This window comes from Nuphar pumila, chromosome 9 (genome assembly GCF_984573655.1).
Source record: "Nuphar pumila chromosome 9, dmNupPumi1.hap1.1, whole genome shotgun sequence".
NCBI classification, from domain to species: Eukaryota; Viridiplantae; Streptophyta; class Magnoliopsida; order Nymphaeales; family Nymphaeaceae; genus Nuphar; species Nuphar pumila.
This window is the reverse complement of record NC_143257.1, coordinates 126096085-126168173: the sequence shown is the minus strand read 5'-3', so window position 1 is coordinate 126168173 and position 72089 is coordinate 126096085. Positions and strand designations below refer to the sequence as shown.

The following is a 72089-nucleotide window of genomic DNA, read 5'->3' as shown; positions in this document are numbered from 1 at the left end:
CCATTTCATGGGCACCCCATGAATTAGGTCTCTGTTTGGCTTGTGGTTCTTCTGATGGCAACATCTCCGTCTTCACTGCTAGTGCGGATGGCAGTTGGGACACTTCCAGGATTGATCAAGCCCATGCTGTTGGTGTCACTTCTGTTTCATGGGCACCTGCCACAGCTCCCGGCTCTTTGGTCAGCCCCAATCCTCTCGATCCAGTGCAAAAGTTAGCATCTGGGGGTTGCGATAACACCGTTAAGGTCTGGAAATTGTACAATGGGAATTGGAAAATGGATTGCTTTCCTGCACTCCAGATGCACTCAGATTGGATAAGAGATGTAGCTTGGGCACCAAACCTTGGGCTTCCGAGGTCTACTATTGCGAGTGCTTCTCAGGATGGCACAGTGGTGATATGGACTGTGGGAAAGGAAGGTGATCAGTGGGAAGGTAAGGTCTTGAATGATTTCAAAACGCCAGTTTGGAGGGTGTCATGGTCGCTTACTGGGAATATACTAGTGGTTGCTGATGGGAATAATGAAGTGACCCTGTGGAAGGAAGCAGTTGATGGCCAGTGGCAGCAGGTGACAACAGTGGAGCCATAGTGTTGGCTATTTTTTGCTTCATTTGTTTACTCTTCCTCTTTCTTTTCTCTTCCTGGTGCTGCTGTTTTCTTTTCTTTTTTTGTTTCCCCTGTCAGGCCTGCATGGTTATTACTTCATTGCAGATGGCTAGTCTGTCTCTTTTGAACAATTGCTTTTGGTGGGACTGTTTTTTTGGCAGTTTGGTTTAATCAGCATTTAATGTTAAGCTAATTAGAAATTATGACATCATTATTGGCATGCCTTTTTTGCTTTTTATTTTGTACTATGACTATCTGGAAAATTGCATTATTTTTGGTGTTTCTACATGTTCTTGTCTTCCTTTTGGGGCTTCTGTAACTCTCTCTCCCATTGGTTTATTTGAAGTTGTGTAAAAAAAAGTCATGCAAAATAAGAGGTTTTCCCCCTCAACTGCGTCAAAAGACCCCCCTAATTATACACCACACATGGGCTGAACTAGATTGATGAAATTATATTTAGATTCTACCGGCAGCCCCTTCATCACTTATATTTTTATTAGGAATTTCACCAAGCAAATAAAAAGACCTTTTTCCATTGCAACTGCTTACTAAATTTAATTTCACATTAAACCTGAAAACCAGTATATCCTCTAATAATGAAACGATCTTCAACGGGGATGATGCAGACACGGTGGTTTTTCATACTTAGGCTGTGCAGATTCTGTTGGTGGTTTCTGAAGTTTTGGGGTCTATCAAATTTCAAGTTGTTCTCAAAAGGGCTCCATCTTCCTGGTTAGGGGGACCGTGGTTTGTCCACCTGCCATGGGATGACCATGGTTCGATGCCGGCAGGAGGTGTCACTTGCCACAAGGTAAAAGCTGGGTGGACAAGGGGGATTTCAGGAGGTGTTTGATTGTGCGGACAACATCAGGTCACCGCTATCCGTGCCCCATGGGATGCCTGGAACAGTGTCCCATGCGTCCAACAAAAGTGTCTTGACAGGACCATTTTGCACAGTCCTGTCTACGCAATCAAACACCCTGTCAAGGATTTTACTGACTGGAGGCTTGTGCCTTCAGTGGTTTTTTTTTGTTGTTAGGGAGTTGGTTTCCCTTGGCCTAGCTAATAAGAAAACAAAAACTGTTGTTGGTGCATCATCTTCATAATAGCTATAAAAGACTCATTCTATGTCACTTGGGCATGGGCATGGATGTGGATTCGATACTAATAGATACTAATATGCGGCACACAAATTTTTTGAAGACTAGAGCATGGGGATGCAGATTTTTTTCATTATTTAATTAATAAAAATATTTTTTTAATATTTGAATATATGACATTATTGTTTTTTAATTATATAAGATAATGTTTTAATGTGTCGTGGTGTGTCACATGGTGTCGGGTTATGTCTCCTAGATACGGGATCCTTATATAGCGTGTCCCTGTGACAGCTAAAAACCCTTTTGCACCTATTAAATTGTATTGTATATGCGTGCAGGATCATGAACTTGATGATTTTTCACATGACAACCAAGTGGGTACTAGCTACTCAGTTGTCAAAAGGGTTAGTCGGTGCTCAGGAGAAAGACCCTAAAAGATTAGTCGGGGCTTAGGTGTGACAAAAAAATAAGAAAAATAAAATATTATAATAAATAATTAAATTTAATAACGAACATTTGTAACTATATTTGAAGTATGTATTTCGTAACATGACACAAAATTCATAAAATTGTATAATAATGTACATATACCATAACTTGGTGCACACCATCCTATATATATATATATATATATATATATATATATATATATATATATATATATATATAGAGAGAGAGAGAGAGAGAGAGAGAGAGTTATTCTACCCCTGTTTGTTAGGTCAAAATCATAGTTTTTGGATATTTTATGTTGGATCTGAACCATTAAATGTATTTTATGATTGTTGTTAAATAGGGAACATGTAATTGATTAACATCTTTATGCTCAAGTGTGTAGTTTAAAGAGGTAAATACATGCATACATATAAACAACAAAATAAAAAAAAAGGAAAAAAAAAAGAGAGAAAAAAGAAGAGTGAGGGGCGAGAGAAAGAGAAAGAAGAAGAGAAGGCTAGGGGTTAAAGGAAGAAAAAGATGGAAAAAAAAATAAGGTAAAAAAAAAGACAAAAGAACAAGAACAAAATGAGAGAAAATATAGCTTTTGAGACAAGAGAAAGAAAAAAAAAACTGAGAAAAGAAAAATAACCATATCCATGCAGCCTAAGCAACTTAGGTGAAAAGATAGAGTCCTACAAGCTAGACCCATAAGCAATGGCCCTACGCCTAACACGCCTAGGCATCACTTTTGACAACTAAGACTAGATACCAGATCTAGAGTGGCAAAAGGCTTGAAGACAGTCCAAACTGGATCAGTTAAGTCAAATTTTATACATTTTGACCCAAAGGAATCAATCACCATCAGATTCAGACTTGACTTAAATAGAGCTCGGGTTGGGAGACCTGCAACCAAGCCGACCTGTTCTTCCCTTAGTTCTTGTAGTTCTTTTAATAGAAGAGCTGGGGGATTGGCAGATCCAGGCCACAAGAGCCCAAATCCTACCCAGATCTGTGTATGGTCAAGATATGGACCCACTCTTCAAAATAGATATACAGTCAGGTCAGGCCTGACCCTGCCTATATTCAAATTGTGATGTGATCTATAACCATCAGGTCTATTTGGGTCAAGATCCAAACCAAGTGGCAGATTCAGGACCACAGAAGCCCAAATCCTACCCACAACGATGTATGGTCAAGATCGGGACTGACTCTTCAAAATAGATATAGAGTCAGCTCATGGTTGACCCGACCTATATTCAAATTGTGATGTGATCCAGAACCATACGCTCTCAGGTCTATTTGGGTCCAGATCCAAACAAAGTGGCAACATAACAATGGATCTTATAGGAATAAGATCGGACGCAACCAGTTTTACATTTTTCATATAAAAAAAAATAGTGAAGATTTTCCTTTTGAGCAGATCTGGTTTCATACATGTCCATACCATACACAGATACATAATCCAATTTGTGACCCACTTTGGATTTAGATCTAGAACCAAAACCGACCTGATAAAGAAAAGGAAGATTGTTAAGCCGTGGAAAGTGATCCGTTAAAATCCAATGCCCTACATGTTTTCCCACATCAAGGAGCTTGAGTTTTAGATGAAACTGATGGTCACCATCCTGCTAAAAAAGTTTTATAGCCCACAGGGTAGCCCTAGGGTTAGAGTCCTGAGCCTTTTGATTGGTGATGATAATGAGAGCGTGGTGCATGATAATGATAGAACAACAGTCATGATGATAATGACTTGAAAATCATGGTTTAATTTGGTTTTTTATAATAAAAAAATGAAGCCTAGAAAATGACATATTTGTTTCTTGAAAGTCAATTTAGGATATAAAACATATGAACTTTTTTTTTATTGATATTTACACTGAGAAACCGTCCCAGGATCAGAAACCTAACCGCGCTGGCTCTGCCTGCCATACTTACGGTCGCTATCCTGATAATGTAAAACTCTGTGAGCCTACTCCTTGCCTTCATAAAATCGCCACGCTTCAGCTTGCACAAGAAGTGATGCCTATGGGATTTGAGCCTAGACCGCCTAGCGACCTAGTCCCCATCAGACTGTGTCAAACCCCTTTGAGTCAGAGACACTAGGGACTTTGAATCCAAGACCCCATGATTGAAGTCTTTTGATCAGAAAAATTGGAAACACATCAAAGTTTTCTAAAAACTCATTTTTAATAAAAAAAAATGTATGTATTGTGTTGCTCTCAAAAGAATTTGATTAGGAGTCATATGAATCAAAATCACAAGAGGCCCCTTGTGATTCTGATTTTCACATAAATGTGAGAAATCATTATTATGTTTGGTTGCATCTCATGTGATTCATGAAATGGAATCAAATGTGATTTGAAGTCATGATTTCAAATCACATATTTCACCATGTGATTTGGAATCATATGATATTCATTTCAAATGTGATTTCAAATCACATCTTAATATTTATTGGGCATGTGATTCTAAATCACAAGTTTGGTTAGCTTTACAAATGCGATTCATTCTCTCATTTGCATGAGATTCCAAATCTCATTTAAATGCAACCAAACATATTGTTTGCAATGGCAAATGAGAGTTGGTTTCTCGTCACAAATTTTCTGATGTTTGTTTAGCTAATGTCATTGTGATTCATTCTCCCAAACAAGTGAATTCTAAAAAAAAAATTCTTTTATTTATTAGTTTTCAAAGTTTTGTTAAAAAAAGTCATGTTTTAAATGGAAGTTTGTTATTCACTTGCCAAATGCAAGGATGACATTGAACTGCCTATGAAAGCTCGTATTAATTCCCATCAGCACGAGTCTTTTTCCGTTAGGCCAAAGTTGAATGTACTCCCTGTGAAAAAGATCAGGTGCGATATGATTGCACAAATTTTGTACCATGTGATTCCACCCGATCCAGACTCGTATTCCCTTGTGAGTAGGGTGTCAACAGGCGGGTACGGTGATAAATAAGAAGACCTGATTATGACCTGGGTCCAGACCCATAGATCCGATTAATACATAGACCCAGGTGTAGTTTGTGAAATTTTATACCAGAACCAGACCTAACCCGAGTTCCGATTAAGACCTGCAATTTTTAGATATAAAAATGATAAAAAAATATGGTTTTACCGAGTATGGTCCAAGTTTGGTTCATGTAGTTCTTAGCGGGTTTGGGTATGGTTTTTCTTATATTGAAGCCGATTAGACCTGATACCATACCCAAAAATCGGGTCCAAGTTTGGTTCATGTAGTTCTTAGCGGGTTCCGGTATGGTTTTTCTTATTCACTTGGGTCCGAACCAAACTCCACCCGTTGACACTCTTGTGAGCATAGGAGACTTGGAGTTCAAATCCCAACGGAGGCTCCCCTTGTTTGGTAGGAGCAGCTAGTGCCCGTCATCTTGTGTTGGGACGTTGCAAGTTCAAATCCCAACAGTATTGTTGTATAACTGGTAGGGGTCTGCCTAAACCCAGCTTGCCTTTAAAAAAAAAAAGGAGACTTGGAGTTTTTCGCCAATGAACTCAGTGAGTGAGGTCGTTTTTCTCCCGTTATCCAAAAAAAGAATGGGAAATCAGATTTGGTTTAAATATCCAACAGTTCTGATTGCCTTATAGCGAAATCCGATAAAAGTACATTCTGGATCCGATTGACTGAACAGGTTGGTTTCAGTTCCAAATTTTACATCCAAACCCCAATACTGATTGAGATCAGATTAACATCCGAATACGAGGAGAGGACTTGGCTTAACTAGCTAATGAGGTCCTTATTCGGCAGTAGCTTTTTCCATCTGTGTCCAAATCCAACTCCAAATCCGATTAATTCAGATCCAAATAAGTCAAATTCAGTATGCCTACATCCAAACCGAGTCAGACCCATTTACGTCCCTAGTCAAAAGGTATATGCATTATTAATAAGACTTTGACATCCAACTAATTTGGGGTAAACATGATGGTCCATCATGGTGATACCTTGTCTGATATCTGCCGGTTCGATTGAAGACGAGGTATAGTAAAACCCGATCCGATAACTTGGATGTACGAGTGTAACCAGCGTTAAGTATCGATGCGAATCGGCCTAAATCGCCGATTTGTATCATCATTATCAGCCCAAAATCAATTCGATATGGGCCGATTCAGCCCTCAACTGATTTTTATTATTTTTTATATTTTTAAATTGTTTTAATATCTTTAAAATATTTAATATTTTAATAATCTTTTCTAACTTTTAATGATTTTTTATATTAAAAAGTAAAAGTGTCTGATTCAGCTCAATCCGGTTCAAGTCTGAATCGACCAATTCTCTGAATCGTTGTGAAAATCGATTCAGATTCAAAACCGATACTGACAACATTGGGTGTAACAGTAACTGGGTCAAGTATACACGGCCCAGACTGATGTCCGAACCAATTAGACCCGTCCATTTGTGTCAAGATATATATATATATATATATTCAAGTGCATGTTTGGTTGCCTGGACAACTATTATTTGAATTTCTTGTTTATTATGGTGCAAGTTTGGGCTCAAATTCGGACCCAAGTATGGGCCTGAATATGGGCCAAAGTCCATGTCCACGTGTATTCCGGTTTTAGGTTCAATGCCTTGTCCAATTATTTGAGATTGATTTTGGGATAATATCAGGTCCAAGCTTCCATGCGTTTTATGGGACTAGGACTGGGTTCATATGTCCAAAATGTCATGTCAATATTTTCGTCCAAATTTTGTCATGTATGGTCCAAATATTGGTCTCACAATGGCCCAATTTAGTTCCAGTTTGGGCACATTGATGTATCAGATTTTGGTGAAAATCTGAGCCCAGACAAAAGGTCAATATTTTGGCTCGAATCTGGACCCAACTGCTGATATGATTTGCATACCCGATGTAAATGTGATCCTATGTAGACCATTTTTGTATACAGTGGTCTGAATTTGGATCTAGAATTTCACAGTTTTAAACCCAATGTAAATGTGATCCTATGTATACATATGGACCTAAATTTTGATCTTTTTTTTTTTGCGAATGGACCCAGTTTTAAACCCAATTTTGGTCTCATACATGACCCAGTCTGAACCGTATCTGGACAGTACTCAGATTGCAGACTCTACTTGGAAACCTCATCTTGGACCTAAATGGGTCTGAAAATGGTCCATGATTTAACTGGCTCTAGACTCGGACATGCTCATTGGGTCCATTCTTCGGATCGTGATCAAGTGCAATCAGATCAGGATCCTCGACCCGTCGATAATTAATTCGTAATAATAGAGGCATCAGGCACAGTAGGACACTAAAAGAAGGTCAGGTATGGGTAATATCCATGTAGGTCCAGATCTAGAACTAATGATAGGTCTGGGACTGGGTCCAGATCTTATCACATTTCATAAATGCAACTTAATTGAGATCTTATACCTTCATTATTCAAAATTCAACTTAAAGGATATATATGATCCAGATCCAGACCCCACTTGATTCTCATAGCACAAACTGCAGTCTGCACACCAGGGTCCAACTATATAGATTGAACTGAAGATTAGAGGTGTCAACGGATCAGGTATGACCCGATCCCGACCCATACCGAATCCTATAGGATCAGGGTTTGGTTATGAAGAAAGTGTTCCTATTAACTATCCGGGTCAGACCCATGATGTCCAATTATTAAATGGGTCAGGTACGGTTTATGAAATTTTATAACAAACCCGGGTCCGACCCGATTTTGATTAAAATCCAAAAAATTTCATTGTAAAAAGCTTAAAAAATATTATTTTACCAGTTATGGACAGGGTCTGGTTTATATAATTATTGTTGATCCGGCTATGATTTTTTATGAAAATTCCGGCCAGACACGAATCAGAATCCAATACCTGCATCACTTAGTCGGATCAGGGTTTGGACTCACCCATTTTAGCTAGGGGTCCAGCCTGTTGACACCCTACTGAAGATGCAGGGTCACTAAACAGGGATGGTATCGGATCCGTTCCGGTACCGGACCCATTAACAGCCCCTGTGGGGCCCTTTGAAGTGAATATTTTTATATTTGTCTTTTACAAAGAAGTCGTGTAGTACATGAACTGTTTTTCTTGGTTTTACAGAAACATGAACCTCACAGCCACACATTGGTTGTTTTCTGGTGGGGAAACATAGAGTTGAACTCACGACCTTCACACTAAACTTTCTGACAGATCTGACAACACACCACCTAATTTTTATACTGAAACTTCATCAGAACTCAAAGAATAGCGTTAAACAGTAGTTTTTTTATTGTTTTTTTAAAAACCATAAATGCATCAAAATTGTGCCCTAGTTGGTCCCACCTAATAGTGGTAAACCCCAGGGCACACAGTGGATTGGCTCTGCAGTGTTACTCCTTGACTATTGCAGGTTTGATCTTAGGGAGAATCGAACTCGTGATGTTGGGAGCATTCTAGACCTATCGATAGGTGACCTGCGAGGGTTAAAATAATATTAAAGAATAATTTAAGCTATTTTTATATTTATTAAAAATAGCAGATTCAGATCAGTATCGATTTTCAGATAAGCACAGATACTGACAACACTGGTTAGCAGAAAATAACAACATTGATCAACAAATGAGATAGGTGTCACCAAAGTATTGGGTCACTTAATGGGCCTTTTTCAGAAAGAGAGCCCTTTTCTCAACAAGTGTAGAAGATTTTAGATAATTAACCTTAGTTTACATAGATGTATATATAATATAACAAGGGCTTATAAGTTAAACAAGACTACCTTTACAAGTATACAAATACAAAAAGATCGCCATAACTTGCATTTATCATACCTATAAATAGCTCATCAAGGCATTCAGTTTATATTTCACAAGTATGGTATTCATTATGTGGGTCCAACCAGCTTCTCCATTGTGGACCCATCACCACGCCCAAGATGGACGGTTGTTTTTTAATCGGTTTGTTGTCAATAAGAAAATCAGAAATTGTTTAGTTGAGTAGTTTGGATTTGATTATGACTAGAATCTCTTTCATGTAACTGACTAAGAGAGAGAATTTTGGAGAGCCTATCACTTTCTAAATTAGTTTGATTAACTTTTTTAACTTTGGTAAAATGGGGTTCAATTGTTGGGTTAAAAATGGGTAAAAATGGTAGTTTCCACTTTCCTATCTTAAGAAGGTCTCCTTTTCTTATTTTTATATGTTATAAACAAAGTAACATGAAAAAATATACAAATTGCGATTTTAATTTTGCCTGTTATATTCCAAATGACAAAGCAAATACCAAACCCAACCCAACCCAACCCATGCCATGCCCTCTCTCTCTCTCTCTCTCTCTCTCTCTCTCTCTCCTCCTTTGAATCCTCCTCTCAGTCCTCTTCTCTCATACGCCGCCCTTCTCATGACTCTCAACTATCCCACCCATTCATTCCCTTTGCATTGCTCATTAAGTCACACAAAAACCTCTCTCTCTCTCTCTCTCTTCCCTCTTTGGGGTCTCACAGCACCTCTTAAGACTCTCTGATATGCTTGTCTAATGCAGGTACTACTAGTAGCAATTCATCTAAAGCGCACTCTTTCCCTCCTTTTCTATTTCTCATCCCTGCTTTCAATCCATCTAAATCGTTTGTGATGCTTCTGATGATTCTCTAGTCTGAGTTTCTCTCCTTTTCTCGTGTTTCTTCTGTTGGTTGGGTTTGTTTTCTCGTTTTTGACGATGGTGATCGGTTTTGTGAGGGTTTTGGATTTGTGGTGCATTTTGATGGTAATCTGTCAGATTGGGTTTTGTTATTTCCATTGGTTCTTTTGAATCCTGATTTCAGAAATTGCAGATGATCGGTTTCTGATTTGTTGATGTTTCTTTTTTATTGATTTTTTGCTATTTTTTATGGGAATCGGGTTTCCGATGTTTCTGATTGTATTTTGATGATTTTTCCGTTCACAAGCAACGTTTTTTATGAGTTGATTGTTGTTTTGTCGTTTTGAACTTCTTGTTTTGTTTTGTTGTTTTGTTTGGGATGTCATGCTGGTTCTGATTTTTTTATTGTTTTTCAGTATGGAGGAGTATTGGTTCCTTATAAGAAATCTCAACTCTGATCGTATGAGTCTATTTTTGAGGTTCTGAATTCTAGAAAGGTTTTAAGATTTCCGAGTTTTGGCTTGTAGGAGAGGTTTAAAGTTTGAGTGTATTGATCTGCATTGGAGATTGATAAAGCTGGCTCTGCACATTCATTTGAGACCATTCTGTACTCTTTTATATGCACAAGATGAAGGGTGGTAATGAACAGGATGATGAAGAATTCGAGATGCTTTTGGGGGAGATTCCAAATGCTACTTCTGCTGGAAACCTTCACTCAGACGAGTCCGGTGTTATTAATTCGTCGCCATGTTTGGTTGCAGCTCCTTTGAGTGTGCAACCCATGAGAAAAAACTCACGTTCTGATGCTTTTACGAACTATTACCATGCTTCACAATCATCGAAACATGGTGCCAATGCTGTATCGGTATCGCCAGTTTCTGTTTCACCTGTCTCATCTAGCTCTTTCCCTTCCTTTTACAGTGGCTTGAATGCAAAGAACACATACAATCAACAATCACAAAATGAAGGGAACTTGGATGGTGTAAACAACATTGTCAAAAGAGAATACCAAATGCCAGCTGAAAGCATTGATCAGGAGGCGAGTCACCTCAATATCGAGTCTAATTTACCAGATGATCAATCCTTGACATCTGCATTTGCTAATTTAAGCTTCAATTCTGGAATGAGTATCGGCCCTGACACAGAATCATCAGTACTCTATAAGGACTCACCCCATACTGGTTTTTTGGTGGAGGACCAGTATTCTAACCAGATGGGAAAACCATATTCTGACCTTGAAGTAGTTGGTATGGCTCTCCCTCCATCACCCAATAGAGTAAACTCTGTGAATTTTGAAAATTCTACATTGCATCCCCAAGGGATGGTGAATGCGTGTGGAGTGAGGTTTCCTTCTCTAGCAAACATGAGCACTATGGATAAATTCAGTGCAGAGACAAACAGGGAAGAAAATGCTAAGCTTTTGAAATTCAACATTCATGATATGAAGCAGCATAATCTGGGGCCGTTGTTGCCAGTTGATGAACTTGTGAATACTTTGGGGGAGCAGAGACACAACCTTCCAATGTATTCAGGACCTATGCAATTGGCCACAGGAATTCACACATTTCAGGTTTTTCCGAGAGTACCTGTTTCTGGAGTGGAGTTCCCTGTTTCTGCATATCAACAACAGTATTACTTGGGTGCCCAAGGTTCTCAATTTATGCCGCAACAACAATATGGACATCCAAATACACCTGTGCCACATTTAAACAACACTCGTATATCATGGCAGCATATGGATGAGGATAGGCGTAGGGCAATGCAACAGCAGTATGTTTATTTGCAACAGCTTCGGAGCCAAGAAACTGTGACTCAAAATCAGCTTCGACCAACCTCTAAAGGAATTGTCGGATCTATGAGCAGAAATTCTGGTCAACCTTATTATGAGATGCCTGTTTCTCATGTTGAACAACCCAATCAAGCTTTATATTGGAACGACAATGTGCTTCCTCAAGAATTTAACCAATCCAATCTTATGCTTTTGGGTGGTAGCCATTGCCAGTACTATGCTCAAGGTTTCTGTGGTAGGGGAGAGAGCTGCCCGTTTGTTCATGGGCAGAACCAGGTAGCCAGGAGTGGCCTGTCATACCCATCAAATAACTTAGCTGCGAAAGATTTCCAAGTATTGGAGAAAGAAGCGAGACATATTTTCCCAGAAAAGATATTGACTAGGTCACATGGACTAAATTCATTGAGGAGCTTGAAGCCAAGTTCAGTTTCAGCAAACAACCTTGTGCTCTGCCATGCTAATTCTAATGGGAGGGTTTTATCAAATGGACACTGCCATCACCATACTTCAGTTCCGAATGCAGGTTCATTCCTACTAGCTGGTCAAAACTCTGGAGGATCTTCACCTGATAAATCAGAATGGCTTACTCCTAGAGCACGGCAGCAGCTGAAATGTACTTCACTGGATGAAGTTAAAGGAAAAATCTATGCTTTTGCAAAAGATCAGCACGGTTGTCGTCTCTTGCAAGAGAAGTTTGTCGCTGGCACTCCAGAAGAAGTACAGAAGATATTTGTTGAGATCATAGACCACATAGTTGAGCTCATGACTGATCCTTTTGGGAATTATCTAGTTCAAAAGCTCTTGGATGTATGTAATGAGGATCAAAGATTGCAGATTCTTCATTCTATTACCAGTACTGCTGGGATCCTCGTGAACATCTCCCTTAACACGCATGGGTATGTGTGCCTGTACCAATGAACATGCTAGTGATATTATTTTGAATTCTCTTTCTGAATTCTCCTGGTTGATTCTCTCTTTTCTTTTCCAACTTTAGGACTCGAGCTGTACAAAAAGTTATAGAAACTCTTAAGACTCCAGAGCAAATTGCTATGGTTGTTTCATCTCTTAAGGATGGTATAGTTCTGTTAGCAAAGGACTTAAATGGAAATCATGTTGTACAGCGGTGCTTGCAATGCTTAGATAATGAATACAATGAGGTAAGTTTACTGTGCTGAATTCTTTGACAGAATTTTCCCTTATGTTTATATTCTCATGTGAGTCTTGGTCGTGTTGTCATAATCCACAAGAATAAAGATGTATTGTTAATAAAGGCCTTTTTTTTCAATCAGTAACCACATTTTGTACTTCAAGTCTTCAAATGCATACAACTATCTTTCGTTGCCAACTGGCCTTCTGTATGAGTTATTTATACTTATTCTTCAAGATGCAATTCTGAAAGCAATATATTTCTATTCTCAATAATGAAGACCACATGAGGAAAGAATGTAACCCCCAGTGGCATAGTTCTTATTGTTCTCCTTTGCTTTTCTTCTATAATTTTTCCTTTCTTTTATTGGTTTATGTTGGTCCCACAGAAACCTCTTTACTTCTGTTGTATTAGCGCTTTCCATCCTTCAGGTTCCTTACAACAACAAACTGTTGGCTCATCTTCATTCACTGGTTGACTTCTATTAACTTTATGTATTTATTATCATTTGCTATGTCAAGTGAAATATACTTTTTTCAGTTATTTTAAAAGATCAAGGTTTGTTAACCATGGTAGGCCTAGGTGTTGCAAATGAATTCATGTACAGTCAAAGTAGTACAATGTTTGAACCAAGGATCTAAATACAGTGTATTAGTAGCCAATCTTGATTTGTGGCAGTTTGATGTCAAATAACTCATGAAGCATGGACTTCTGTACCTGCATGTACAACTAGATGATACACAAATTGATGCCCTCTTATCTAGTTTGCAAAGTCCAGCTTTGTCGGCTGTTGCAGATCATTCTTTTCATTCTCCTATGCAGTGCTTGTTTCTAGCGATATGTTTGATTCGGCAGACAAGATTACCATAAGTGCATTGTTGGTCATTAATCTGAGAGCTGCTTTTATATATTTATGTTGCTTACATTGTAGTTTTCAGATATTTAATTCAAGAGTGCTATTCCACCAAAAATTATCATCTGTAGAGTTATCACAACCAACAGATATAGTGTGAATTGCTTTATCTAGGGTTGATGGGGAATGGAACTGATGTACTGAAGCAGGATGCATTGGAGTGCAGGTGAGGATATTTCAAATCAAGAAGCAGCTGCAAGGTCCAACATCTGATGTATTGCATGCATATGAAAACCCAAAGCACTTATATGATCTAGATATATTTATGAAAACAGAAATCACTTATATGATCTAGATATGTTGAATTAAAGAATATGAGTGGGTTCATATTTGTCAGGTTGCATTATTTAGTTGGCTTCCATTTTACATGGGAAAGAGACTTGAGAACAATATGATTGGACCTTGTAAAGGAACAGATTGAAATTTGTTATAGCATTCTTGATGTGTGAGATGGATATGGCCTGATCATGATTGTAGATCAAGGATGAGATTCTATTAAACCATATTGCAATGCTTAAATGTATAATTTTGATTTATTATTGCAATTAAGGTAGATTAAATGTGTATTAGGATAAATGGGTATTCTCCAAAAAACAAGTGATGAGGGGAAAAACTGAATCTCATCTTCACAAAATTATTGTGAGAGTGCAATAAAAAATATGATAATAAGAAAAAATATACTCTACTACTAAGTCATCACAAGGTAAGGCTCTTCAATCTATGAAGTTGAATAATCGATGCTCGTACTCACCTCTTAGAAAACGAGATGATTCGTAGAATTGGTTTCTGCTGGCCACTGATTTCTGTGGGAAGGAGCTTTATTCCATGTGAATGTCTCATGTTGTATAGTATAGTTCCTCACTAGTTCAACTGTCTTGCTAAAATTCCTCCAACTGGCAGGCTCAAGATTTGTGCATAATGAATAAGAATTGGAAGAGGGTTATTAAAATGCCAAAACAGAGATAACAAAACTATGCACATGTGGAGTAGAGAATTCCAAGTATCATAGAAGTTGTAAAGCCTTTTGAACAATATGAGGATATTCGACTCTTTTTGGGAAACCTTATGGTTATCTCTTGATGAATTGATTAGTCAAAATTATATCTAACTTATTAACTTTAACCTGTGAAGCTAGCTGTACATGTTAAGATGGAGAATATTGTGGGACGATATATGATTTTAACAGAATGTTGTTTATTCTTTGCTCACTAAGTAGGTTAATTGATTACATTTTCTGCACTTTGTTGATGAAATCAATGCAACATTATTGAAAAAGATAACTATTACACGTTATCACTTCTTTGACACAGTGATAATAGATAGTATTTCTAATTTCAAAGATCACTGGGTCTCATCTGAGTGATACCATTCTATTAAGCACTTTAACATTTGTAATACAAACTTGGCTTTAAGTTTCTTGATGTTAGAACCTACAAAACAATATGAGAAAACAAAGAAATTCTTTGGAAGAGGACTTTGCACAATCAGGTTTCTATGCAAACAAAATCTTTCTGGGCTTTTTTTTTAAGTTTTATTCTTACAATATGTTCACTTATTGTGGTACATAATGAAACTTACCAGATTCCTCATATGTCAATTCAAATGGAGTGACCAAGATTCCAAGTTAATATGTTTTGCTTTGCTTATTCTGATATTTACTATTTTATTTTTGTTTCTATCCATTAAGTTATGCTTTCATGATAGCTGACTGATGTCAGTAACAGATGATTTCTACTAACATGACATGAAAATATACAATTGGCAGTTTCTCTTTGATGCGGCGGTAGGACATTGTGTTGAAATTTCTACTCATCGTCATGGTTGTTGTGTGATGCAAAAATGCCTCCAGTATTCAGACGGTGAACAAAGGCGTCGGTTGGTCTATGAGATTGCTGCAAATGCACTGATTTTATCACAGGATCCATTTGGGTATGCAACATACCTGTTGTGTTGCCAATCTATTTTAGTTTGGAAACTTTTTTAGTTGCTCTTGCATGAGACTCTGATACTGACCTTCACTACATTCTTTTTGGCTTGAAGCATCCATTTATGAACTTGCTGTTTCAAACCACCTGCAGGAACTATGTGGTGCAATATGTATTTGAACTTAAAGTTTCATGGACAAAAGCACATGTGATTGACCAACTAGTGGGCCACTTTGCATACTTATCTGCACAGAAATTCAGCAGTAATGTAGTTGAGAAATGTTTGAAATCAGTAGGAGATGAAAGGCGAGCATGTATTATTCAAGAGCTTATAGATGATTCACGCTTGGGCCAACTCTTGCAGGATCCTTTTGCCAATTATGTTGTGCAGTCAGCACTGGCCAATTCCAAGGTTGATGACTATCAACATCTCATATGCATGCATGTGTTTTTCACCAAGAACAAGTTAATGTTTTGTCACTGAGTCAGATTCTTTGTCCTTGTATTCTCCAGGGTGCCATTCATGCTGCTTTTGTGGATGCTATAAAACCTCATCTTCCAGCGCTTAGGAGCAGCCCTTATGGAAAGAGAATAATTTCATGCACCAATCTGAAGAGTAAATAAGTACTATCTTGGGGTGACCTTTGCTTCACACCCACAGTATCTGGGTGATATTTTTGGTGTTCAGCTATGCAGCTACTGCCATAAGTCCAGTTTTGCAGTTCAGAGGGACCATGTAAAGTGTAATAAAAATTATGGGTTTTCTTGATTTTTGGCTTTTGTTTATCTTTTCCCAATGGAATGGAAAATGCACTCTAGTTCATTGAAGATTGGGAAAAAAGCATTGGGGTGTTATGATGGAAGGCTTGTCTGAAGAGCAATTTGGTGCCATAGATAAGGTTGAAGAAAGCTAAGTAGAAAGCAAAGTTATTGTCCCTGTGAAGAACCTGATTTTCAATAAATGAACCTGGGAAATGTGTATGGTAAATTATGGGAATGTGGTCTAAGTGAGCTCTTTGGAGGCTTTCTCAGGGTTAAAAGAACAGGTAGAGTAGATGGCTTATAGTTATAGTTTGTAGTTGGTACTAGGAGTGCATCTGTTATTGTATTTTTCTTGTATTCTTTCTCTAATGACCCTCTCATGTCTTTCATGTAAGATTTCTTCTTTCTCCTCTTTATAGCTTTGAGTAGCAATGCCTCTATTGGTATTTTTTCTCACGAGTTTATGTTATTTATATGTTAAGCAAAGTAACAACCACACACAAAGAGAGAGAGAGAGAGAGAGAGAGAGAGAGAGATTCAGATTGGATAATAACGGCGCATATTTACAGCACATCCAGTCGACTGTGTTGAACTAGCAATAGGAATTTAGTGGTTTATTTTAAGGAATAGAATTCCATCGTTTGTGAATAATGGAATTGTTGTAGAATTTACTTGTGATGAAACATTGTCATCTATCCGGTATGATAAGATGAACATCATTTGAGGGAGTAAAATTTTTTTTTTTTTGAGAAGAAAGAAGAAAGATTTTATTAGAACAGTGTAGACGACTCGTCAAACACAAACAGAAAGAATGAGTATACAGATGGGACAAATACAGATGAAATACAAGTTAAGGCACTGCATCAAATAAAAGGACCCAAGAGACGGATTTTAAATCCACGATAGGTCCTGGTTCTGCCAAGCTGCCCGAGTGGAGTGAAACACATCTCTGATTTAATGGCTAGGATAACACCCCTTGCATCACGTTTTGAATCCTTGAACAGCCTGACATTTCTCTCCTTCCAAGTCTGCCACAAAGCCGAAGAAAGCCAACTTTTTCAAACCCAACGCCATTTCTTAGAAAACTTGACAAAATGAGGCTCCAAAACCTGATCCCTGAGGGTTGAGCTTGAGTAAACCATCAATAACTTAAAAATGTAAAGGCAAAAATTGCTCTCGAGGCGAGGGACCCACTCTCCAAATCGATCCCTTACTGGGTCTAAACTTGCCGCATAACAAGGGGCAACCGCGAACTCACCATTTGAAGAGGACCATTGAGGGAGTAATTTTTAAAATGCACCTACTTTTTACACGAGAATAAAAGACACCTGAGTTTTTGAAACAAATTTCTGTCAAAACAAATCTCTCTCTCATTTGTGGGATTTATTTATTATGCAACATTGCAGTCTATCATGTCTAATAAGCTTATTATTATTTAAGGGGTGTCAGTATCATCATCAATTTCTGTACTAGACAATTAATGTTAAATGCATATTTTCCCAACTTACATTAAATTCAGATGAGATTCCTAATGGGGTGCATGTTTTAGTAAAACCTAGGTTACAAAAAATATGATTTGTTTAAAAAAAATAGAAAAATAAGATGTCATGGCTACCAATTTCAGCTTCTTCATGGAAGCTCTAGGACTAGCCAATGCAACCTAACTGTTAAGCGAATAAAAACATCAAATTGGCTAGAAATCAACAGTTTTCATGAGTCAAAACTATGGTTGCTGTGCTTTATTATATGCAATTAATTTATTTAATTAAGCCACTTGCTTTTAGCTATATGTAGGTTTTAATGGAGATGGAGAATAGGATCTCGAACCAAGTAAAATCTGACTTGGATTTGCCAATTTATGCGTATCGAATCTAACATCTATCCAACCTAAACACTATTATAAAGGCGAGTTTGCACCGTTATAATATGTTACCAGATATACTTGCTAATAATCAAATTTACCAAAATTAAACTGTCAACTAAAAATTACCAGAATATTATACTAGATATACCAATTATAGTATGTTAGGGGGCCTCACCAGGGGTTTTCTTCACATAGGCAAGGGTTCCTCGTCAAAAAAGGAAAGAACAGTTACTAAATTTTAGATGGTCTACTAAAAACTGCTAATTTTTGTCTCTAGGTATATTTATTAATTACCAAATTGAATCATACTCTCTCTCTACATGAGCCCATTAGGAATGCAGTAGATTTCACGTTCTACTAATGGTTGCCAAAAATCTTAGGAAGTTATTGAAGATAATGAAAAATATAATACACACTAAACGAAACGTTAGACAGTTAAGATATGAGTCCGATCCATCAGCACGTCAAATTTGGATCTGACCAATTATAAATGAGTTACTTAATCATTCTGTTTCTTTCCCTCCTTAAAACAATGAAACCGTTTTTTTTTCGTTCACAACTCTCCCTTTTTCACTTTCCAAATGTGAAAAAACACTTATCCAATGAGAGAGAGAGAGTTGCAATCCGAGAAATTTATTGTCGGTTGTGGATCTCACATCAAATCCGAATGTGCAATCAGATCGGATTCAGATCCATCAAATGAGACTATATTGGCATCAAAAGCAGATGCATTTTCTATTGGATCTATATTCGGGTCTTATATCATATCCTCTATATTTGTACATATATCTTCAGCTTTTTCCAAAACCAACAAAGTCGTACAAAATTTGGATCCGAGTCTCTGAGGACATTGATTTTATTTTGAATTTTTGCAGGAATTATGGAGTTTCGTATAATAACGAGGTTTCGAGGACGAAGCCTTTCGACCCAGGAAAGGATGATGCAGAGCATCCAAATAGTCACGAGGAGCAAAGACCTGATCTGCATTGCATGACCCACGGCCCCATGTCAAAAAAAAAACCGTTTCAAGTCCATTTGGGGTCAAGGGGTATTTTGGTTATTTGCCATTTAATTTTCTGAGAATTTTAATTCAATCATCTCAAAAAAATTATTTAAATTTTGTGATTCATTTTTGTGTATATTGGAATCAATTATGTATTTTTTTATTTTTAGGTGTCGAATCTTACGGATCCGGATAGTTCCAGTGTCTGGTAGAATTATTTTAGGGCACTAGAAGGTGTATGGAATATAGGGGTAGATTTTTATTTTTATTATTTTTTAGTAATTTTATTTTGCTCTAAAATGGTTCGAGATTCATTGGTATGAATTGAATCTTGGACCAGATCCAATTCATCTTAAATAGATCCATATTGCCCCCTTAGTTGGACCAATATGGACTCCATTTAAACTTTTTTGACCAAAGTCAAAAGGAGTGTAGCTTGACTTTTTATTGGTGCATACGTAGGTGGACTTTTACCCTCTCTAAGCCCAAGTCACCTCCAAGGTATCCAATAGGAGGACACCTCCTTCTTGACCATCCAAAGAAAGTATTTCAAATTTGACCTTCTCATTAGCCACTAAGGAGGTGACCTCCAATATGGTAAATAAGAGGTCATATTACCTTTATTCCTCCCTTAAATAAGCCCATAAAATGTTGAGGGGGGCTTCTCTCTCTTTGTTGAAAAATTTTGTTGAAGAAAAAATCATTGTGAATCTTCTCTAGTCATCTACTACATTGGGACATTTTTGTTGAAGCTTACTGGAGCCAGATCGCGGTGTAGACCATAGCTCTAGTTAGGCGTGAACCGAAGCTGCAAGTGAACCATTCGTGTGTTTGTAGTTGCTGTAAAAAATTTGTACCAACTATGGTAGCTAGTTCCTTGGCCATGTTGCCCTTGTCGAGTTAGAAGAGAGTAGATTTTCTATTGTTTGTGTTTGCATGACTCTTGATATTGTTGTTGGAACCTTATCGTGTGACTTATAAAACGGATTTAATTAAACTTGCTTCAGTTTGAACTAGTTATATATCTTGTTTGATTTAAGATGTTACCTTCTAAGCATTGGATCTTGAATATAATTTTTCTACTAGTTTGTTTGTTTGTTATTTGTGGCTTATTTATAATCCCTACTTAGTTTAACCGGAGTTGGGATAACGTGGAAAAGATTTGGCATTGGAGAATATACATTTAGAAGTGGTGTGTATACAGGTTGAACAATAAACCCCTAATACTAAAATTTGGATTAAACTAAATTTGTTGTTGAATTGCGTAACACCATTCGGTTATGTGACTTTCTGTGTATCAGATACAGTCGCATTAATCGAAGCATAACTCTTAATGTACTCCATAAAAATTGTTATATGATAGCTTGTTGGAAAGCTAACATTTGTGGTTATAACTTATATGTTTAGCACATTTTTTGATTCATTAGCTTTGGCTGTCAAAACGGTTTTAGAACTGAGAAAACAGTCATTTGGGTGACCGTCAGGACTATAACAGTCTGACCCCTTGTTTGGTTTGTAGTGGAGTCATTTGAACTCCGATTTAAATTATTTTTATTATTCTGATTCGATAATTAATTCCTCTACAACTTTCATGTTAAATAAATTTGTTGAATAAATCATATGTATAGTCAAACGTATCTTTGAATAGACAGAACAGTCCTACGAGTGGCTGTATAGGACTGTACCAGTCCACCAACTTGCTCGAGTCGTATCGGAGACACACGACATCCGATTTGAGTGATTTCTGTGTTTCTGGTTTCAAAACTAAATTTTATATAACTTTTATTTTGGGGTCATTGACTGGATCCATATGAAACAGTCCTTTTTTGACCTATCCATACTGGACAGTTACAACAGACCCATCTGTGAACACCGACCCATTGGTCTGGTGTCTGGTCTATATCTTGACCATCAGTGGTCAGATTTGTGAGTTTTTGGATTTGTTGGAAAGAAGAATCTGTTATATATAGAATCCATTTTGGTGTTATCCTTCCATTTGGAGCGCAACAGGATCCAAACACCCTCGTATTAAAAATATCAGTTTTTCAAGTTATCCCATTTAGCTTTTGCACATCAAGATCCATTTGGATCTTGAATCGTGGATCAACCCTTTGTTGAATCCACATCAGTATTTATCCCAATAGAATAATTTTCAATAAATCTTGCTTTATTTGTTTCCACTATTTGTAGTGTATAAGATGAACAATAAAATTTAAAGCTCTTTTATCTTTGTAAATAATCAATGAAAAAACTACTCATCATTCTTGGATCAAAGACTTTTATATGTGGGTTGTATAAGTTAGCTTTAGTCGGATATCTCCATATGTGCATATAAGACAAGAAAGGTTTTTGACATGTTCATAACTCATAAGGAGTCTTTAAGACAGTTTTCATAAGAACCTTGTTTAATATGTGAATTGTTGTCCAAAGAGCATTACCCCACAAGGTTAAGGAAAGGGTTTAGTGATTTAACATTGCTCGAATAATTTTTTTAAGTGTACGATTTTTTCTTTCAGCTACGCCATTTTTGTAGGCATTACTAAGCATGGTGTATTCAGGCATAATGTCTTATTTCTTTAGAAAATGTGTGAATGATCTTTCTTTTTATTTTATCTCAGTGAAACAATCATAGTATTTTTCACCTCTATTAGACCTGACCACTTTTATAAATTTACCAGTTTGTTTCTCTACTTTTTTCTTGAAGTCCTTGAATACCTGAAAGACTTCATATTTCTTAAAAAATAAGCAGAGATACATGTACCGAGAGTAATCATCTATAAAGGCAACAAAATAAAAAAAAAATTGTGTAATACGGGATAAACGGCCCCCACAAACATCTGTATGCACAATCTCTAATTTACCAATGTTGCTTTTAGCACCATTCTTATATGTGTTGGTCTACTTAGACTTTATGCAATCAATACATGGTTATGTACCTGTAAAATCAAGAGATCCAAGAATCTCTTCTTTCACAAGTTTTTGGACTCGCTCTTTCAAAATATGTCTTAATCTTTGATGCCAAAACAAATAAGATTGATTAGCATTTAAACCATGTTTATTACCAATCAATGTATTTTCAATGGAGTAAAATTCTTGGACATGACGTTTGGTTATCAAATGATACAAATGAATCTAGACTTTAAAACAATTCTGCAGGTCCCAACATTCTTCACATGTGAATGCTTCTTGTTTCTTTAAAAGATGTTTCTTTCATGTTTTTTTTGTTTTCTTTTGTTCAGAAATGTCTTCAAAGAGTTAGCAATATGTGTCGTGACAACATAATCAATCTACCAGTCATGCAATAGAACATGGATTAAATTGCACTCATGAGAGACAAATGACGAGTTACCTTTATTTTTAAGTCATTTCTTATACTTCATGCACTCCACCTTGTTATGTACTTTCTTCTTACAGAAGAATCACTTTATAAAAGAATTGTTACCCTGAGTTTTGACTTTCGCCTAAGAGTTGAAACTCTTCTTAGAAGAAATTTTCTTGTTTTTTTTTTTTTTGAAGAATCTTTCTTTGCCACATGTCTATACTTTGTCTGCTGAAAAGTCACATGTGCACTTTGTACCTTTTCACCCTTCAATCTTTTTTCATCTTCAATACACTTAGTCAAAAGGTCATTGAAAGACCATTCATCATTATGTGTGTTGTAAGAAATCTTGAAGAATCCATATTCAATAGGCAATAAGGTTAGAATCAAATGTAATAGGAAAGAACTAAAAAATTGTGAGTTTCATGTCATTTAATTGAAATATAATGCTTTACATTTCTAAAATGTATTGTCGAATGTGACTGTCTCCAAAATATTTCACTGATATCAACTTGGACATGACATTACTGGCCCTAGCCTTATTAGAAATGACGAATTGAGTCTCAATGACTCTTAAATTTTTTTTCACTTACCTGCAGTGAGGAATAATGTCTCGAATATTCTTAATCACTCATGATTGCAAAAGCAACAGGCTAAGCCTATTTGAGTGCTCAAACTTCTCATAGACAACCTTTTGATTGGTTGTGCTTTGTTCGGTTAGAGCTAGAGGTTCATCAATTTTTTAAGCTAAATCTCAATTCATGTATCCCAAAGTGAATAACATAATTTTTTTCTAATAAAAAAATTAATCCATCTGAAATATGGATATTGCTAGAACCCTTAACGATTAAGGAACCTGATATTGGAAGAACAAAAGAAAATACCAAATAAATGCTCATACAAGATTCATATCGAAAAGGCAAACATGATACCGTTTATTATTCACCTTTTTTAAGGCAAGCATATTAAGGTCATTATCGTTCTACTTTTATGAAAATAATATTCTCAAGAAATTGATAGTTAATTGGTGAAACTAGTAGAACATGTAACCATGAGGTAATTCAATATTATACCTTTGGATATGAACATACTTCATGGGTTAGTGTATATACCTACTATTACACCCTTTGCGAGCTTGGAACACAATGACATGCCTTTAGGTAGAATCATTACGTTATAATGTCACACACAATCATAATACCGAATTTTAAACTCATAGTGATCCAAAAAGCCCTCAATCAAGACAACTCAGATCACTTTGGTGAGATCTTTTACTGTAAGTTTATTCATATTGCAAAGGACGACAGATCATTTATATAGTGAATACAATTATAATATCATGCTTAAATATCACGGACATCTCAAAAAAATATGAAATACACATAATATCATGTTAAAGTCATCAAATAATAGTATGAGAGTTATGAGAAAAATATGCTTTTACAAGTAATACCCAAGATTGGGTTTGAAAATGGCCTGAATGGGTCCTTAAAGACTTTGAACTGATCACAAAAAACCTTGAATCAGTTCTGGAATTCCTGAACTGGTCTCAAAAAGTCCTAAACCAGTCCCTCACCCAGTTTTAGAAAGCTCGAATTAGTCACAGAATGACTGAATCGATTCCTGAACTGGTTTTGTACCATAAAGAGTTAATAGGGTTTGATTTTGTACTTGATCTGAGCCATGGATCCTGACCCGGTTCACCAAATAGGACCGAAGACCCAGGTTGGATCCAAGGATCCAGACCCGGTCCTCCAAACCGAAAACCCAGACCCACGCTACCCATAAACGGGCCCTGGGTCCTAGGAGTCAGACTCAATCCACCTGGAACCCTGTAATGGATTAGAGTCCTAGACCGAGTAGAGCACTCAGAACCCAAACACAGGGGACCACGTCCTACTGGGTCAGGCACATACATGGTCCACCCGAAACCCAAAAAATAAGTTTGGGTCCAAGATCGGGTCATACCGGGTCGAGCATAGATTTGGTCTACCAGAACCTTTATACAGGGTTTGAGTCCTGGACCGAATCCCACTAGGTCGAGCTTAGACCTGATCCACTCAGAACCCTCAAAACGGGTTTAGGTCCAGGACCAGGTCGGGTATTCACTGTAGCTACAATGCTACAGTGAAACCCGACCCCCCATCTCTTGGTCGACTATTTTTTATATGCCCTTTACTGCTTCCATCGCTAGCAGTCGCCATCAGTGGCCGACCTTCGATGACTAGCTACCATTGAACCTAGTTGTCCGTCGATGATTGCAATGGTGAAAATAGAAAAATGAAAGGGGGTGGGCTCCCTTTCATTTTTTTGGCTCTAATGTCTTTGCCGCCAACGGTCGGCTTTGGCTACCGACGATGACATTGGCCAACCGTCGTCAGTCTTAGTCGTTTGTCAGTGGCTGCAGCGACGGAAACATAATAAAAAGATGTTGCCCCTTCCCCTCTAACCTGCCTACTTTTTTTTTCGCCTGCAACAACCAGCGACGATCAGCAGGTCGCTGGCAACTTGTCATCGATGATCTCGGTCATCTGTCGATGGTTGTGGTAACGAAAACATCAAAATAAATCAAATAAATAATAAAGAGAAAGAAGGAAAAGGGAGATGACCAACTCCCAACAACTTTGCTTATCGACGGAGATTGTTGTCGGCCTTGATAGGGCCTCCATGGTGTTAGCAACAGGTCGACAGACGGTGTGTCACTGATCGACACCTCCCTCCTTTCGTCGTCGGCACCCAAAACCAAATGAAAGTCTAGCGAGAGAGAAAAGAACACCAATGAATCCTTCGAGCATAGCATGGATGCCAACTCACCCACAACCAGGACACGTGCGGTAGAAACAACGTGTGGTGTGAACCCATAAACCAATGTTAAAATATTCTAATGGGAGCGCCACTTACTGAAAGCGGTCATTGTCAATTCAAACAATGTTTTGTTAGAGGTGAGTTGTCGGCATTCTCCTCAACCAATTGACGCTCTCGATGAGCCCAGACCGTCAAGTCGAGAGGTGAGTAGGACCCTTGAACCTCATAGAGAATGAAAAACTAGTACCACACATATACATTTCATCAAGTTCCCATGGTGGCCTACTTATAGTGGAAGATTGGTGAGAGGTTATTACAACGGGTGGTTATTATGCATAGACAGTTATGAGATCTCTTAATTGTCCTGCCCCAAACCCAAAAACTACATTGTCCCTTGATGCCCCCATGTCAATACCAGTCACATCTTTGTCTAAAAAAACTGACATTATTCTCATACGCAGAAGAGTGTATAACATGGATTGAATGAAGTTTGACATCATGAATTTTATCAATCAGAGGCCAGCCAATGTGCGTAAGTGATAGTGGGAGTTTTTTTACCTTAGATTATTAAAAAAAAACCATGTCATTTTAAAAAAATTATTTAAAAAATACAAAAATTTTAAACTACTGCCTATATATATATATATATATATTTTTTTGACAAGGCTCCTTGCTAAAGCCGGTAATCCCCAGGTGGGATCACCGTCACCCCAACTCCTTACCGAGCTCACCAATGAAAGGCACCTGCACGCCCAGTGGGAATCGAACCTGAGAGGAAGGAGCGGCCATCTTCTCCCCAACCCTACTACCACTTGGGCAACCCAGGCGGCTGACTCTTTCCTATAATTGTTTCATAGAACCGGTAGGTTTGAATCACCTCGCCTAAAGTATTATTGATATATCTCTTTGTGTGTGTGCGTGACGAGCGTGCATCTGTGTATGTGCAGGGTTAACAGGGGTGGGTATCATAGAACCAACCCAAGATGAGGGATGTTTGGGGCCCTGCTCTGCAGCCTTAAAGCCCCATAAAACTCGGGTCTAATCAGGCCATAGTACTAAACCGGTCAGGTTAGGATACGGGTTAAAACATATGCCAATAGAGATGAACTTTTGTTTTTAAGGCAAAGCTGAGGTTAGGCATACATACCCCCACCAGTTATTATTCAACATACCATTGGGGTTTGAACCTGCAACCTCCCACCACCAGGAGACATGCACTGACAACTCCTACCAACCACGCGGAGCCCCCCGTCGGTCAATAGAGCTCAACTTACTCAGCTTGAACATAGCTGGGTAAGAACCTGATCCAACCTTTCCAGACACTCGTTTTATCACCAAACCAGAGGACCAAAACGCTATGCTACCATATAGCTACGGGGTGTCAACAGGTTGAGTTTAGTTTGGATGCAAATAAAACCAAACCCAAACTTAATTTGAGATGCTGGTACTGGGTTTGAATTCAAGTTTAATTGGAGTCACCATAAGAGAAACCATACTAGGGTATTACATGAATCAGACCTTTATCATTTTTACATTGAAAATTTGTGGATCTTAATCAGAACTCTGGTCAGGCCCGAGTCTGGTATGAAATTTTCAAAGCATACCTGGCTCCATATATTAATCGGACCCTTCGAGTCTGACTTGGATTCTAATCGGGCCTTCTTATTTATCACCAAACCCTGACCCTATAGGGTTTGGTACGGGTCTGATTCGGATCAAAATCGACCCATTGATAATAGCTCCCATAGTCATCACGCATATGGACCGAATATCGCGTATGTGGACTGAATATGCTCCTTACAAGAGCGGATCCCCACGGCAAACCAGAGCCACAAGGATCCACAAAGATGTCATCTGCCGGGAGAGATCCCTCCCTCCTCCTCCCCACCACCCATCATCACCACACCACCCTCCCTCCCACCCACCACCAAATGAACTCTCCCACTTCCGATTCCTAGCCTTTCGATCCCCTCATCTCGCGCTCCACACGCCACCATGTCTCTCTCTCTCACCGCCCCCTCCCTCTGCTCCCCTTCTTCCCCCTCCACCCTTACCGGACCCAAGAAGCACCACCCATCTCTCCCCTTCAATCCCCAACGCCCCTCCATCAGATTCTCCTCCCCCTTTCGATTCTCAACCCATTCCTCCCTCACCCATCTCGCCCAATGCCCGATTCTCACCGCTCGCGCCGCGGCCACCGACGCCGAACCTTCCACGGGGGAGGAATTCGAAGAGTACGAGATCGAATTGGAGAAGCCCTACGGGTTGAGGTTCGTCAAAGGTTCGGATGGTGGAACCTACATCGACGCTATCGCGCCCGGAGGCTCCGCCGATAAGTCGGGGTTGTTCGCCGTCGGAGACAAGGTGCTTGCTACCAGGTCGGCTCCCAATTGTGTCTCTCCGTTCAGTTGGTGGTGTCAAAAACTTGTGTGAATTTCACATACTTCTCCAATTTTGGTGTATCGTTTTTTACTTGGGCGCGGTGCACTCAAATATCTCAATTTTGGGTGTTGATTTCTTCGTAGAGTGGTAGTTTTCCACCTCTAGAACTTGAAAATGGTGAATGGTAGTGTGGAATTCAGCATTCGGGTATATATCAGTATCAAATATTCTCAATATTTATGTATTAGGACACAAAAACGTTACTTGGGTCATGGTTGTGTAAGCGTAAGTATCACCATTCATGTTTACATATACTTGTTGAGAATGTGAAATAGATGTCTAGTGTCTCTTGGATGTGTTTCATATTTGGAAAGAAAAGAAAGCACAGGCACTCATGCGTATGGTGGTTGTGTTTCTACTTCTAACTAGTGTTCAAGTGTATTCTCCAGCGCTGTATTTGGTACTGAGATATGGCCCGCTGCTGAATATGGGCGTACAATGTACACAATTCGTCAGAGAATTGGTCCTTTGCTGATGAAAATGCAAAAGAGATATGGTTAGTTTACAGATACTGTCCATCTGATTTTAGTGCTTCTGCATGATATTATCTGATGGTTGTAATGTTACCCCGAATTGGTATCGCCCTTAAAAGCTTTCCTATGCCCACAAAAATCTTATTCACTAATTTCTGATTTTTGCTATTTAAGGCTTGCAACCCCTTTTTTCGTTGATTTCTGTTTATTTGTTTTCTCAACTTGGTACTATCCCACTAAGTCCTGATGTCAAAAATCCTATTTAAGGTTCAGAATCACTCTCTGATATCTGTTTTATTGGTTGTTTTTTCTACCAAAATTCCATGCGCATGATATGTAAAAAGTCTGTCTATCTATAGATTCTATACTGCAAGAGTGTTGTGATTTGCACTTATCATTTTCATTGTGCTTACACGTACCTAGGGAAGGTTGAATCTGCTGAGCTTACGGAGAAAGAGATAATCAGAGCCGAAAGAAACTCGGGTGTTATTAGTGACAGGGTTAGGGAAATCCAAGTAGGTGGTATTGGCGAACTTTCTGTTTCCTTTCTATCGTCTATTCATCTCCTTTTGATCACTTATTTTGGTGTGATTCTGCAGTTTCAAGTTTCTATCATATCATTTTCTATTTTTAGTACATTGGCCTCTTTGTGTCTTGGGTTTGAAGAGCATGGGGGTTATCTCCCAGCTTGCCTATCCCAAAAAAAGGGCAAATCACCACTTGTCTTTTCTTCCCTTTCTAGCTAATATCTATAAGATTTTGCCTCAAGTGGCGTATTTTTATTTTTTCTTGTATGTGCGTGTATATGTATATAGATTTTTTTTATTTTTTTAAAGGTATTCTGTATAATTTCTGTTGTCCAGTATTTACTCATTCAATTTGTGAATCTTGAATGATTTTGCAGATGCAAAACTACCTAAAGATGATGGAGCAAAAGGAGCTCAGAGGAAGGGAACTTCGAGAGGGTCTAAAACTTTACAAGTAAATCCTGACCTGTGTTCTTGCCTTATATTTGCTCGTCTGTAACTATAGTTGTACTATGTAGCTCTTTGCAGTTTTACTTTCAGTTTCAAATTTTAGCTATTATCTAAACTTTAGCTTTACAATCCTGCATACACATGTGGAGAGTAGCATCTGTTTCAACTAAAGGTTTCTCCATTTATTTTTAAGGCAGTATGATAGTTAGGAAGCTTATATGTTAGTAAAAGATCACTGAATTATGCAGCATATGCATGAAGTATAGGCTTCTAGATGCACCATTGCTTGTTTAATTGGTTTCTTCTATGGTTATGCATGAGTTCAGTAATACATCTAATAAACCGAGACATATGTGGTAAGGACCCTCTTTCTTCAAGGCATGTCTGACTTATAGAATCTACTCTGCAATCCTTTCAAAAGTTTCAGAGTGGGCCTGCAGAGAACTCTTCTCTGATTCTACTGTCTGCAGATCCTTTAAGGTTTAGATCAGTGTTGTTAAAAGCGTTGAGGCGTAGCGAGGCGCTCCACCAAAATCTGAGGTGAGGCGTAAGCCTCGAGGCGCAAAGCGTAAGCCTCAAAAAAAAAATTTTAACTTAAAAAAAACTATAAAAATGATCTAAAAGTATAAATAAATAAGAAATGCTTTATTGATGAAGCGCCAACCAACACGAAATAAAAAATCTCAAATAAATACGAAAAAAATATGAGATTAACATGTAAAAGTAGCATTAATGCAACAACTTGATCTATATAAGTATCTAATTGCATAAATATGAGCATTCATTCAATAAAAAACTAACATCAACAACAAAATGCATATTAGCACTAACAACATCATGTCATAATTAAAAAATGCATGTTAACATTAACAACCAAATGTTAATGTATTTGTCCAGAATTCTTCAAAATGAGAGTGTTAACATTCACAATTACAACTGAAAGTCCCAAAAAACATATAAATGGCCAATAGCTCTATGATATGAATTAGGGCCTAGGCTCTTGTTGTGTCTCGTCATCATCAATATTTAAGTCTTCAATATCATCATCTGAAGAATCCATATAAATAAGTTCTTCTTCATCTTCATTCTCTGACTCTTCATCATCTACACTTTCTTCATCCACGTCCTCAATTACTTCTTTTGCTTTTCTTTTTCCTTCAATAAAAAAACATGTATTAAATATTTAGGTTATGTAATTAAAAAAATACACTTATATTCATAGCTAGGTAAAAGGAATATAACTTTACCTCGATCTCTTGAAGACATGTCTTGCCTAGAACCACTTTGTGAAACATGAGGTGAAGTGACTTTTTCAATAGGAACATGCTCAATGGCATTTATGTCGAAGTTCGGATCCAACCATGAATCCTCCAACCAATTGGGATCACTTGGCAACACTGGATCTTCCTTCTCCACAGTCCACTCATCGTCTGAGTCTATATGATCTAGACATATAGGGTCTTTGGTAGCCCTCCTCTTCATATTTCTCTCTCTTAATTTCATATTGTACATTACAAAAACCAATGCATTCATCTTCTCTTGTTCAAGTCTATTCCTTCGTTTTGTATGCACCTATAATTTCAAATCATTGATAATCAAATATAAGATAATTAAAATATAAAAATGTATTTCAAAAATAAAATACAAAGTCACAAACCAATGAGAAAGTACTCCAATTCCTCTCACAGCTCGATGCACTGCATGTCAAACTTAAAATTCGAATTGCAAAATTCATCAACTCAGGATTTTCGTGCCCAAATGAACTCCACCAATCAGCTGCATTCAAATAAAATAATAAAAAATTGATAAAAACATTAAGAATGTCATAATTAACAAAAACATAAAAAAATATTGACAAATAACAACATAATTGCAAACTTACCAGGACTTTTTAATTTTCTTGTTGTAACAGCTGCCTCTCTGCCAAACAAGCCATTTGCCTTTTTAAATGCATCGATTTGTGTTGTAATTTTAAACCGAATATTTGCATCAGAAACTAATTTTTCAACACAATCATAAAAGCCACCCATAACTTTTCCATCAGGGTTGAAGTTGTCAGTATAATGAAAATGTGGATTTAAATAATAGGCAGCTGCATGCAAAGGCTTATGAAGTTGCAAGTCCCATCGTCTATCAATGATATCCCAAATAGGTTTATATTTTCTTTGGACATTGTCAAGGTTTGAAGCAATTTCCTCCTTCGCTCTATCCATTGCCTCATACAAAAATCCCATAGCAGGTTTGTCTGCATCAACGAGTCGCAACACTTTGACGAGAGGTAGTGTAGCTTTAATTGCATATGATATGGCAGCCCAAAACTTATGATCATTAAGAACAATACAAGAAATGTTCTTAGCATCAGATTTCTTATAGTAATTAGATGTTCTAAAATTTGAAGATAAGAACATCGACTTTAACTCTTTCTTATAACATCCAATACTATGAAGTGTAAGATATGTTGTGGCAAAACGAGTGACGGCTGGACGCAGAAGTTCTTTCTTCTTTGTGAATTTTCTCATTAAATTTAATACCCATGCATGACTATAAATGTATCTTGTAATTTTTTTTGTCTTTTCCACTGTATCTTTAAAAATTGATATCTTTTCAATATCTTCTAACATAAGATCCAAGCAGTGGGCTGCACATGGTGTCCAAAAACATGTTTTTCCTACTGTTAACATATTTTCAGCTGCCACATAATTTGGTGCATTATCTGTAATGAATTGCACCACATTACTTTCACCAACTTCTTTAACAACTTCTTCAAACAACTGACACAAATTTGCACCAGTTTTTTCCATGTCGCTGATGTCAACGGACTTCAAAAATATTGTCCCAGATGAGCTGTTCACAAGAAAATTAATTAAGTTTCTTCCTTTCCCATCTGTCCAACCATCTGCCATAATACTGCAACCAACCTTTGGCCACTCTTTTTTGAACTCTTTCAAAATTTCATGAGTACAATCTACCTCGTCCTTCAAAATCCACGTTCTGATCTCATGATAAGAAGGTGGTTTGAACCCTCGCCCATAATTTGCAATAGCTTCTACCATTGCACCAAAATATGGACTGTTGCAAAGATTAAATGATAAGGCATTTGCATAAAAAAATCTACCAATGGCACGACATGCATTTTTTCTTTGATCCCTTTTGAAAGCAGTGTTTATTGTGGTTTGTCGTGCTTCTTTGTTCACAAAAAGGTCCATAGGACCAGCTGCACTTGTTTTTGCATCACTACCTGATCTACTAGCTTCTTTATTCACATTATCGCCGGTTGATGATCCAAAATAAACACTTCTCCCGATATCCAACTTGGTTTGCTCTAACTCTTCTTTCTTTAGCCTCTGATCCTTTAGATGATTCTGAAAAAATCTTTTCACGTCAGGTGGAACCGCTTCGCACATGCTTACACCATGCTTTGTGCCAGCTAAGTGATGTTTTAGCCTATAGATGCCTCCTGTAGTCTGTTTATGACAGTAATTGCAAATTACATGTCCTACAAGTTTGGGATCTTTAGTAGGATTTGGAACTTTAACTCCATGATCCCATCCTACATCTTTTGCCATTTTTCAACTGCAAAAATACATACCACAAAATATATATTAACATCATGCATTCTGCTGACCACATTACATGAAAACAAATGCAAAATAGACAATCTTGGTGTATAAGCTATATACGAATCCTAGAAAAAAAACATAATTGACGAGAAAAAAATAATAAATATAATTAGGTCAGTTTTTTAATTGGGTCTCAAAGTTCATTCAATAATGCACACTTATAGCCACACACACACATAGTAGAGATAGAGTGGAGGTGGTTTGGATCCCAGATTTCTTCTAAAAAACAAAAAGAAAACACCAACCAACTCCGGAGATCAACCCCAAGAAATTGTGAAAATGCCGAAAAAAAAACATATATTGAATATGCTAACCAGAGGTCACCATTATGTTTGAATATTTCAATTGTGTGTTCTATCTCAGTTTACACAGTAGTGAAAAGAAACCTACAACCCCACAATCTGTTTTAGTTTGCTTCATTATCCTATTGTAAAAGCACTCAAGACTGAGACTGTTTTCATACTCAAAGATGTGAGCCAATAAAAATCACAAATTAATTCAATTAAAATGGGTTATAGTGTTAAAATATCCTATGGATCAACATCTAGATAGACCTAATAGCATCTTGAGAGATCCTTAAATAGTCAGTTTGAAGAAAAAGTTGCTTTTTATTGTTTCATTCAACAAATTTATTTCCAAAATGTAGGTCGGGTGGGCTCCTATACATCAGAAACTGATTGAAATAACCATACAACTGCTCCTTTATGTCCAACTTTTATCTTCAAGAGAAGTTGCGCTGAAGTGACCACCAACATGACAAGGGATACAAGTTCCATAAGAGCCTTTTCGGTTCCTTTCTTTTCAAAGCAGATTGATATTCGCCACCATGAAAAGCAAATGATGCTTTCCAAAAGAATAATAAAATATGCAAATTTAGCAGCAAGGAATTAATTTCTGGACTGTATTCTGCACAAGATGTCCAGGCTCTCTCTCTCTCTCTCATATGCCTCAAGTAAGCAAGCATTATTGACGAAAAACCAAATCAATGCATGCTTAAACAATTCAGGACATCGCATATTTGATTGCACACCAAGAAATCATCATCGCTACAGTTATATGGACAAAAAAGGAAAACAAGGGACCACCGTCATATGGACAAAAAATGGCTACAATTATTAATAAAAATCTATTTCATATGGACAAATCAAACTATTTGCTGCAGTCAGGGTTGGGCTAGGACTGGGCTGAGCTACAAAAATGGATAAAAATCTATTTCATATGGAATCAGGGTTGGGGTAAGACTGGGCTTTTAAAAAAAAAAAAATTTAACTGTTTCGGGAGGCAGGACTGGGCTACAGCCCAGTCCTGCCCCCCCCCCTAGATACGCCCCTGGTTAATAAAAAAAAAACGAAAAAGCCATACCTGAAGGAAAACGATGATCGGCGACGGGTGGTGGTCGGCGACAGCAGTGCCGGCGGCGAGTGGTCGCACGGCGAGTGATCCCTTCTCAGCAGAGGCGGCAAGTGGTGGCCGGCGACAGCAGTGGCGGCGGCGAGTGGTCGCACGGCGAGTGGTCTCACTGCGAGTGATCCCTTCTCAGCAGAGGCGGTGATCGGCGAGTGGTGGCCGGCGGCGAGCAGTGGCGGTGGACGAAAGGGGACGGAGTGGAGAGAGAAGGGGCGAGGGCTTTCCCTCGCCTCGAAGCACCTGTGTCTTTTTTAAAGACACAGGTTCTCGATCTTTCGAGAATACGGGCCCGGATCCGGGTCGAACTCGGGTCCGGGCCATCCGATGTTTAATGCGCGCCTCACTTTGAGGCGCGCCTCGCCTCAAGGCGTACGCCTCAAGGCGCATGAGGCGTACGCCTTGAGGCTGTTGCGCTTTTTACGTGCGCCTCAAGGCGAAAAGGGTCTCGCCTCGAGGCGAGGCGCGCTTTTTGCGCCTTGAGGCGTGCTTTTAACAACACTGGTTTAGATAAATGACTGATTAATGCAAATTTGTGTTTTCACTGCGTCTTCACTACGGGAATGATTTTCAAAACAAGTGGAAGCATTTTAGTTTTTGTTACGTCTCTGATTTATAACTAATGGGTTGGTAGTTGTAACTAATTTGGTTTGGTTTCAGTGGTGGGCACAACTGATACTAAAGTGGACCAGGCTGGTCAGAGTCATCAGAAGCTTGGCCGGGCCCAATGTGGACTCAGCTTTGGCTGCACTGTTAGTGCTGCAAGCTGCTTGAGGGCCTTGGGCTCCACACTGATATCATGCAATGAAAAGCTTCACCGCTGCATTTATGCATGGAATATTTATTATCAAGTTCCTGTTGTTTGGTTCAGTATTGGAGCAAGAAAGCAACATAATTTTCTGAATTTTCAAAATAACAGCCTTGATGGAGTTCATTTTTGTGCTAACGTTAATGTATGAGATTGAAATTTATGAATCTTAGAAGTTCTATTAATGAACATGATTTATTTAAAACAGGGATGGGAAATATGAAGCAGCATTGGAAAAGTTTGAGGCTGTTTTGGGGTCCAAACCTGAAGCCAATGAAGCTTCTATAGCAAGTTACAATGTTGCCTGCTGTTATTCTAAACTTAATCAGGTATGTTAAAAAAGAAACGTGAAATTGCTTCCATTGTATGAGGAATATTCTTTTGATAGGAATGTGCAGTTTCTTTTTTCTTTTTGTCCCCCCATTTTCTAGCCACTTCATAACCCTGAACAGCTTGCCTGTATCAGCTTAATCTTTTTCTTTTTTCAAAATCAGGGTTGTTATGGTAACAGTATCCTGTGTGCTGCATAAAGATCACTTACTAGAGCACAACAGAATGAAATACTGAAATATTCAATAGTTGAATATTTGTACATCTGAAAACCTATATTACATGGCTGTGGCTGTAGATTAGGCTTTTTATGAAGTTTTTCAATGCAACCAATACACAAATCATTATCGTACAGAAGTAAAAATGGAGTATCCATGTGACAGCTGAAAGCAAATAATCATAAGGAATTAGAACATATGTTTGCACCGCCTTATTCCAATCAGGGGTACTTGTTCCGGGTCAAGCTATAGCCTATAGGAATCATCTCATGCATCTGATTCTGACTAACCGTGTCATCTATACGTTTTGGTTGGTCTGGTTTTCTGTTTCAAATGCTGTTGTCACCATTAGGTCATTATGGTCTTGAATCTATAGGATAGAATCTGATAGTCATGTTTGGTTCCTATCTGGCTCTTCAATTCCCTTCTGAATCCAAAGGTGCGTGAGAAGGTTAAAATTCCAATGATACAAGCACAAGCACACAAGAGGGCACAACCTGAGAGTTGTATCAAGGTGCTACTCTGGTTACATAAATGAAATGTGTGTAATAGAAATATTCTAGCATGATTCTGTATGAAGTATGAAAATATGTTCCAAGTAGATTCTATTTATCATGAGAAGTCCACCATGCATAACAAATGGTACTTTGTTTGTAATCTTCTACAGGTACAAGCTGGTCTATCTGCACTTGAGGATGCCATGCGGGCAGGCTATGAAGATTTCAAGGTACAAAATTAATCACTTGCAATCAATCTTGGTTGTTAATGGTATGCAGTAAATTATATGTATTCCCTTATTTGGTACCAATTAAATTTAAGCATGACAATATATTTAGTTTTAGGCTAAATATCGAGCCAAAATTGTTGCATGAAAGGCCAACTGTTGGTTAGAATTTGAATATTAATCTTAAGCTAATGTTAATTATTGTTGATGTATGAAGTAAACCTCCAAGATAACATGACCATCACTTCACCTTCATCCCTAACCTTGTCAATTTTTGTGTTTTTACAGACCATCCGTTCAGACCCTGATCTCGCAAATTTAAGAGGTTCAGAAGAGTTTGAACAGCTAATGGAAAAGTTTGATGAATCCTTCATCAATGAGAATGCAATCAAGGCCATTAAGTCACTCTTTGGCATATTTGGCAAGAAATGAAAACTCTTCACACACCCTGATATTCCAGCAGAGTTTCCATCACAAGTTTGTGAAACTCTCGCAATGTGAAGCTTGTGAACTATCGGTGGTTAGACGAGCAAACCGATTTCAGGCGAGTCATTCAAAGCATCATTTGTCTGTAGATTGATTTAAGAAGAGAGCGTGCGTAGACTAGAAAGCCCAAAGAGATTCATACACCATTTTTTCTTTTTATCACAGTGCCTGCTGATTCCTGTTTGTGGTTGTCCAAGTGATCTTAAATTGAAGCTTCAGCTTCTTTGCTCCCTGTTTCTACTTTATTATATATAATGATTCTTCTGTAACAATTATTTCTAGCATTATTAATGGCTAAAACATCCTACTTTCTGTTGAAAAGTTTGTTTGTCTACCAAGTGGATGATGGTAAATATAAATGTATTATTGAGCAACTTATTGATTTACTAGTTCCAACCTTTTAACTCATGTTATCCTGCAATGTTCAGCCCGGTCAACGGCCCGTTGGCCCATCAAATTGACTGGTTGGGCTGGGCCCATTGCCCAGCCCTACCTAAAATATGGGACAGGTAGAAGGCAAACGGACCAGATCCAGTATGCCACTTTTATGATTTTTGGCTTTTCCGACCCAATTCTAATCCTACTTTGCTATGTATTTAGCTGATCTCGATCCCATCCATTTGCATCCCTAGGGACAACATTGAGTATGACTTTTTATATGGTACTTTTAACTTTATAATCAAACATTAATACATGATTAAACCAAGGGTGGTAGAAAAATGAGGGCGTTTGTTTAAAGGTGGCAAAAGATTGTAAGGTTTCTGAAAATTGGGAAAACATAGGGGGCATTTGAAAAACTTATCCCCCTAAACATCCATATCAAGAGTAGGGATGCTTTGATTTGTGATTTTATAATCAGTTTTGTAAGCAAATGGATATGGTTCTCATAAGAGCAATTCAAATCCGAACCGAATCCATGCCCAACTCTTGCTATCTAATAGTGTATCATATCACAAAATATAAATGGGTCAAATATGGATTCTTCTAGATGGATATGGAAGATTTATAGATTGAGGTAGATGTTTCACGAACAGCATCCCATTCAATAAACAGACATGAAGGTTAGGTCTGGCATCATGGCAAAATTGGGCCAAAATATTGGGTTTGAACCAACTCCAAAACAAGTCCATTAGATCCATTGGACCGGGTCAGTCCAGTATGCATCTTAAAATTAACTTCATTAGCCTGTAAGGTTTTGCCAAAATGGGTTTGCTGCAAGCCCGATCCAGTAGCTCCAAATTGGGCTCGCAAAATGCCTGACCAGGCCCACAGCTTAATAGGATGACTCGACTAGGCCCATATTGAGATCTTGACCCAGCCAGACATACCCAGACTCACCTGTGCTGGTCCGATAGGTGTTATTGGGAATAGGTTGTAGTTCGGATCCAATCTCAGGTGTATTTCTTTAGAAAACCCGTGATTTACTTTATCATTTTGCACCTTGGACATGTTGTCAACCAGTCGGGTTTTACCCAACCTAATCCGATTCCAACCCAATGGGAAACAGATTATAACCTTACCCAAGCACGCCAGATAAATTCATTGGGTCGGGTCATTAGGGACCGACAAATTTACCTGATTTTGGCTTGTAGTTTAGATCCAAATCCACCTACCCTTTACCCTTTTTCTATTGCATAAATGACAATTTTACCAAATAGAGTGGGGTTTGGTTAGTACCAGTCAGAACCAACCTGCTTGGAAAGGGATCCAGTAATGTTACACCTGACAAGACCTGAATCCATACCCGACAAGGTGTGCTTAAGGCCCGAACCTGAGAGGGGCATACCAAGGTCCAGAGTGGATCCAGCACATTCACAGAGACTCCGATTTGGATCTACGCCTGGTTCAACCTATGGCCTAGCCTTTATTTTGGACCTGGCTCAGGATCCTTACTTCTAATAACCAGCCAACCTGCAACCCTTGCAAGTAAAGAGTGGATGAATCTTGCTTCTGGTTTAAGGTCCTAGGGCTTTACTTTGGTTTGGTCCGACGTTGATCCAATCCATTTTTTGTAAAGTTCACAGAACTAGAGGTGCAAGCGGATTGGGTTCATTTGAACCTCTGATCTGAATCTGCAATATGGATCTCAAAATAAGATCTGAATGTGTAATCAGATTGGATTCAGATTCATCCAACTAAAACTTTTAGAACTGAGGTCCCAGTTCAACTCTACTTCATCAGATCTTATTAGGATTTATATCTACCAGATCTATTTAATAGAATTTGGATTTGGATTTGGATTTATATCCATCAAAATCTAGTCGATATCAGATCCATTTGCACCCCCTACTTGCAATTTGTTGGACATGACTGTAGCCGAGTAAACCAGCCTTATCACGTGGTCCATCCTTTAAGCGTCAGATATCACCTATTCCCCATAGCCAAATCACGTGGGCCTAGGATCAAATGTAACCACCAAGATCCATCCCCCTCAAGGTGGGCCTGATTAAGGTACAGTGTACACTGCATTGGAATGAGACTTGGATCCACATGTATTATATCCAAAGTCTTGACTTATTTGTCAGCTTATTTATTTGGACGTGGATTTTCTTTAAAAAAAATGATAGTATTGTATGAAAAATATGAAGAGATTTTCCAAATGTCCTAAATTTTTTTAAATCTACCCATTGTCCAAAACAGCAAATAAGCAACTTTTAAGACCTTTTTACCCTTCATACAAGTGAACACCATGAAGTTTGGGCGATATATCATTTCGCCTGTCAGCTAAGGCAAAACCTTAGTTAAATGTATATTTGCACGTATTTTTGTGTGGTCCTCATGAAGCACATAAAAAATTATGTTATTTATGTGGTCTTCTTTGTTAATTGTAAAATTGTAAATACCTTAATAAAATTTTATATTTTATACTAAAGTCATGAAAAGTGTATAAAATATGTTTTGCAAACCTCTTTATGATGGTAACTTTGCAAATATCTTAATAAAATCATCTATTTTATATCAAATTCCTTGAAGATCGTGCAAACTTCTTTTCTTTCTTGTTTTTATAATCCTCACCTAAATGTACATTCACACCTTATTTTTTGTCGTCCTCACGAAACATGTTGTCTCCTTTAATCGTAACTTCATAAACAATGCAATAAATTCATATATTTTATAAGAAAACCATATATCTAATTATGTGAAGAATTACAAATATATTTTATAAGAAAATCGCATACATGTATTTATTAATTTTATTCATTAAAAAATGAACATGCTCATACATATATTCATTTTAATCATTCAAAATTGAACTTGTTCATGCATATATTTATTTCATTCATTTAAAAAATGCACATGTTCTTCCAAGGACTCATTTTCATTTAAATATAGCTATACATCGCATTTTAAGTTTGATCATTGACTTCTTAATGTCAATCGGATTGCTTCTTTTGTTTGTGTACCCTATCTTCTTTTGAGCAAATGATGGAGGTGAAGCCATCTCCTTTATGCACTCTCTGCAACCAAGATTTTTTTTTTTGCTGAGGACCATCAACATTATTCATCACCTCGGCATCTTTACCTCTAAAATCTTTTTCACTATCGTTTTTTAAAGGCAAAAACAAATCCTAAAATAAAAACCATTACATTTTTAATATCGAAGCGCTATTTTAAACATCGAGGCATTATAATTAATGTGGTTTGGGAATATTTGCATGCCAAAAATTTATGCAAATCGCTATGTATTTGCGGATCTCTTGAGAGAAAATTTGTATGTTTGGAAGGACCTTCACATATTTGTGAGAAAATTCACATATTTATGATAAACTTTGTATATTTATGAATATATATATATATATATGTGTGTGTGTGTGTGTGAACTCAGTATGAGTTTTTACGAAATTTTGAGGTCAAAAAAATGTGCAAACCTCCTTTGTGATACCCGAGGAGCATAATCATATATCATGTGAACTTTTGTGAGATTCGCATATTTTTACAATTGGCTATTTGCAGTTTTTGGACAGCAGATAGTTTTTAAAAATTTCAAGGCATTTGAGAAAAATACGTTATTTTTGTCATATGGTACCGTCATTTTTTGATATCCTTATTGAAAAAATATTTGATAGTCTTTTGTACATAAAACTTAGTAGAAAATGTCATTTTTTTCGATATGTTTGGAAGTTTTTTGTGGATCTAACCTTATAGATGTGATTTACACAATTTGTTTAATAAAAAATAGGTTTTAGATAATGCATTTGCAATATCTAAGCAGTTTTTTCAAGGGCTTCAAAAATCAACGCCCCCCCAACAGTGGTGGAGCTAGGGGTGGGCATGGGTGGGCGGTCGCCCACCCCAGAATTAGAAACTGAGTCGAAATATGATACGACTCGGGTCTTCTTATTCATTCCGCACGATTTGGTGGTTGCATTCTTTCCTTTCGAATGCTTGTCGAAGAAGATCAGAGCAGGGTGGTGCAGGAGTGGAGATCAAGCCTCCCTGCGATACAAAGTACCCTATGGCACCCAGACGCAGGAGACGGTGGACATGGGATGGAGCCAACCGAGGGAGTTGCTCCGCCTCATGCTGTGGCGAGGACCATCCCCTCCGAGAGGGAGTTGAGGAGGCACCTCAGCGGCTTGCTGCTGGATCACCATCGTGAAGGAGGTGGCTCAACTACCGAAACAGGCTTTCGATCTCGATCTATGATCTTCACCACCATGGAGGCTTCGAGCCATTGCGCCACCGATAGAGGTTGATCATCACCACCCGAAGTCTGCCCACCCAACGAAAAACTTCTGGCTCCGCCACTGCCCTCCAATGTACTAAAATTTCAGGAATTGAAATATCATATTTTTACATCAAAAAAATATAATTCAAGAATCAAAATGTGTCAAAATTTCAAGAATCAAAATATCTTATTTTTTAGGTTGAAAACTATAATTAAAGGTGTGTTTCATCGCCAAAACAAAAAAACATGCTGAATTCATCTGTGAGGTCATATTGAGTGGATGCAACTGACATCTATGATTTTCTAACAAGATTGTATGCACTACAGACAATAGCAAATATTTATCGGTTCTTATTTAGGCATCTCCATCGCAGATCAGGTGATCTGCCAAATCACTTTAAAGAAAGTGATTTGGCATCCTCTCCGCCCACAAATTGTATAAAGATCGTGGGGTCCTCTGGGATGAATCAATGGGCGGTAAAGATGCCAAATCACTTTCTTTAAGTGATTTGACGGATCACCTGATCTGCTCTCCATCTTGTTTGGCTTAATGGATTGATGTTCTTAATTTTAGCAATAATTGATAGAACTGTGGCATGGGCTCTTACTTTGATTTGTTGGAAGAATAAACCAGTGTTTTTTTAAGCAAAGATTGGTTAGCATAGTTCACTTTTCTAATTATATATTTACCTACGCTTTTACATCAAGCAAATTTGAATAATTATTTATTTTATAAATGTAAGGGTTATATATGCACTTGGATGTGGGGATGCAAACGGGTCAGATACAAAAAGCCAAAAATTGCAAAACCTTCATTTTGAATCCAACCCATTTGCATCTCTACTTAGATGGTGTTGTTTCACCCATCTATTATCTTTTTTTTGTTGGTAGGTAAATTGAAAGATAACTCAAACCCGAAACCCGTTAGTTATGATAGTGTGACCCAACCATTCAGCCATCTCATTTAACCATATTTATTGTATGGAATGAAAACAGATAACCTGGAGATATTAAGCTCATGTGTCTTAGAAAATACGTTTCAATAAAAATATTTGGTGATGAAAATACTCTGAATGTTCTTACAAAATTACTAGGGAAAAAAATGAATGTGAGATATCCAGCCTGGATCCAACCCGGTTTTGACCATTTATCCAATCCAGTGTATCCACATCCAGTTCAGGTCCAGACCAAAATGGTCTTGACAATTTACGTCAAGGTCAGAATTGGATGTTCCAATTCCGATCAAATCCAATCTAATTGCATTCTTTACATGCAAACAAGTCATTTAACTGGATTCAACATTAACATATATGTTTTGGATCTCGATTTCATAGTATTCATACCTAATCCCATATCTAAATGCATAGCCACAAACATTTTAAACAACAATTTATCAGTCGCCGGATACCGTGATAAGTTAATTTTGTGGGTTTTTTTTCATTTTTGTAGGAAAAAAATCAACAAAAAATAAATAAACTAGAAATATAAAAATACAAAATTAGTTTTTAACGTAATAATAATAATAAACCGATATAAACATAAATATCGTGCTTTGTATAGGTGAGAGTATTGCAATACCTCGAAAATTTCATGATATTTTGGCCATTTTTACGGTGACTAAAATGTTTCATTTTTAGTCAAAGTAAATCTTTCAAAAGTCGAAGGCTAGGTTGGTAATTAACTAAAATAGTACTGTATGCAATGGTAATTGTACACCTACGTTCGCATGCTGGGCCGTGCTGCCGTGCATATGCAAGAGAGAGAGAACGCATAACGAGTCCTGCTGCTGCAGCACACACCCCTTCTCTCTCCTTCAGGATTACATCTCCACGCTCTCTTCTCTTTTCACCTATTTTCTCTTTATTTGTGCTTTTTATTATTCATTATCTATACATTATTTTTCTTTACAACCTAAATCATCCTTCTCCTCCACCTTGCTCAATCAGAAGAGGAAAGAAGACTCTCTTTATCCATGTCGGTGGAAAACGTCTCTCTCCTGATGAATCCGATCGTCGTCTGGATGTGTGAGACGGTGAGCGTTCTGATCGTTCCAATATCCTGAGGATTTTTTGCTTTTTGTTTTTCGTTTGCGTGTTCATCCATAAAGGGGATATTTTTTGGTTTTTTCTTTGAATTTTGAGTGACAGGTTGATGATCGATCATCGATTGGTTCTTGGAGGCTCAAAAAGACTGGTTTTTATAGTTTCTGGTAGTGTGTGCCCTGGCTTGTTGAGGAATTCACTTCCTCTTTGGTTGCTTTTCTATTTAGTTGATGGAATTTCTGTTCGGGGATTCTGTTTTTGAGCTTTTTTTTTTAAAGTTTGATTGTCGTTATTTTATGGAGTTTGTTTCTTGAGTGTTGATCTGAATGTTTTTTTATTGAATTGTTCCTTTTTTTTAATACTTGTGAAATTTGTTTGATTATCGGGTTCTCTTCCTCTCTTTTTATGTGGTTTCAGAAATTGAAGTTTTTTTTTTAGATTTTCTTTTAAATCTCACTCTCATTGTTTTCTTTGTTAGGTAAAAAAAAAGAGTGATTTGATGATGATCATCCATGCTGCAAGGTATAATATCATCGTTCTTAATAGGTTTAGTCTAAATGATTGCATAAAAAAATCCTTCAAGAATGATAATATTATAGGGTAAAATTAATTACTTCAGATTTTATTGGTCATCTGTATGCATTGGATAAGTTATTTAATTTATAGCAGCATTGGAGATAGACTAACAAAAATACTGAAATATTGTCTTCTTCTTTTACTGATGGATCAGTGTGGGAAGGATTTCATGATGTGCCTAGCACATCAGAGTATTGATGGTGCGAGAAGGAGAGGTGAGATATCATTGTGAGTTTGAATTGCATGGGGAAAGGATGCCAGAACTCCGCACTAGAGCCCGGCAACCTCGACTGAGATCAAGGAGGTTGGATGAACTTCACGCAGCTTCTCCACCTATTGATTTGACAGGCCCTAATGCTGCAGTACCTGTTCCGATGACTAGAGCAGCCAGAGGTGGTGCAGGGAGGGGGAAGCTCTGCAATGCTGCGGCTGACATGAACCAGCAGATGTTGAACAGTAGGCCCACTCGTGGTGGTAAAGGTCGGGGAATCGTATTGATAGAGATTGATCCGGAGCAGCCTTGTGATTACACTCCTGTTGCTCTAAGGGATGCAGCAGACCTGGGTTTCAAACAGGCTGCTCCTGCTCTTCAAGAGGGTGCTGATAAAGACATGCCAATCGAGATAGCAAGTGGTGATAAATTGGCAGGGGCTACTGAAGAAGAAGGGAGCACAGCTCCGATTCCCGAAATGGTAACTTGCATTGAATTTTGATGCGGCCACATTGAATCTTGGTATTTGAATTATCCATGTTTAGTATGATCAGTAATGCCATGAGTTTTCCATAAACAATGCTTGAGTTTGAGTTTATTTGGTTCGTGGAAGCGTGAAAAGTAATATGTCACATCCTAGTGGAGCAATTCTGATGCTTATGTGAACCAGCGAGCACTTTATTCTTCCATCATATTTGAAGATATCTTCTAATTTCCAGTGTTCTTTGATATGTCAAGTGTAAGTGGATGCTTTATTTTGTGGACCTTGGATAGATTTTCCAATTCTGTCTTTTCCTGTCTCTTTGTGGCCTTTTATGTGATTCAGCCATGGTTGAACAATTGTTATTCTGACTGGAATTCCTTTCATGGTAATGAAGTTGATGTATAGTTTGTCTTTGTAGACCAATTTTATTCATTCTCCAAGTACTGAACAATTACATGAATAACCGTGCAGAGGCAGTTAGAAGTTTGAAACCTGGTTATATGGTTTCTGGAATTCATGGTTCGGTGGTTTTTAGAAAGCCATCTAGAATAGGATAGGATTAGTGATTGATCCCAGCCTGCATTTCTATACATTGATGATGAACCTTGGATTCCTTATGGTTGTAGATGAATTGGATGAATTGACGTGCACATGTGCAAATATATGTATGTACAAAGTATGAGGAATTGTTTGGGCATGAGCATGTATATATACCTAGTTGTGTGCCAATAAAATACTTTCCATTTCATGTTTTTTATTATGAGGAAGATCTGAAACATTTATTACTTTTTTGGCTGTAGATTTGGCTAAAGAGGCCTTTTATTGTTAAGGTAAGGCCTTATTAAATACATTCCTGACAGCCTACAAGGGCTCCACTCATCTGGTAGGGGCGACTTGTGAATGTCACCAAGTTGATGGGACATCACAAGTTTGAAACCAACGGGTGGCATCCATTGTTAAAAGGCAGAAGTTGGGTGAGGGTGGAAAGGGTTTCCCTTGGATTATCTGAAAAAAAAAAACTTCCTAACCAGTAAAACACTTTAGTTTTGAGTCTTTTGACAAAACTCCAAACCGGCGTCTCCTCCTTTTATGAAGGTAACAAATACAGTTTTGAACCTTCCTATATTTCAGGTAGTTCCTTTATTTCTTCATCAATCATGACACAAATCTTGGGAATATTGTCTCTTGATAAGATACCGTATTTCTTCCGACAGAGCAAGAGTACAGATTGGCAAATTATCTGGGAAGCAATTTCTGAGGAGAATGCCAATGGTGACTATGACAAATACTGGCTGCTTTTGCTCTTGACCAAGAGCACTACCATGTCTATATAAGGCATGAGTTAACCCAGTACAAATTAATTTGAAATCTGTTAGACAATCTAATAATAATAATTTTCGATCCATGATTTTGATATTTTCCTTTTACATTAGCAATTGGCTAATGGATAGAAGAAGCATATCTTTATTGTTTACCTCTTTGAACCTTGTTCTCCTTCTCTCTCCTATCCAGGTTCAACTTGGCAACTCCCCTATTTACAAGATAGAGAGGAAGCTAGGAAAAGGCGGTTTTGGCCAGGTCTACGTTGGTAGGCGGCTAAATGGTGGCTCAGATCATGTTGGACCTGATGCAGTGGAGGTAATGTTTGATATCTTGTATTTATGTAAAGAAGATAAAAAATAACAATATATTGCCTATTTATGTGATAGGTGGCCTTGAAATTTGAGCATCGCAGCAGTAAAGGTTGCAATTTTGGCCCTCCTTATGAGTGGCAAGTTTACAAGTAAGGATACTGCAATTGATATCATCTATATAATTGGAATTAGGAAACATATTATTTGTTTGGTTTGGAATTCTAATGTTTTTAATGTCTGGCTTGTCATCTCCAAGCACTCTCAATGGCTGCTATGGGCTGCCTTTGGTTCATCATAAGGGCAGACACGGAGACTATTACATCATGGTGAGTTTTGGTTTTCAATAGATACGATTTGCCTTGTTTACGGTTGCTTAATGAAGCCAAAACATTAATTTTCAGGTCATGGACATGCTTGGGCCAAGTCTATGGGACCTTTGGAACAACGTAGGCCAGGCGTACGGAGGATACTCTTCTTTGTTTCCTTCTGCTATTTGTTTGTTATTTTCTGTTTCTAAATTCACTTACTTCAATCAGGATGTCTGCAAATATGGTTGCTTGCATTGCTGTGGAGTCAATATCAATTCTTGAGAAGCTTCATCTAAGAGGGTATTGATTCTATAAACTTTGTCACTTGAACCATGATGATCTTTAGGTATATGGTGTATTCAATCTTTACGACATTGTCACTGACTTGAAAAGTATCTATTATTGTTTCAGTTTTGTGCATGGAGATGTTAAACCAGAGAACTTTCTCCTTGGTCAACCTGGAACTCCAAATGAGAAGAAACTATATCTTATTGATCTTGGTTTGGGTAAGTTTTGGTTTATTGTTTCACCTTAGTTCACACCATGGTCACCGGAAGCTTCTATGTTGGGAAACTTGCTTCCTATGAAGCCGCTTAAGAAGCTGGAATCTGAGCGTTCCTGAAACTCAGTTCCCTTATTATAAGAGGCACATATCCAAGGACAACATATTTTCAGTATGAGAGTTGAATTTTCACTTTATGTAATTAATAAGTTGTGATTCCTATAAATTCCTATAATAACATTGCCATAGTTTAGAATCTTTAGATTGAAGAATAAACGTTAGATGACTATATTTTCTATAATTTCTTTAAATGTTATGCAATTTTTAAAAAAGTTTTTTACTTCTCAAATGTTTCCTATTAACTTCTCGTTTCCTGCTTTCTAAGTACTTATGAACTCGTTTCCTGCTTTCTATGTACTTATGAACTCCTCATTTCTCACTTCCACTTCCCTCTTTGGCAACTTTTGTTCACACTATGCATTCAAAGCGAGAAACATTGCAAGGGATGTTTTCATTTCAATTGATTAGGTCCATATTTAACTGGAAGGAAGTGTAATAGTTTCAGACTGATTGACTCTTTGTATTATGGTTAAATTCCAATCCCTCTCATTGATGTTTCTAGTGCAAATGATCTGTGCTCTTTTCAGCATCTAGATGGAAGGATGCATCAACTGGTAATCATGTTGACTACGATCAAAGGCCTGATGTGTTCAGGTTTGGGAACTGCAATATCTTCATCGTGATTACTTTTAGCCTTCTGTGCATGTCATGCTTCTGATTTTTTCCTGCTTTTTCAGAGGAACAATTCGGTATGCAAGTGTCCATGCACATTTAGGCAGGACAGGAAGTAGAAGGGATGATCTGGAGTCATTGGCCTACACTCTGATATTTCTTGTGAAAGGAAGACTGCCTTGGCAAGGGCATCAGGTATTTCATTATGGTGATAGTTTATTTTTTTATTTTTGTTATTGAGGTTTTCTTTTGCTTAGATACTGGTGTTTTATCATGATTTTATTATGTTGCTGCAGGGAGACAACAAGTCATTTCTTGTCTGCAAAAAGAAGATGGCAACTTCTACAGAAATGCTTTGTTGTTTTTGCCCGTTCCCATTTAAGCAGTTTCTTGATATTGTAACTAGTATGAAGTTTGATGAAGAGCCAAATTACGCTAAACTCATTAGCCTATTTGATTGTCTCATTGAACCATGCACATTGATGAGACCCATCAGAATTGATGGAGCTTTGAAGGTTGGTTGAGGATTTTTGTGTTGGTAATTCTGGCCAGGATACCTTGGCTATAGATGTTTTGGTGCCTTGCTTAATTTTATGATTATGTCCTGTCTATTTTCTTGTGTTTTTTTTACTTGGTGTGCTCTTTAATTCTCAGGTCTGTCTTTTATGTTTTAGGTTGGGAAAAAACGGGGAAGATTGCAGGTTAATCTGGAAGATGAAGATCAACCTAGAAAAAAAGTCAGGTTGGGAACCCCTGCAACTCAGTGGATTTCAGTTTACGATGCACGAAGACCCATGAAACAAAGGTAGAATAACTTTTTGAATCATTCTATAATTCTGTTATTTAATAATCATACATATGTTTTTTATTCTTTTTGAAATGGTATTTAGTTATCATAATTATTTTCAATAAGCTGCCTGATTTGCCTTATAACTGGGCTTCAGTGAACACATCGCCTAGAATGCCACCTTGAGGCATATGGCTTATCACCCAGAGTGAACACAATCTTCTAATTTGAAGGTGACGCTTGGGGTGATTCTTAGGCATTTGTCTCACTATGAGCAATTCAATCCTTAAGCTGTTCTTGGCAAAGAAACCCTTGAGAATATGTCATGCTATAGTCGATCACGCCTCAAGGTGAAGCCTGAATGTAGTGGATACTTACATCACCTGCCCTTTGGTTCTTCAAAAACAATTTTCCAACCTCTTCTCTTATGTTTGTTATCTTTCTATTTTTTTTAGTAACCACAAGTGTTTGTCCTTATTCCTTTTACTCAGATCTTTTTAGTATCGGTGATATTCATATATGCTGAGAAATTTTTTCTTTCTTTTTTTATCCTTTATTTCATCAATTTTGGTAAGCATTAGTTATTTTCCTTAAAAGTAGCGATAGATCTCTTTTTGTTTCTACATCTGTTATAAATCAAAAAACATCGTATAGAAGTTTTTTACTTCCTTAATTAGTGAATAGATACATCCATTAAATGTGAGTTCTGACACTGAACAAATAAATCTTGTTGTCATTTTAAAATTTGTAAAGAAACAAAATTTCTTGTCAGATTACCCACACAAGTGTTAAGATACCAGCCTGATTTGCACCTGTAGGAGGCATTCAAACTAGATACTTTTCCTTCAAGATTACATTTAGATTTGATCACTACAATGCCCAGCCTAAGGTTGGCAACCGCATTGATGCAACTTTGATGCAGCCTTCACGTGTTCTTGCTGATGGCGGTGAAGGCACGACTCTTTGATGCAGCCTTCACGAGTTCTTGATGGTAGCTGTGAAAGGCACGACCCACACAGTCGTGCACAGAACAAATGGAATAGCAATGCCCACCACGATGGTGAGGCTTGATTGTATTTCAATCAAATGTCAAATGAACAATATGCTGAATATAATGAAGAATAAAAGACAAACTCTGAACATTAATAAGCAAATGAAAAGAACGATTGGAAAAGAAAGAACAAATGCTGAAACGAAAAGAAGGGCTGCCGTATTCTTCAAAAGTGCCTTCACGCAACCCTAGACAGGGCTTTTAAAGAGGATCATTGGATCCGGGTCTCGGGTCCGGACCCGGACCCGAGACAACTTCAACTTGGAACTGGATTGGCGGCAAGCCGAGCTTTCCCTCTTCTGGAGTAGGTGTGCATTACCTTCCTACATCGGGTCACCTCACCTGTGATCGGATCCTGCTGCGGGATCTGATCGTCCTTTTCTTGTGGTGGGTCGGGTTCCCTGGCCGGGCCAGGGTTACGTGGTAGCTTGCTCTGCATCATTCTCCCCTGGTTGGGAAGAAGTCGGCTCTGACGACTTGTCCAAACAGTAAGCATATAGATCAGACACATTGAAAATCGAAGAAATGTTTTAATCGTCGGGCAGTTCTAGGAGGTAGGCATTCAGACCCAATCGCCGAAGAACCTTGAATGAGTCATATTTCTTAGGGCTCAATTTACTATACATACCCACGGGGAAACATTCAGGACGTAGGTAAACCCAAACTAACTGACGAACTTGAAACTGGATGTCGCGACGACCTTGGTCAACGAAAGCTATGTACGCTTCGTAACTCTCAACGAGTTTGGCTCGGACCTGCCTATGTATATCACGCATATACTCAACGACATCAAGACGTCTGGGGTTGGGTCAGGGAGACTAGTCACTGGAGTTAGATCTACGACATGAGTGGGTGACCGACCATAAACCACTTGAAAAGGAGACTTGCCTGTGGACCTGTTATATGCAAACTCGGATTGAGGTAAGACTAGGTCCCAAGTTTTGACATTTTCCTCTACTAGACTCCGTAACAAGTTTCCTAAGGTGCGGTTCACAACTTCAGTTTGGGGGTGGTATGCACTATTGAACTGAAGCTTGGTCTTCAATAAGACCCATAACGATTTCCAAAAATGGTTCATAAAACGCGTGTCACGATCAAAGGTAATCGTATGGGGTAAACCATGGAAGCGGGTGACGTCCTTGAAGTAATAAAAAGCTACTAATGAGGCGTCGATGATTCGCTTACACGAGACAAAAATAGTCATTTTGGAGAACCGGTCAACAACGACTAAAATTGAATCAAAACGATGTGGGGTCTAGGAAGACCCACGATAAAATCTTTGGACACGTGCTCCCACTGTCGCTCAGGGATGGGTAACAGAGTATACAAATCACTATTCTGACGATGACCCTTTGACACTTGACACACATGACAACCTTGAACGAACTTGACAACATCTTTGCGCATTTTGGGCCAAAAGTATCATTCATCTAACAGAGTGAAGATCTTATCATGTCCAAAATGCCCAGCTAACCCTCCCTCATGTAATTCGGAAATCAACTGAAGCCTAAGAGAGAAATCAGACACACATAACTTGTTCCCACGAAAGAGGTAACCATTATGAATACTAAAACGGTGGGCGACAGTGTGATCTGAGGAGATACACCTTTCCCAGGCTTGCTGGAAATCAGGGTCCGTCGGGTACAACTCCTTGCACTGCTCGAACCCAATGACCTGCACTGACATAGTCATCAGAAGGTTGTTCTTCCTACTAAGAGCGCCAACCACCTTGTTCAGAGTACCAGACTGGTGGCGAATCGTAAATGTGTACTCTTGCAAGAAGCTGACCCACTTGGCATGACGAGCACTTAGTTTCTTTTGACTATTCAGGTCCTTCAATGCCTCATGATCCGTGTACAAGACAAATTCCTTATAAATGAGATAATGCCTCCAATAATGAAGGGCTTGTACAACGGCATAAAACTCAACGTCATAAGTGAAATACTAACACCTGGCTTGAGTTAGCTTCTCACTAAAGAAAGCAACAGGTCCGCGGTTCTGACTCAAGATGGCGTCAATTCCCACTTTAGAGGCATCACACTCATCCTCAAATACTGCACTGAAATCAGGAAGGGCTAAGATAGGGGCATTAGTCATTATTTCTTTGATGATCGCAAAGGCTTTTCCCGCGGCAGGAGTCCAATGAAAACTAGTACCCTTTAGGCATTATGTGATAGGGGCCATGAGGGTACTGAAATTTCGCACAAAATGACGGTAGAAAGTGGCTAACCCGTGGAAACTACGGATCTCTCTAATAGTCTTTGGGGTAGGCCAATCTACGATCGCACGGACTTTCGTAGGATCTGCCTTAACTCCATATGAAGACACAATAAAACCTAAGAACATGACACTAGACGTCATAAATTCACACTTTTTGGTATTGACGTACAACTTTTCATTCCTTAAGATTTGTAGGACCTGACGCAGGTGACCCAAATGATCAGACAAGGACGAGCTATAAATTAAAATATCATCAAAATACACAACAAACTTTCCTATACAGGAACGCAACACTTGGGTCATCATATTCATGAAAGTACTTGGGGCATTAGATTAACCCAAATGGCATGACTAACCACTCATACAACCCATCACGTGTCTTGAATGCCGTCTTTCACTCATCCCCTCCCGGATACGAATTTGGTGATACCTGTTTTTTAAATCTATTTTGGAGAAAATGGAGGCACCAGACAACATATCAAACATATCGTCCAAATGAGGGATGGGAAAACGGTATTTGACTGTGATGTGATTGATCGCACGACTATCAACACACATGCGCATGGACCCATCTTTCTTAGGAGTGAGCAGGGCGGGTACTGCGCAAGGGCTAACACTCTCGTGAATAAAGCCCTTTTGCAGTAACTCCTGAACCTGCCTCAACAACTCGGCATGCTCGCATGGGTTCATGCGATATGCGGGGAGGTTAGGAAGACTCGATGGGAGAATAAAATCAATGGTGTGCTGGACCACCCTCATCGACAACAACCCATTAGGCAGGTCATCTGGCATAATGTCGCGAAACTCCTCAATAAGAAGGGCAACGTCCGCGGGAACGGACAAAGACGTACTCATCAACGGCTTAGCCACCAGGGCATAACAATAGCCATCTTCCTGACAATGGTTCAAGAAAGATCGGTAAGAGAGGCCCGCGAACCTGGGGACTCGCTCAGGCTTATCCACAGTAGGGAAACCAGTCTCCTTGATAGGGAGAAGGACTATTTTATGGCCCTTAAAGATAAAAGAGTATGTGTTATTGCGGCCATCGTGAGTTGTCTTGTAATCAAACTGCCAGGGACGTCCCAAAAGGATGTGGCACGTGTGCATAGGGACTACATCACACCACACCTCATCGTGGTAGTGTTTTTTCATGAAAAAATGGACTAAACATCGTTGGGTGATAGGGACCTCGTTTCCCTTCTTGAACCACACCATCTTGTATGGTTGGGACAACTTTTCGATTTTCAGGTTCAAGGTAGATACGACACTCTCGGACACCATATTCTCACATGCACCAATGTCGATAATAACATCACATGCATGACCCTCACAGTTGCACCGGGTTCTAAAAATGTTGTTCCACAACCATTTTGCAGGGGTCGACTCACGGGGTGCAGTCAAAACATGACGGATGGACAATAAATTCTCTACGTTGTTGTCGAACTCTACGACTTCCCTCTTATCCTCGTCCTCAACCAATGACTCACTCTCACTTTCAGATGCGGACTCCACAATACCCTCGACCAGATGGGTGTTCTTGCTCATAGTAGGACATTTAGACTCTACATGCCCTAACTCCTGACACCTAAAACAACGAATGGTCGACTCACTAGGTTTGACCTTGGATCGGTTATTGTATGCGGGTCCCGACTGGTCAGGATTGCTAAGGTCTGCTCTAGGCTTTGAGTCCTCCTTCTTAGGAGAGCTTGCTCCCGTAGTCGGGAAACTCGACTTAGGTCGACTGGACTATTCGCTACGGGAGCTCCTATATATTATTGCTTCCTTTTCAACTTTTCTTCGACGTTTATGGCATAACTGTTTGCCTGATCTAACGTCTCAACTGTGATACAACTAAAATCATCAGAAATAGCAGGACGGAGACCAGAAACATACCTCGTGACCTGCTGTCGGGCGGTTTTCTCGATCTGCACACGTAGGGAAAGACGATGGAACTCAGCAGTGTACTCTGCCACAGTTCGGGTGCCTTGACGCAGGGTCAGGTACTCCTTGTAGGCTCTCTCGGCGTGATCTGAAGGCACGAATTTTGACTGCATCAATCTTTGCATCTCCTCCCACGACTGTACGCGATCTAGCCCTTGTCGCTCTCTCGACCTCTGTAGCTCAACCTACCATGTTTATGCAAGGCCTCTCAGTCTAGTAGACGCTAGAGAGACACGACAGTGTGATAGTCGAAGAAAAACTGCACGACATAAGACCAATCGAAGAATTGCTCCGCATCGAACCGTCCTATGAACTCCGGAAGGTCCAGTTTCACCCCGTAAGTGGAGGGGTGCTCTGGTGCTCTCTGTTGACGAGTCTCCACCATTCTTGCGGGATACTCGTTCCAGAAAGCGTCGCCGTCCCATACTGCTTCATCGCCCTCTGTGCGGTACTGCTCGCCTAGATGCTGGTGCTGACGAACTCTACCGATGGGTGGTCGACGCTCAGGTCGTGTCGGTCCCTGCTGATTCTGCTTCGGTCTGGCTTGCTCGTGGGCGGGAGCCATCTGCAGTCGGCGTTGGGGCACCAGGATGACAAGAGGTCCAAGGTAAGGTGGATGGGTCTGGTGGGTCTTGGGTTCTAGGTGGGTAGGAATGGTATAATATGGGTTTGGGTTAGTATACTAGTGTTGGGTCGGATACGGTATTAGATTCTGGATCAGGGTTGAGTTGATGGGTTGGTTCGGGTTTGGGTTAAGGGGTTGATTCATGTGTGGGTTTTGGGTCTGGTTTGGGTAGTATTGGGATGGTTCACCCGATTGGATCTGGATCGGGTCAAGTCCTAGACTATCCGTCGAACCCAGATTTGGGTAGGCTGGATCGTGGATTGAGTTGTGGGAATAAAAGGCTCAGTTCGAACTTGATCCACAATCCATAGGATTAATGGCCTCGTTTTGACCCTGCTCAAAATCAAACTGGAGCTCCGTTCGGGTCCGATATGGATTTGGGTCGGCAAGGGATCCATTTTGGGGTTCAAAAATAACAGGTTGGACCTGGTTCGGGGTAACCCGCGAACCGGGCCCAATTGGGTAGGTCGGGTGAAGGGGTTCGAGACCCAGACCCGTTCCTTGAGACCCAACGGATGGTCCCTGCGAACCGGGTCTCTGTCCTGTTGAGGATAGTACTGGACCGGCCTCCCTTGGGTTCGACCCAATCCAAAGGGGCCCTCTTGCTCCAGTGCATGGGTACATTGTCACAAGGCCTCCACGCCCTGGGTCAAGAGGGTATAAAGTGTCCCTCCCGAGTCGGGCCGACAGAACTGGGCCTGAAGGGGGATCTAGCGTGACGTTGGGGCCATGTCGTCCAGACTCGACCTGAGGTACAGTCGGATGCCACGAGCCTTGGCCTGCAGGGGGACCCAGCGTAACGCGGGGTCCCGCTGGCTCGGGCCAACCTGTGACGTGATCGCAGGGTTGTGCTGCCACGAACCCAAACCTGCAGGTGAACCCAACGCGACGCTAGGGCCCTGCAGGACCGGCCCGACCTGTGACGCAGTCACAGGGGTTCGCTGCTTGGGGGTGTGGTACCCCCGCATGGGGGGTGTTGCTTGTTGGGACTCCCTGGTGCAGCTGGAGAGTACCCGGATCAGAGGTGGGTATTGGGGCCGGCGGGAAGGCAGCGACACAACCATGCTGGGATTGCGTCGGCTAACAGGGTTATGAAAAATTGGGGCTCAAGCTTGCGGTCGTGCCGTTACCCAGATCTGCGCCTGGTGCTGCGCACTGTTCCCTGTGTGATTCAAGGGTTGTCAGACGACCATCAAATCCATCTAGCCGCTTCGACAAGCCGGCGACATCTTTACTCATGCGCAACAGGTTCTCCTGGATTTTTGTCAATACGTCCATCATGCGCAGCGTTGGATCTTCGCTGCCAGCCTCCTCACGTTCTTCGCCTCGTACCGGATCGGCCCTCGCTTCAAGAGACATCACGCTGATGAAGGTGTCTTGAAGCGAGGGCCGATACCACTTTGATGCCACTTTGATGCAGCCTTCACGTGTTCTTGCTGATGGCAATGAAGGCACGACTCTTTGATGCAGCCTTCACGAGTTCTTGATGGTAGCTGTGAAAGGCACGATCCACACAGTCGTGCACAGAACAAATGGAATAGCAATGCCCACCACGAGGGTGAGGCTTGATTTTAATTCAATCAAATGTCAAATGAACAATATGCTGAATATAATGAAGAATAAAAGTCAAACTCTGAACAGTAATAAGCAAATGAAAAGAACGACCGGAAAAGAAAGAATAAATGCTGAAACGAAAAGAAGGGCTGCCGTATTCTTCAAAAGTGCCTTCACGCAACCCTAGACAGGGCTTTTAAAGAGGATCACTGGATCCGGGTCTCGGGTCCGGACCTGAGACAGCTTCAACTTGGAACTGGATCGGCGGCGAGCTGGGCTTTCCCTCTTCTGGAGTAGGTGCGCATTACCTTCCTGCATCGGGTCACCTCACCTGTGATCGGATCCTGCTGTGGGATCCAATCGTCCGTTACTTGTGGTGGGTCGGGTTCCCTGGCCGGGCCAGGGTCACGTGGTGCCTGCTCTGCATCACGCATCCAGTAGGGGATTAGTGAATCATCAGTATTGTCATGTCATGTTTCAACCGACAGCTGCCAGTTTTCAATATTGTCAAAATCATCATGTTTTACAGAATTGTCAGGAGTTCATTTTTTCTTTTTACCCTTTCCCTTTAGCTCTTTTTTGTTTTCTTGGGAGTTCTTACTGTATGTGGCAGTAGGGGATCCATCTGCCATTTGTGGTAAATTTTGTTTTTATACATCAAAGCACCAAAGAGATCAAGCTATGTGTGTATATGAACTTGTAGTAACTTTTTATGTTTACCACCTGCAGATATCATTTCAATGTTGTAGATTCAAGACTGCTTCAACATGTGCACAAAGGTAATGAAGATGGTTTGTTCATCAACTCAGTTGCATCCTGTGCAAATCTGTGGGCTCTTATCATGGACCCAGGAACTGGGTTCAGTGCCCAGGTTTATGAAATTTCATCATTCTTCTTGCACAAGGTTTGTTCATTGGATATTGAAGTTATCATGCTGTTTTCATTGTAATGACTTCCCAACCGAAGTTTACCTGTGTTCTCCACAGGAATGGATAATGGAACAATGGGAAAAAAACTATTATATCAGTGCCTTAGCTGGTGCAGTGAATGGGAGTTCATTGGTGGTGATGTCCAAGGGTCTGTCTTTAATCTTTAGATGTTTTTGAAGTTTATTCTCTTTTGATATTTCTTTTTCATCCTTATGATAGATATAGTAAGTGTCAAGAAATGGTGTGGATTCCAAGTCACTCCATGGTGATCTCCAAGATTCAAAACATTATACATTTAAACAACAAACTTAAGAATTAAAAGACACGTATCAAAATGTAAATAAATAATTTTATTCATAATGGACATTAAAAGAAATACAAAATAAAATTACATTCAAGCCTCACTACAATGCACTCAAAGTGAAAATAATAATACACAACCCTAATACTAATTCGCTCTCTCTTTACAAAGGCATGCACCCACCCAATTTTATAGAGGAGAGAAGAAGTGAAATAAATAGAGGAAAACTTCTCACGTATGGGAGAGAGCTCCCAATGGCTAGAATTCTAGCCGTTGGGCTAGTTTGACTAGCTCCCAACGGCTAGAGATTTAGCCGTTGAGAGTTAGTCAAAGCTAGTTTGACTTGACTCCCATATATATATATTATATATACTTATATTACATTCATCTTAACACTCTCTTCAAACTTACAGTGTTAAGTTTGAAATTATAAAAGAAGGAACCCCATTACACAAGATGTCTTCATAGACTTCATCAAGTTCTTCCGTTTGGCGCCTCTTCAAGGGGTGCTCAATCCTAATCATTTAAAAAAATTTGAACAGTCATTAAGTATAAACATGATAGCCATTGACAAACTCGACAAACTATGAAAATCATGCACATATATATTTATCACAAAAAAATTATTAATGTATAACAATCATAGATTTTCATTATTATTAATATTACAAAGGAATAACTCAATAACACATCATCTTTACACAACAAAAGATATAAATAGGCATGGATCAATGGATCAATAATCAATAAACAACATTTCAAGAACAGTTGAAAATAAGCAAAAAAAAAGGAATCCCAACGAAAATTCACAAAAACAATAGAAGTGCTCAAGCACTCAAGAGCAATTAAATGTACTCAAGAGCCACTATGGGCATACACATATGAGATTTCACTAATGAAATGCTTAGAAAAGCATGTAAAATATGCAGAATTACAAAAACAAAGTGCAAAAGCACATATAAGTCCAAGAGTGGACAACACAAAGAGAAACAAGTAAAAAATATATATTAATGAATATATGCTTGAAAAAAGCATAAACTTATATAAATTATGCAAGACAATCAATCATGGGTAACTCATGCAACTAAAGCATAATGCATGAAAATATTTCAACAAGCATTTTTCATAAAAGAGCAAATGAGTTTAGGAAAAATTATGAAGAAATTTTTAAAAAATCTCACTTATCATAATGAATGAATTTTGCAAATTAAAACACTAGTTTGACCACCACAAACAATCACCTCCTAAGCCTCCAAACCTCAAACATCAAGTGTATCAATTACTAGAACAAGAGCATAAACATCATGCTACTAAAGGGTCAAGGATACACACAAAAGTCTGTATAAACATTTCTTGTCTACATATAATGATACTTAAAAACAAGTGTATTAGCGACTAGAACAAAAGCATAATGCCAATGAAGGGCTAAAATCACACACAAAGGTATGAATAAACATCTCTTGTCTACATATAAGGACACTAAAAAATCAAGTGTATCAACGACTAGATCAAAAGTATAATGTCAACAATGGGCTAAAAACATACGTGTGAATAAATACCTCTTGTCTACATATAATGATACTAAAAAATTAAGTGTATCAGCGACTAAATCAAGAGTATAATCTTAATGCCAACGAAAGGCTAAAAACACACACGAAGGTGTAAACAAACATCTCTTGTCTACATACAATGACACTTAGATAAAAAGCATAAAATAAGAAGACACCCGAGGTAAGAAGGCTTGTAATGAAAACATGCTAATGTCATCTATAAGAATATCAATTTTAACAATCTTTCGACACACCATGATTTCAAAAATAGATAGCTATCACAGATAAACAGAGTTATAAGCATCTATAATAATAATGGTCATACAACAAATGAGTGAAACACTACACTCAGATCCAAAAATCAAACAACTGCCAATTAGAGCGAAACCATAAATTGGCAATCTAAATTGACATAAAACGAGGTGCACACAACTCACCCCAACAAACATTTTTGAATCAACAAAAGCATATATGGATTCAGAGGCCAATCAACTATCAATCAGATCTAAGACTGGTGTCAACATGACACATATAAACTTTGATAATTGCAGATTGATAATATGATTTGAGGTGCACACATAACTCACCTTAATGGCTAACTTGGAATACAAACAAGGCCAAGATAGATTATGCATCATATAAAAAATTGTGATGGACAAATAAAAAATGACATAAAAAGGTATACATACTCACATAATTCAATTTCCAAATAAGTGAGTTCATATTAAATATCTGATTTGAAAAGATAAGTTTCAAATCAAATCCAAAAAAAGTTAGCTAAAAACCTATGTCACATGGGTGCGGGTGCGGGTGCGGGTGCGACACGGGTGCGGCGAAATTCCAAAAAATTTGGACACGGGGACTCGGCTATATATATATATATATTAAAATATATATATTATAAATATATATATTTTAAATATATATAATTATATATATAACAATAAATTAACACATAAAGATTGTAAATTTTAAAGCAAAAATAAAAAAGCAATTCTTAACAACACAAACTTACCAAAATATAACACATAAAGAAGCTTGTGAGTGTGATAAACAACAAAACTTATCATAAATCTGCCTCATTGTCTGAATTAGAGGGAAGAACAGGATCGGGGTAGTCCATGTTGAGAGTATGTAAATTATGTTCTCCCTCCAAGTCAAAATCTTCTGGATTTACATCCCAATTCTTGGATGGTCCACAACTGCATCAAAAAATGACTATATTAGTATCTAACTTAAAACTTTGAATGCAAATATTTAAATACAAACTTTGAATACAAAAAAAAAGTACCTATACTCTTCTTTGGTGCGGCGAGAAATTAATCGTAGATTTGAGTGAACATAAACCAAATCCTCTCATCTTTTACTAGTGAGTTTGTTTCTTTTATTGTTGTGAATTTGAGCATATGTACTCCAATTTCCTTCACAACAAGATGATGTAGCAGGTTGGGATAACAACTTCATTGCAAGACGTTGCAGATTTGGTGTCTCTGATCCATATGTTGCCCACCAATTAAGGGGATCTTCCTCGTCCCTTGCCACAAGTGTTGCTAAAGAATCAAATCTCCCAGTAGAAAACTTGCCAAACTCACTATTTATAACCTTAAACATGTGAGGATCATTAAAAAGTCTTCCTAAATATATCATTCTATTTCTTGATATCTCAGGATCTTCATTTGGAGAAACACGACCAACACCTGCTGTCAACCATTTTTTTGCGTAGTATTTTGGATTGAGAGAGTGTGCCATGCAATGCAATGGTGTATTGCTTTTATCCCATCTTCTCACTAAAACTGAATGTACATGATTGTAAAATTCTGAATCATCAAATGCAATATCTTTCTTCTCATGTTTAAAAATGATACTTTGAATTTTTTCAATCATATTGTCTCACATTTCATAAATTCTATGAAGCATGGGTACATCTCTGTCAACTTCTCTCAACATTTCCCAAATAGGCTCTGTAAATTCAACAAAATATGTAATTTTATCCCACCAAAAATCATCACAGATGCATTTTTTGATAGCTTGAGCCTTGACATCATCTTCAGTACGATAAAAATCTCAATCTTGATCAGCCACCATCATCATCAATGCATTCTTGAGTTGCTTAATTCTTTTTATTATAACAATGAGAGAAGCAAAACGAGTTTCAGCAACTTTCAGTAATTTGAGATCAGAATGCCTATTAAATATAGAAAGGGCATGATGATGGTTTACAACAAAATTTCTAATATTTCGAACATCATGCTTTATTTCCTCAGTCCATAAGCACATTTCATGTGCATGTGCATCATCTTTTGATGGATTGCATATACTCATAAATGCCAAATTTAAACTGTGTGTTGCACAAGGAGTCCAAAAAATATGTGAATATGTATCTTCACTTGCCAAATTCATTCCTGCAAACTGGAGCATTGTCAGTAATGATTTGCACCACACTTTCTTCACCCACTTCTTTTATCACTTCGACAAATAATCTCTTTAAATATTCAGCATCTTTATACTCTCCAGATGCATCAACAGTCTTCAAAAAGATTGACCCATTAAGTGAGTAAGCAATGAAGTTTATCAGTGGTCGCCTTTGTATATCAGTCTACCCATCAGAAACAATCGACACTCCATGTCGTTTCCATGCAAATTTTTGAGTCTCTAACAAGTCTTCAATTCTATTTTTTTCCTCTGCAAGAATGACTGTTCTTAGTTTTTCTGAACTAGGAGGCACATAACCACTCAAATTGCAATTAGCCAAAGATGTAATCATATCTTTCTAGTATGGACTTCTAGCTACATTAAAAGGAATTGAGCTTGAGTAAAAGAATCGACCAATCTTTTTATCAATTTCTGCTCTTGCCATGTTTTTGAATGATGCTTGTATTGTTTTATTGCTTTCCATCTTTCTTTTCTTTAAAAGCTCTTCTTGTATATCACTAGCAGTAGGAAAAGACAAATTAATCGAATCGCTTCTCATCTCTGCAATTTTCTTCTTTTCAGCTTCCTCTTGTTCTTTTTTTAATTGCTTTAGCATGTCTTTGTCAACCCCAGAACATGCCCTAATTCCTTGACCACGAATATGCAAAAGATGTGCTTTCACACGCGTATAAGAACCTGTGAAAACAGTCTTACATAGATTACAATGAAACTGCACATTCCCACCACCACCATTACTAGCTTTTACCCCTTTTGTCACAAGCCTTCAAAGTGGTTGAGAAACTTCTAATTCAGGGTCAGAATTTGAACCAAATGTATTGACACTACTAGTAGAACTCGCCATTATATCTGAAAAGTGAAATCTGAAAAGAAAATAAGTAAATAAAATAAAGTTAATAAACACTTCAAATTTCAAAATAATAGTAATAGGAGCTACCCCCTATCTAACACAAAAAAAGAGGGGCAAGGCAAGCCCCTGCTGAACCTTATCCGTGTCAGGGGCTTCGCCCTTGCCAAAAAACCAAAGGCAGTAGGGGAAACGCCGGCAGGACCCCACCCATCCCCCCTCCCTGCACCCTCTGCTCGCAGAAGAGGGGCTGAGCCCCTCCCTTTGCTTTCGATTCACAGAAGAGGGGCTCGGCCCCTCGTTTCCCTTCTGTCCGGCGTGGCAAGGCTCGGCTTGTCAGCTGAGCCCCCTCCTTCCCCCCCTCCTTCTTACCCCTGCCGAACAAAAAGAAAACGAGGAGGGGCTCGACCCATTCTCGTTTCCCCTGTTGTTCGGCGTGGCAAGGCTCGGCCTGTCAGCCGAGCCCCCTCCTTCCCCCACTCCTACTTCTTACCCCTGCAATAAAAGGGAAACGAGGAGGGGCTGAGCCCCTCCTCTATGAATCGGACGTACAGGGAGGGGCCGAGCCCCTCTTTTGCGAGCAGAGGGTACGGGGGGAGGGGCCTGCCTGGCATAAGCGAAACGAGGAGTGGCCAAGCCCCTCCTCTGTGAATAGGAGGCACATAGAGGGGCCGAGCCCCTATTCTGCGAGCAGAGGGTGCAAGGGAGGCTGCGAGCACAGGGAGGGTTGATCGACATACCTGTTGACGAAGGGGGAGACGGTGGCTGCCTGTGCGTACCGTCGCCGGAGTCTGGATCGTCGGCGTAGGTGTAGGAGAAAGTTGCAGGGGCTGAAGGGGAGAAGCAAAATCAAGAGGGTAAGCCCCTCCCCCTGTCGATAAACCCCTTTTAGGGTTCGGCTGCAAAAGAAAATTGGATTTGGGTTGGGTTCGGACCTGACCCGACCCAGATCCAAAATGTAATTTAAAAGTGAAATGGACATTTTTGGACTCGGTCAAAGTTGACCGAGTCCAAAATGTGGACGGACTCGGCCTGGACTCGTTGATCGAGTTCGACTCGGCATTGACTGAGTCTGGGCCGAGTCCTAAGTCGCACCCGTGTCGGGGCGTGTCGACTCGGGTGCGGCACCTCCTTCGTCGAGTCTGTGTGACATAGCTAAAAACCTTGTATAAAAATTAGTGTAATCATATGCACAACAATATGTAAATGGATGCAATTATATGCAATACAAGATTTCTCGTGACAATTTTCACAATCTTGAATAAGCAAATAACGAGTGATGCCCAGTATAAGCACTCTTCATAGAGGTGATGGAATTACGAAGTTTGAAAATCCTTCAAAAGATCATAAATTCACCAATGAGAACCAAATGCACTAAGTACATCACGTACAAACGATCAATAAATCTCATTAAAGAGACAAGAACACATATGACTAAAAAGTTAGAACTAAATTATAAGTCTATTATAAAACAATTGAAGACAATCAAATGGAGATTCATAAAGAGCGATATAGATCCACATATATATATGATCACACTAAATAAGAGATTTTTTTCATAATGTAACAATTTTCAATAAGTATGATGTAGAATATCAATACGCAAAAGAGAAATTACAAAAGATAAACATATTTTTTTATACAATAACAAGTCATGCTTATACCTTTCAATAATTAAGGCATATACCAAAAAGAAAATCTTAATCTAACACGTGTCATTCGAAAATAATCTTTACTTAATATAGCAATATTGCTCAAATATATATGAAATAACATATTAAAAAAGGCTTAATTAGAAATAGATCATGATAAAAGATTATGCTTAATCACATCATAATATATTAAAAAAATTCAAAGATAGTTCATGCATATGTTAAGAAATATAAATTTTAGTATTTTACCACACATAATATTATAAGAAGTCACTTATTCAACTTGGGTGGATAAGTACAAAGGTGTTCTCCAAGGAACACACTTACAATACCCACAAAGAGAACAAAAAAAAGGTGTTCTAAAATAACACAATCACAAATCCCACAAAAGGATGCACAATAAGGCACGATACAACAACAACAACAACAACAATTACGCCTTCATCCCAAAACAATTGGGGTCGGCGATATGAACCAAAAAAGAAAATCATTCTGGGTCTTCCACATGAATCCTTCTCCTCTAATCATTTCTATCCAATGCCATGTCCTCGGTGAGGTTCAAAACATTCATATCCTTTCCTATCATCTCCATCCAAGTCTTCCTAGGCCTACCCCGACCTCTTTTAACTAATATATTTTTTCATTTCTCCATCCTTCTAACTGGAGCATCATTAGGCTTTCGCCGAATATGTCCAAACTACCGTAAACGATTCTCTCTCATCTTATTTTCAATGGGTGCAACGCCTACCTTCTTACGTATTTCCTCGTTTCGAATCTTATCTTTTATTGTATTTCCACACATCCATCTAAGCATACGCATCTCAGCTACACTCATTTTTTTAATATGATGTCTCTTGGCAGCCCAACATTCCATACCATATAGTAAAGCGGGCCTAATAGTCGTCCTATAAAATTTCCCTTCAACCGCAATGGCATTCTACGATCACACAACACTCCAGTTGCACTTTTCCATTTCATCCACCCAACCTTTATACTATGATTTATATATCCATCAATTTCTCCATACTTTTGAATGATAGATCCCAAATATTTGAAACAATCATCCACCGGTATTTCTTGCTCACCAAGCTTCACTACACTCCCATCACTACTTCGTTGCTTACTAAACCGACATTCCATATATTCTGTCTTACTCTTAATCAACTTAAAACATCTTGCTTCCAATGTTTGTCTCCATAATTCTAACTTAGCATTAACCCCAGCTCTAGACTCATCAATCAAAACAATATCATCAGCAAACAACATACACCACGGCACATTTTCTTGAATTGATATCGTAAGCTCATCCATCACTATAGCAAATAGGAAAGGGCTTAAAGCAGATCCTTGATGTAACCCAACCGTTATAGGAAAATTGGTTGTCACCCCTCCACAAGTGCGAACATTGGTTACTACTCCAATAAGGCACGATATATATAAAAAAAATTTATTTTTATTCAAATGAAATGAGTATGTAAAAGCATATGCAAAATATAGTTTTTCACTACGCATATCTATAATTTAAGACATCAAAACACCACAATTTTCACATACTTCACAAAAATATTTATTTTTAACACAACTTTTTTTTTAACTTACCCTACATATAAAAAACAAAAACCTAAAGATACATACTGGAATGTGAAATCTTTGAATCCATTTCATTTGTTAATACGAATCTTTTCTAAGACCTCGATGTCTTGCTTTGATACTATGTCACGAAATGATGCAGATTCCAATGTACTCCATGATGATCTCCAAGACTCAAAACATTATACATTTAAACAACAAACTTAAGAATTAAAAAACACATATCAAAATGTAAATAAATAATTTTATTCATAATGGACATTAAAAGAAATACAAAATAAAATTACATTCAAGCCCCACTACAATGCACTCAAAAAGAAAAAAATAATACACAACCCTAATACTACCCATTACTCTCTCTCCTTACAAAGGCACACACCCACCCATATTTATAGAGAAGGAAAGAAGAAGTGAAATAAAGAGAGGAAGACTTCTCACATATGGGAGAGAGCTCCCAACGGCTAGAATTCTAGCCATTGGGAGTTGGTCAAGATATATTTACAATATATATATATAATATTATTATATTATATATATTAAACAATATATACAATGCACTCAAAAATAAAAAAAATAATACACAACCCTAATACTACCCATTACTCTCTCTCCCTACAAAGGCACCCACCCACCCATATTTATAGAGAAGGAAAGAAGTGAAATAAAGAGAAGAAGACTTCTCACATATGGGAGCGAGCTCCCAACGGCTAGAATTCTAGCCGTTGGGAGTTGGTCAAGATATATTTACAATATATATATAATATATATTATTATATTATATATATATATTAAACAATATATACATATATGTATATATATATTTATATTACATTAATCTTAACAGTAAGATCATCTGTTGATAGGCATACCATCAATTTTCTTTGCAACATTAACAATTACTAAAATGAATGTCTTGCATCTGGTGTGATGTCCTTTACACCTTTGCCTTATGTCATTTAACAGTGTTATGATAACAATACATTATGTTTTTCTTATGTTTATGCTATGACTGTTGTTGAAGGAACCCCTTATAACCAGCAGTCCTACAAAGTGAGTGACATGTTCCCTTTCAAATGGATCAGCAAGAAGTGGAAAGAAGGCTTTCATGTTACATCCATGGCTACCTCCTGCAGCAAATGGTGTGTGGTTATGTCACGAAATTCTGGGTTTTCTGATCAGGTATTTTTCCCTTTTTGTATTTTATCTTTCATGGGAGTTGCTTGTATCATGCATTCGAGAATGATTAGAGATTTGGAACCAGAGGTTGAAGTCCTTAATTTCTCCTCTTTGCTTGACTTCAACTGGGGGTGTGTGGAGGAGATGATTAACCAACTTTCTGTTTGGCTAACAACATACTTGATAGGCTAAAGTTTAAACTACCTGATCCTATAGTATTAGTTATTCTTACTGATCAAGTATCTCCTGGAATTGAAGTTATATTATAACCGAAACATGGCAAAAACGAAAGTGCCCTTCCTCATAGTAGTAGAACGTACGTGAAGTACTGGTTCCGCTGAAAAACTTGAAACCAGTTAGAAGAAAGTCAATATTGAACTGTTATGTATTCATTATTGATTCTGCCTCGAACTCTGCTGCTTTTCTGTTTCACAAATTCCTGTGGTCTCTTATAAGATTGTTATTGTCATACAGGTTGTTGAGCTTGATTTCCTTTATCCAAGTGAAGGAATTCACAGGCGGTGGAAGAATGGATATCGGATAACCTCTACTGCTGCCACATCTGAACAAACGGCCTTCATATTAAGCATACCAAGGCGTAGATTATCAGATGAAACACAAGAAACTCTCCGAACATCTGCATTTCCTAGTACTCATGTTAAGGTACAAATTCTCAACACTCTCCAACATAAGATTGTTCCGGATTTGTTTCAGGGATAAAAGAAAAAAAGATGGCGAATGAATCTCGAAGATTTTGTAATTTTTTTTAATTAATTGATTCTTTGGATAAATTAGCTATAAGTGGGTATATTACAGTAGAACCATAAAAGAAAAGCTGAAACAAAAAATAAATCCTTTATTAGGTGCATTGTTAGGAAAGTCTCATGTATTCAAAAGACAGTGAAGGTATGACTGAATAAATTGTATATATATATATATATATATATATATATATACAATGCAATTTTCAAATTCACTGCCATCTTTTCATCATGTAAATATGAAAAAGAAAAAGGAGAAAGTTCCATTGGTTCCTGAACACCAAATGACAGACATGATGGCATCGTCCCTAAAGAAAACCCTGCATATCTCAACGTTGCTTTTAGTGGAAAAGGAGTGAGGATATGAGGGGGGGGGGGGGCGAATTGCAATTTCCACAGATTTCCTGTTGTGCGTCCATCTTTCAACCAAATGTTCCAGTGGATACACACAGGTCTGTGCGTGCGTACATGCGCATGTGCACTGCATGTAAATATGAAAAAGAAAAAGGAGCAAGTTCCATTGGTTCCTGAACACCAAATGACAGACATGATGGCATCGTCCCTAAAGAAAACCCTGCATATCTCAACGTTTCTTTTAGTGGAAAAGGAGTGAGGATATGAGGGGGAGCGAATTGCAATTTCCACAGATTTCCTGTTGTGCGTCCATCTTTCAACCAAATGTTCCAGTGGATACACACAGGTCTGTGCGTGCATACATGCGCACTCATGTTACATGCTTTTGTTCTCTCTTATTTGATGCTGATACGTGTAATTTCTTCTGTTTCTCCCAGGATAAATGGTCAAAAAATCTTTACATTTCATCGATATGCTATGGGAGAAGTATGACTTGATGCTTGATGAGGTTATTCAGTGGCGATCTTTAACAAAATTGTTCGGTGTTCTCTTGTTATATATATGTAAGAGAGAGAGAGAGAGAGAGAGAAAGAGAGAGAGAGAGAGATGTAAGTGTAAAATATTTGCTAGACAACAATGTGATTCCCATGTAGGGAGTCTAAAGCTATGAAAGTGGCTTGATTTTGCCTTGGATGAAGCAATGAAAATAATGCTTCTGTTGTACTCCGCAGTCTCAAGGCAGGCATGCACAAAATGGACGTTGGTCCAATCTTTGCAGAATCAAGCCATTAATCATCATAAATAGCAATTACAATTTGCATACATATGTGAAAATTTTGGAAGTATTAATGAAATAAGAAATCTTTCTATCAGGTTCATTTGTAAAGCTTTTATACTTAAAATAATGTCCTTCCAAGATCATTAGTTCAATTTATGCTAATTATGTAAGTTGATTAATATCTGAAACTTTCTGATCGCTGTTAAGTTTGTCGGTCTGGCTTATTGGAAATAGCTCTCGAAGAGTAAAAAGGCACTATTTTGCCTTGGTAAAACATTTATTTTATATTTCGAATTTTTTAATTATTCTTTATTTTCTAGATTTCTAGATGTGTACTTTGCCAACATGTTTCTGATAAAACTCGTGAAAAATAAACAGATTGGGAATATCGTGAGAAATTCATAGACCAATAGCTGCTATTTCAAACATTTATCAAGTGGTAATATGGAATTGTTTTTTGGGTAAATAATTCTCTCTACATTAATCATACTAGTTTTTCATGTTCTTATCGTTGCAAATCTGCTATGCCACGTGAACACTGAACGGATGTACATTTAATATGAGGGCGATTTTCATGATATAGACTTGTCTTTCACCTGAAATTCCATGTCAAGAACCACCCTTCCTGAAATTCCTGATATAGACCTATGTTTTTCTAGTGACAATTGCCCAGCCAAATAAGGACCTGGTCTAACCTATCACTAACTTCAGCTAGTTGACCTAAGTTACATATTTTGAAATGCCAAATATATCCTTGTACTCTTTTCTTTCTCATTCATCATTATATTTATATTGGCCTAATCCCATGCTTGTACGGCCCATTAAAAAAATATGGGTTATATGTGATTTTGAATTGGGTTTTAGTTTTAGATCCGAATCCCACTCAGATCTCATGATAAGCCTATTAACTTCAAGTAGTAAAATGGGTGTCATTAGACCCAAATTTTAACCAAATCCTACTTTCATGTATTATCGGTTCCAACCTTTTTCTGAATGAGCCCAAATATATTTGTTAAAGATGACCCAAATTCATGTATATGCTATCTAGTACAAAATATGGGCCAGATCCAGTTTGGAATTTGATTTTGATGATTGGCTCTAGTTTTAGTCCTATATCCAACTCAGGTCTCATAATAAAACTTTGAACCCGGTTGGGCTCTATGTTACCGGGTCCACTAATATAGAGTTACACTTATGAATTTTAATGTGAAAAAAGAGTTGGGCTCGCCTAATTTTGGTTCAAACCGGCTATAATGCTGATTTGGTTCGATCCAAAATATACATATCATTGTCATCTCCCAAATTCAGTTGTTACCCAAAACTGAAAATATGGGAAAATCTGTAGAAATATGATATGTTTTAATCATTTGCAAGTCTAACGTTCAAGGGCAAAATAAGCATTTTAAAGTACTTTTTAACGTTCAAGGTGCTACATATAGATAAAGGATAAAATATGAGTTTTAAAGTACTTTTAAACGTTCGAGGGATACAAATTTGGGAAGCTCATATAGATAAAGGGAAAATAGAAATTTTAAAGTACTTTTAAATGTTCCCCATTGTTGCATTTAGGGATGCACACCGAACCGCTGGCTCAGCTTAGGGCTCTGCTGAGAAGGTAACTGAGCCGAACTTGTGCAAATAAAGGAGGTTTAGTCGAGTAAACGAGCCAAGCCTGATCAGCCTAGCGAGCTCTATAGCCTGATCATAAAAGATCTTTAGTGATCTTTCAATAGAGTTCACAATCCCAAGACCCATAACGAAGTTTTTTATCCAAATGATCTGAGACGAAGTCTCGTATAGAGCAATAAATTTCATCTCTATGGTATGAGCAACAATTGTAAACCGCTTTCTACTTCTCTATGAGACGACACTACCTGCTAGTAGGAAAATGTGTCAAGTAGTAGACTCTCTACTGTCAGGACATCCTCCTAAATCTGCATTAGAGTATCCAATGACCTCTAGGTGGTCAATTTTTTTATAAGTCAATATGTAGTCTTTTGTTCCTTGCAAATAGCGCATGACCTTCTTCGTTGCTTTCCAGTGCACAATGCCTGGATTTGACTGATATCTACCAAGCATTCCCACAGCAAATGCTATATCAGGTCGTGTGCAGGTCTGCGCATACTGCAAACTCTCAACCGCTGAAGCATATAAGACAATTGCCATTTGAGCATTTTCATTATTATCCTGAGGACATTCTTTTATGCTCAATTTATCCCCTTTGACTAAGGGTGCCGAACCAGGTGAACAATTCTTCATCTCATATCTTTTAAGAGCATTAAGGATATAGGATTTTTTAGAGAGGCCAAGGACACCCTTAGTTCTGTCACGACGGATCTCGATTTCAAGGACATATGTGGCTTCAGCCATGTCCTTCATATCGAAATAAGAGAAAAAAAATCTTTAGTCTCATATAGTATACTCAAATCATTGGTTGTGAGAAGAATGTCATCAACATATAAAACCAAAATTATAAACTTACTCTCACTAGTCTTAATGTAAATGCACTGATCAATAATATTTTCAGTGAATCCAAAGTTCATAATTACCTGATTGAACCTTTTATATCATTGGCTGGAGGTTTGCTTAAGTCCATAAATTGACTTTTTCAATTTGCAAACTAAATTATTCAAGTCATCTATACTGAAAACAGTAGGTTGTTGCATGTATACCTCATTTTCCATATCTCCATTCAAGAAGGTAATTTTTACATCCATTTGATGTAGCTCTAAATCAAAATGAGCTACGAGGATCATGATTATCCTTAATGATTTCTTAGTTGAAATAGGAGAAAAAGTGTCATTATAATCAATGTCATATATTTCTGTGAAATCTTTTGCAATAAGCCTAGCTTTGTACCTTTTTGTTTTGGTCTTAAAGACCCATTTACAACCAATATGTCTGACTCTATCAGGTTGAGGTAAAAGATCCTACACTTGGTTCTTTGTCATAGAGTCAAACTTTTTCTTCATAACATTGATCAAATGTGTTGATCTTTCACTTTCAATGACTTCTGCAAAGGTCAAGAAATCATCATCAATATCTATGAAATTATTAGACTCTTGCAAATACACCACATAGTCTGGATGGATAGCGGATTTCTTAGTCCTCGTAGATCTCCATACAGGTGCTATAGGTAGTTCAAAATGAACTTTTGTATCATGTTATTGTTGTACATCCTCATCAACAACTTGCTCTATTTGGGATTGATGTTCATTGATCGGACATTTCCTAATATTACTCAAAGGGACAATGACAGGAAACACTAGGTCTTTATCCTTTGTAGGTATGGATCTTGAATCCTGAATTTCCTCAAATTCAATACTTTGAGATGAATTGATTCCAATATAAACATTTTCAATAAACCTCGCTTTATTTATTTTCACTATCTGTGATATATGAGATGGACAATAAAACTTAAAGCCCTTTGAGCTTTTTAGATAACCAATAAAAAATTCACTAATCGTTTTAAGATCAAAGGTTTTTATATGTGGGTTATATAGTTTAGCTTTTGTTAGACATCTCCATATGCGCATATATAACAAATAAGGTTTCCTACTAGTTCAAAACTCGTAAGAAGTCTTTTGAACAATCTTCGTAGGAACCTTATTCAAAATATGTTTAATAACTTCACTGTTTTGTTTCTCTACTTC

At 38.2% G+C, this 72089-nt stretch overlaps 4 protein-coding genes and 1 pseudogene across 6 annotated transcripts in view; 4 read left to right on the top strand and 1 right to left on the bottom strand.

Annotated features, from left to right (window-relative positions):
• LOC149829333 (protein transport protein SEC13 homolog A pseudogene) overlaps nucleotides 1-892 on the top strand; it is a 4121-nt pseudogene extending 3229 nt beyond the window's left edge. The window contains exon 2 of the transcript XR_016434226.1: nucleotides 1-892. This exon is cut by the window's left edge and continues 378 nt beyond it. The product of XR_016434226.1 is annotated as a protein transport protein SEC13 homolog A pseudogene (transcript).
• A 9459-nt stretch (nucleotides 893-10351) lies between these two features.
• LOC149829332 (uncharacterized) lies at nucleotides 10352-16121 on the top strand. The gene is made up of 6 exons (XM_090017250.1): nucleotides 10352-11708; nucleotides 11847-12408; nucleotides 12507-12669; nucleotides 15338-15501; nucleotides 15651-15909; nucleotides 16011-16121. Exons 1-6 carry the CDS (start codon nucleotides 10352-10354, stop codon nucleotides 16119-16121), a joined length of 2616 nt encoding a protein of 871 aa, XP_089873376.1.
• Nucleotides 16122-27081: 10960 nt separating this feature from the next.
• LOC149829330 (protein MET1, chloroplastic-like) lies at nucleotides 27082-37053 on the top strand. Its single transcript, XM_090018044.1, has 7 exons — nucleotides 27082-27628; nucleotides 28082-28188; nucleotides 28589-28680; nucleotides 29070-29146; nucleotides 35183-35303; nucleotides 36190-36249; nucleotides 36535-37053. Exons 1-7 carry the CDS (start codon nucleotides 27246-27248, stop codon nucleotides 36676-36678), a joined length of 984 nt encoding a protein of 327 aa, XP_089874170.1. The 5' UTR covers nucleotides 27082-27245; the 3' UTR covers nucleotides 36679-37053.
• Nucleotides 29961-31205, bottom strand: LOC149829331 (uncharacterized). The gene is made up of 4 exons (XM_090018045.1): nucleotides 31025-31205; nucleotides 30800-30918; nucleotides 30390-30714; nucleotides 29961-30297 (listed from the first exon to the last, which is right to left on the bottom strand). The coding sequence occupies exons 1-4, from the start codon at nucleotides 31170-31172 to the stop codon at nucleotides 30128-30130; spliced, it is 762 nt and encodes a 253-aa protein (XP_089874171.1). The 5' UTR covers nucleotides 31173-31205; the 3' UTR covers nucleotides 29961-30127.
• Nucleotides 37054-43131: 6078 nt separating the features above from the next.
• Nucleotides 43132-68530, top strand: LOC149829329 (casein kinase 1-like protein HD16). 2 transcript variants are annotated; one of them, XM_090018043.1, is made up of 20 exons: nucleotides 43132-43433; nucleotides 43549-43610; nucleotides 43922-43965; nucleotides 44174-44234; nucleotides 44368-44711; nucleotides 46227-46352; nucleotides 46424-46497; nucleotides 46605-46674; nucleotides 46750-46805; nucleotides 46885-46956; nucleotides 47068-47162; nucleotides 47806-47872; nucleotides 47956-48085; nucleotides 48187-48405; nucleotides 48565-48695; nucleotides 56798-56972; nucleotides 57055-57145; nucleotides 66389-66546; nucleotides 67018-67206; nucleotides 68096-68530. In XM_090018043.1, exons 4-20 carry the CDS (start codon nucleotides 44189-44191, stop codon nucleotides 68153-68155), a joined length of 2103 nt encoding a protein of 700 aa, XP_089874169.1. In that variant the 5' UTR covers nucleotides 43132-43433; nucleotides 43549-43610; nucleotides 43922-43965; nucleotides 44174-44188; the 3' UTR covers nucleotides 68156-68530. The 2 variants fall into 2 exon arrangements, with proteins under 2 accessions (XP_089874169.1, XP_089874168.1); XM_090018042.1 differs by having other exon boundaries at nucleotides 43160-43433; nucleotides 44174-44711.
• Nucleotides 68531-72089: the final 3559 nt, after the last annotated feature.

Excerpts from the sequence above, each read along its gene's own strand:
- LOC149829332 (XM_090017250.1), top strand. The coding sequence starts at position 10,352 with ATGAAGGGTGGTAATGAACAGGATGATGAAGAATTCGAGATGCTTTTG. Across the intron at positions 11,709-11,846 it reads ATCCAATCTTATGCTTTTGG|TATTGGAGAAAGAAGCGAGA; the intron begins GTGGTAGCCATT and ends AAGATTTCCAAG. Across the intron at positions 15,910-16,010 it reads CAGCACTGGCCAATTCCAAG|GGTGCCATTCATGCTGCTTT; the intron begins GTTGATGACTAT and ends TGTATTCTCCAG.
- LOC149829330 (XM_090018044.1), top strand. The coding sequence starts at position 27,246 with ATGTCTCTCTCTCTCACCGCCCCCTCCCTCTGCTCCCCTTCTTCCCCC. Across the intron at positions 28,681-29,069 it reads ACAGGGTTAGGGAAATCCAA|ATGCAAAACTACCTAAAGAT; the intron begins GTAGGTGGTATT and ends ATGATTTTGCAG. Across the intron at positions 36,250-36,534 it reads CAGGCTATGAAGATTTCAAG|ACCATCCGTTCAGACCCTGA; the intron begins GTACAAAATTAA and ends GTGTTTTTACAG.
- LOC149829331 (XM_090018045.1), bottom strand. The coding sequence starts at position 31,172 with ATGGGTGGCTTTTATGATTGTGTTGAAAAATTAGTTTCTGATGCAAAT. Across the intron at positions 30,919-31,024 it reads AAGAAAATTAAAAAGTCCTG|CTGATTGGTGGAGTTCATTT; the intron begins GTAAGTTTGCAA and ends ATTTGAATGCAG. Across the intron at positions 30,298-30,389 it reads CATGTCTTCAAGAGATCGAG|GAAAAAGAAAAGCAAAAGAA; the intron begins GTAAAGTTATAT and ends TTTTTATTGAAG.
- LOC149829329 (XM_090018042.1), top strand. The coding sequence starts at position 44,217 with ATGGTGCGAGAAGGAGAGGTGAGATATCATTGTGAGTTTGAATTGCAT. Across the intron at positions 44,712-46,226 it reads CAGCTCCGATTCCCGAAATG|GTTCAACTTGGCAACTCCCC; the intron begins GTAACTTGCATT and ends TCTCCTATCCAG. Across the intron at positions 47,163-47,805 it reads TCTTATTGATCTTGGTTTGG|CATCTAGATGGAAGGATGCA; the intron begins GTAAGTTTTGGT and ends TGCTCTTTTCAG.